The 68,296-nt window shown below is 42.2% G+C and overlaps 2 protein-coding genes across 7 annotated transcripts; both read right to left on the bottom strand.

The window, feature by feature from the left end:
- Positions 1 to 5,240: 5,240 nt before the first annotated feature.
- On the bottom strand, positions 5,241 to 11,215 carry C1h15orf40 (similar to human chromosome 15 open reading frame 40). 2 transcript variants are annotated; one of them, NM_001024749.2, is given in 4 exon segments: positions 5,241 to 6,714; positions 8,099 to 8,226; positions 10,027 to 10,153; positions 11,091 to 11,215. In NM_001024749.2, coding segments are annotated over 4 exon segments (381 nt in total). In that variant the 5' UTR covers positions 11,121 to 11,215; the 3' UTR covers positions 5,241 to 6,618.
- Positions 11,216 to 14,003: 2,788 nt separating this feature from the next.
- Positions 14,004 to 51,486, bottom strand: Btbd1 (BTB domain containing 1). 5 transcript variants are annotated; one of them, XR_015685311.1, is made up of 9 exons: positions 50,994 to 51,486; positions 42,203 to 42,359; positions 40,277 to 40,382; positions 29,427 to 29,624; positions 24,980 to 25,172; positions 24,429 to 24,535; positions 19,340 to 19,427; positions 16,234 to 16,380; positions 14,004 to 15,695 (listed from the first exon to the last, which is right to left on the bottom strand). XR_015685311.1 is itself a non-coding variant. In NM_001011932.1 (8 exon segments), coding segments are annotated over 8 exon segments (1,467 nt in total). In that variant the 5' UTR covers positions 51,413 to 51,456; the 3' UTR covers positions 14,042 to 15,536.
- Positions 51,487 to 68,296: the final 16,810 nt, after the last annotated feature.

Below are 68,296 nucleotides of genomic sequence, written 5' to 3' on the forward strand. Positions count from 1 at the left end.
AAAGATGCCCCAACATATAAAAAAGACACGTGCTCCACTATGTTCATTGCAGCCTTATTTATAATAGCCAGAAGCTGGAAAGAACCCAGATGCCCTTCAACAGAGGAATGGATACAGAAAATGTGGTACATCTACACAATGGAATATTACTCAGCTATCAAAAACAACGACTTTATGAAATTCGTAGGCAAATGGTTGGAACTGGAAAACATCATCCTGAGTGAGCTAACCCAATCACAGAAAGACATACATGGTATGCACTCATTGATAAGTGGCTATTAGCCCAAATGCTTGAATTACCCTAGATGCCTAGAGCAAATGAAACTCAAGACGGATGATCAAAATGTGAATGCTTCACTCCTTCTTTAAAAGGGGAACAAGAATACCCTTGGCAGGGAAGAGAGAGGCAAAGATTAAAACAGAGACTGAAGGAACACCCATTCAGAGCCTGCCCCACATGTGGCCCATACATATATAGCCACCCAATTAGACAAGATGGATGAAGCAAAGAAGTGCAGACCGACAGGAGCCGGATGTAGATCGCTCCTAAGAGACACAGCCAGAATACAGCAAATACAGAGGCGAATGCCAGCAGCAAACCACTGAACTGAGAATAGGACCCCCGTTGAAGGAATCAGAGAAAGAACTGGAAGAGCTTGAAGGGGCTCGAGACTCCATATGTACAACAATGCCAAGCAACCAGAGCTTCCAGGGACTAAGCCCCTACCCAAAGACTATACATGGACTGACCCTGGACTCTGACCTCATAGGTAGCAATGAATATCCTAGTAAGAGCACCAGTGGAAGGGGAAGCCCTGGGTCCTGCTAAGACTGAACCCCCAGTGAACTAGACTGGTGGGGGGAGGGCGGCAATGGGGGGAGGGTTGGGAGGGGAACACCCATAAGGAAGGGGAGGGGGGAGGGGGATGTTTGCCCGGATACCGGGAAAGGGAATAACACTTGAAATGTATATAAGAAATACTCAAGTTAATAAAAAAAATATTAAAAAAAAAAGTGTTGCAGCATTAGGAAGGTTGAGAACCACTGCTCTAGACCATCTCTCCCTCCAAACTTCAACTTTTTGTGATTGCTCACGGCTTCTCGGTCTCTGTAATCACAGCGTTTACTAAGTTGTCTCATTGTTGGCTGTCACTGCGCCTGTGTCACCTGGGACACTGCACCTCTCTGTAAAGTCCTCTTTTGTTTTTCAAGCATTTCTTGTGTCGTTAAACATCTGTTCCACTTAGAATCCACTTGGGGTCCCAAGCGTCCAGGTGTTGATCTCCTTAGACTTCTGCAGCTGCTGTTTCCTCTGCCCCGGCTTCTCTGACCTGTCCACTTTCAGTCTCTGTATTGGTTTGTTCCCAGCATGGTCTTTAGTTCTCTGGTGTTTTCTTTTTTTCTTTTTATTAAATTATGTATATATGGAGATTCCCTGGCTCTGATCCTAGGCTCTCTAAGATACCTTCCAATAAAGGCATTTGTGGGTTTCTCAGAGGGACAAAATGTTTTCAATAGAAGATCCTACTGTATAGCCCATTGGCTGGTGCGGTCCTCATTTACGTAAGTTGTCATGTTAGGGACCTGGCCAGTTGTCCTGCCCCATGCCATTTTCAGAACCACTGACTAGGTGGGACCTCTGAAAGCTGCCCAGGAGAGAGAAGGGCTCAGAATCCTGGGTCTTCCGTGGCACTCACATGGGACTGCTGCGTGCCTCTCTGGCTCTCGGTCAACACTGTCCTGTGTAAAAGAATCTAAGCTTAAAGCATCTCTGAAAAGACGAGAAGGACCCAAGTGTTTGAGAATGACGGTGCAGAAACGATGCCCTGACACAGCTAAACTGAAGGCCGCCATCAAACTTTGCCGATTTCTGCTGTGCTACTGTGGCGCCATCTCCTGGATGTAAGCCGAAAATCTGAGGTTTTTGGGTTTGTTTTAAATGATTTATTTTAGTTTTATGTGCATTTGTGTTTTGCCTGCCTGTATGTCTGAGGGAAGGGTCTTAGGTCCCCTGGAACTGGATTTAACAGGCAGTTGTGAGCTGACAGTGTAGGTGCTGGAAGTTGAGCCCTGGATTCTGTAGAAGAGCAGGGCAATGCTCTTAATTATTGAGCCATCTCTCCCGCCCCAGACTTTCAGTTCCCAGTCACATCTATTAAAACAACCTGGATTTGGGGTGATGGTAGGGTCTAAATATTTATATTCTGCCTTACAGTTAAGGAACTATTTAACCAAATCCTTAAAAACTTGAGGTAGAATGAGGTAGAGTCCACAGCCTGGAAACGTGCCTTCTAAAATTCATGTCTCTAGCTTTCGGGGGCCTTAAACACTACAGAAGTACCACTTGTGTTTTCTGGTTCTCCATCCTTTAGCCAATGGAAGGGTGTGGAATGCCCCCCCAGAAATTAGAGTTCAAAATCTGCCCTTGCCTCCTGAGCAGAAAGGGCCCATTTTTTTTTTCCTTCTTCAAATTCTGCTAATGTATGTCCCTCCTGCACTATCACATTTGTGCAGGAGGGACAGTCTCTTATGGTGACAGTGAGAAGTGACAGGTACAGCATCACCCTGACACCGGCATTCAGTTATCTCAAACCTCATTTACAACTCTGGCAAGGCCAGGATCCCCAGGATGGCACGGGACAGGAAAAGCAGTGCCCTAGGCCTTTCTGAAGACTGTCAGAATTAGTGGGGTGGACCAGGCTAGAACCGAAGTACCTGGAAAAGGCTAGCGGGGATTGGGTTCTGTGTCCTTGAACTTGACTCTACTTCAGCATCCTTGAGGTGAGATCAGGGTTCAGCTGAAGAGAGCTGCCTAAGCAGCCCTCTGTGGCAGGTCAAGCTTCCCCTCAATGAGGACAGGAAGCTGCTGACTGCTGAGGATGAGGGAGGGACTGTCCATCTTGAACAGCCCCTGGACCAGTTCCCTGACAGTGTCACTATGATGTACCTTTCGTTTTGTTTACTCATTTATATGGAGGTAGACTCTCACTGTTTAATCCAGGCCTGACTGGCACTTGCCACACAGTCTAATCTGGCCTTGAACTTTTGATTCTCCTGCCTCAGTCTCTCTGCAGTGGTATTATAGGTCTGTACCACCTATATGCTTATTGTGAAGCATGTTATTAGGAAATATTATTGTATTCCTTTAAAAAATATTAGGCAAAGTCTCCTTGTAAAAATATGGCCACTTAAGGTCAAATAATGCTGGCCCAGGTGGCAGACATCTATCTGTATCCCATCAGGCACGGGGCTGAGGTAGGCAAACTTGAAATTAGTAGGTGAATGTGAAATTAGTCTGGGCAAAAAGGTGAGGCATCATCTCAAAAAATGAAAAAAGGGCTGGATAGATGGCTCAGTGGTTAAGTGCATGCTCTTCCTGAGGTCCTGAGTTCAATTCCCAGCAGCCACATGGTTGTTGTAAAGGAATCTGATGCCCTTTTCTGGTGTGTCTGAAGATAGCTACAGTGTACTCATATAAAATAAATAAATAAATCTTTTAAAAAAGATTATTGTAGTAAAAATTGCTGGTTCCTATCCAGCCTCTATTCTTGATAATTTTTTATTCTGGTATCCATTTCTCTCTACTAATTTGCTTCAGAGTATGCTGATCCTCTCTCCAGCTCTGGGAGGGACCTTAATTGGCCTACAATGATTAGGATAAATCTTTTAATTTACTGGTTCTGGTACTTATTAATGAGTGGGCTTTTCTTGCCAAGAGGGTGGTTTAGAAACTTCATGTGATCTGACTTGGCATGAAGTAGAAGGGAGCTGAACTTCTGGAAAACTAACATCAAAGCTCTTCTGAGCTGCCCTCTTTGTATCAGAGGGTCTCACATGGATGTGAAACCCAGAGCCAGGGCTCTCTGCCTCAGTGAAGTGGGCCTGAGAATAAAGCTGGCATGGCCACAGAAAGAAAGTGGGCCCTCTGTGGCACCACTGAGCTTCTCCTCAGTCCCTTAAGGACACCTCTGGATCTTGTTGTAGGCTTAGAATTTTTTTCAAAACCTGCTTTAATTATGGTTCATTAATGCTTCAACCTCCCTTCTAGTCCACTAGCCACCAGAGGTAGGGGAAAGAAACAGGAAGCGGAGGTTGTGGACATGTTCAGAACTAGTTCTTTGGGGTGATTCCAATCTTTGTTGTCAGCAGTCCAGTCCACTAGCAAACACCAAACACGAATCAGCAGCAGCGGCTTGATCCAGGGGAAACTGCAAGGCTCCACCAACTTGTGTGAGTTTGTGGAAGCTGCAAGCAGCAGCCAGGATACCACCAGAAGTTCTTTGGTGCACTTCTCTCTACAAAGTCACGACAAGCGAAGATCAGGGAAGAAAGCAAAGGAGAACCAATGCTAGAATGTCATCAGCCAAGACCAGTGTCAGTGGAGCACAATCAAGACCAGCAAAGAGTTGTGAGGGGAACCAACGCAAGAGTGTCATTTACTGTCTGTTGGGTTACACTTACACTCTCTCCAAACATTGTGTGCCTCTCAAGCATCCTCTCCAGCAAAACATCACATGCCCCTTCACCAGGCAACTTCCAGAACAACATGTGTCTGTTCTCAGCAAAACCTCCTCTCACCTGTGTGCTTCAGCAACATCCCTCATAAGAGTTTCCAGAAAACATCACACAACACCACTGAGTCTCCAACAAAACCACAAATTCCAACTTCATTTTGTAAGGATGTTAACACATCCTCTTGACAGGTGGATGGCATGTGTTTCTGTTCTGAGACTTGTTCCGTGGTACGCCATGCAAGGCTTCAGGCGAAATGCCTTTTGACACCCAGTGGAACTGTGGGAAAGAATGGGAGAGTTCTCTAGCCCAAACCACAAGGAACAAGGACTCAGAAGCAGGGTGGTGAAAGAGAATCTTAAGAGAGGGCAGCTGGGTTTAAACCAGTTCTGCCACTTAGGAGAGGCACTGTGCTTTGGATGAGCCTCCTGACTGCTCTTGCTCTTGACTCCTGAGGAGTAATTTCTACTTCTTTTACATCAAGCATTTTTATGATTGGTATTTCTTGTGGATTCTGTGATTGATACATTTTGTTATGTACTTACCGGCAAAGCACGTACTACAAATCAGAGTAATTATGTTATTTACTGCATTACTGAAACTTGGCTGGGCACACTGTGCGTGTCTGTATGTAACCCAGAACTTGAGAGGCCAGAGCTGCACAGTAAGTTCTACACAGGGAGATCCTGTCTCAGAAACAACATGGTCAACACTCTAAAATATTACAATTTAGGTCAAACATATATGTTTATTATCTTCCCAGCTATATATACACATACTTGTGTTACTGAGCAACATATACACGTTATCTATACAGATCTAGATATATAGGTGCACGTGTCCCGAGCTGACCTGGGACTCTATTATGTAAAGGAACCTTGAACTTCTCATCCTCCTGCCCTCAGCTCCAGAGTGCTGGGACTCAGAGTATACCACACCACACCCAATTTACGCAGGGCTGGGGACTGAACCCAAGGCTTCATGCACATCAGGAAACATTCCCAACTGATTTCTGATGGGCTTAACAAACAATGAGAAGAACTTCCAGGACATCTTTATCATTTTTTTTTATTTGTTAAGTTATTTTCAATTATGTATGTGTCTGTCTCTATCTCTGCAGGTATGTGTCTGTGTATGCATACATGGGTGTGGGTGCCCTCGGACCAGAGGCATTGGATCTCTTGAAACTGGAGTTACAGGCAGTTGTGAGTCATTCCATGTTGGGTTGCTGGGAATTGAACTCATGTCCTCTCCAAGAGCGTAAGCACTCTTAACTGCTGGTCATTGCTCTAGACACCTCTTGACTCTTTTAAGATCTTTGGAGACTCCTAAGAACTTCTAGATTTGAAAGTTTACAAGGTTCTGAAAGTAACTGACAATAAGTTACACGTCTCCATGATTATTTACTTTTCCACAAAATGTTCTATATGATCATTAGAAGATAAAAAGTAAACACTTTTGCATTTAAAAAAACCTTAAAATAGAAGCAGTACAAAAGGTTTTCCCAGTTGTAAACAGGATCAGAAGACCCCAGGACTCCAGAAACACTGTGGGGAGCTACGAGGCTAGAAGCACTTCACTTGGAGTCCGGGGAGTTGATTTCCCGTCATCCTCTGTGCGGTGATCTTCAGCTCATCTCCCAATGCCTGCAGATCAGGAGCTCCATCGTGGACAGTAGCTGGTCCGTTGTAATCCCATGAAGTTAGAGTGATATATTCCAGGCTGTCTGCACTCAGGGATTTAAAGGTTTACTTAGTGTGTGTGCCTGGAATGCACATGTATGAACTACAGGTCTGCAGTGGCCTCAGGGGCCAGGAAAAGAATGGCGACATCCTGGAACTGGAGTTTGTGTGAGCCCTCCAGTGTCAGTGCTGGGAGCTGAGCCGAATCCCTGGAAGAGCGGCAAACGCTCTTCGCCACTGAGCTGTCTCCCCAGCTCCCACAGTGAGGGATTTGAGAGTCTGTAGATTTATATTTTCTCCTTTCATTTAGTCTGACTTCATCTATGTATTCCTCTCTCCATGGCCAGGCACCGATGTACATTTTCCTGCATGGCCCCGCTACTCTCATGAGAGCCCACAAGGAAGTACACGCCATTTCTCGCCTTTATTTTTTTTCAGCTTCTGTTCTCAGCTTCTCCAAGACCTCCTCTGGAGTTGTAGAGGCCAAGAGCTTCACCACCTTTTCCCGAGATTTACCGCCCTGAGCCAGAAAGAAAAAAAGACACCCTCAGCATCCTAACACGGGCAGGAGCAACAGGTCCTCCCTGTCCCGCCCTGGTCGCTCCCACCTTACGGCGGTTCCTACAGCTCTCCAGGGTTCTGCCTTTCTACTTCAAGTTTTATAACAAAAGTTTGATATTGAAATTTCAACATGAATGTTTACAATGTTCTAACATCTAAGTCTTTTTTCTTTCTTTAAGACGGGGTCTCATGTAGCCCATATCAGCATAAACTCAATATGCGGTGAAGGATGGACTTGAACCCCTGATGCTTTGTCTCCCTCTAGTGCTGGGATTATATGCACTTCCCGCCATGCTGGGCCAGTATTCTCGGTTCAAGTAACTTGCTTAACTTACAAAGGAAAACTATTTTAAAATATTAAATACGGCAACTCAGTATAAACTTTTTCTTAGCACTTAAATATAAATTGCTCTTTTGTAAATGGCTATAAATTTTTGAAAATTTCAAACAAAACCAATCACACGTGGTTTCACAATCACGTAAAACATCTCATAAAAGGGTTTATTTGAAACACGTCCTTTATAGAACACAGACTTTGAGCAGGAGTTGATCTAGATGGATGTGGGTACAAAGGGAAATGTGCTTCATGCTAATTAATGTAAGGAAGGAGCACAGCCAAGGTCAGACCTGAGCTGCCACAGGCTGGCAGAGGTCAGATGGGGCCTGAGCAGAGGGATTCTCAGGTGTGCTTTATTAATCGAGGACCTTAAATGACCCCCAGATATGAGCTGCAGGGTACAGCCTGCTCTCTTACATGCAGATCCTACGTCAGCATAACTTCATAGAAACATCTTCCCGATCAGCATCCCCTAGTGAGCAGGATCAATGTGGGGTCAGAAATATCCAGGGAACTCCTTAATGGAGGTGACAAACATTTTAGATTCTTTTCAGTATAGTGGTGTCTTGAAGGAAGTGGGCGAAATTAATCTGACAGTAGGGACGGTTATAAATGTATGGGAAACATACTGTGAGCCGGATGAAGGACTATAAGGAGTGGGCCTCTCTACATGGGCGGAGGCAGTGTGGACTGAGATCACACAGTTTTGCATTTAAATGAATGAGCTTTTAAAAACTGGCTTGACAAGACTAACAGGATGACTCAGTGCTTGAGAGCACTGAGACCGACCGCTCTCACTCTCGTACAGCACCCACCATCTGTACTTCTAGTCTTCGAGGACCTGACGCCCTCCTGACCTCTGAGGGCACCAGACACACATGTGGTACAGACATGCAGTTGGACACATATAAGTTTTTTTTTTTTTTAAAACCTGGCTTTATGAAAACCTTTTAAAGAAAATATGAAGTATGATTGAAACATAATGATTTAAAAAGGAGAGGCCCACCTTGTCCAGAACCACGTCACTCTTCCTGAGGTCCAAGACCTTGGAAAGGTACCGACAGAGCTCCGCATTGGCCTCTCCCTCAGACGGAGGTGCCGCGATGGCCACGCCGACCGCCTCGGTGTTCAGATCTAGGAAGAGATGGCGTGAATTCCACCCTCAAGGGGCTTCTTTCCTTCACGGAGCAAAGGACCGTCAAGCAGGAAGCATTTACCTAGGACAGGACTTCAGCTACTACCTGTGGAGCTAGGCTCAGTCTCTTGCACACAAACAAGGACTGAACTGAACGACTATCCTTAATACTCCAGAGATGTCTACAGTTACGGACACCCACAAAACCCTACGGAGACAGGCCTAGAGTCTTAGACAGCATCGTGACCTTAGGCAAGCAGACACTGCCTTTGAATGGGAAGAGCTCTGGGAAGCTGCATACTGGACGGCACGGGGTTTAGGCTTCACATCAGGAAAAGCCGACCACTAGGCTAGGTTCCTTCCTTTTGAGATATGCTTTCAATATTCAATACATTTAGTATTTATGCAATAATTTCGCTACTTTTGAGGTCACATAAGCCTCCTAAAGGGCTTCACTGTAACGTAGTACCATTATTAGCCCCATTTACAGGTGATGTAATTGGAATTGGGTAATGTAGCCAATAGCACTTCACGGGTCCACAAATGAACTTGAGTTGATCCCACATCTGAGGTAACTCAGCCATGTGCATATACATGTACCCTGTGTAAGAACACATCTATATATTCCACAGGAACAGGACAGTAAAGGGCTCTCCCATTACCTCTCAGATGCAGTTTTATTTTAATATCTTTGAAGTCGAGCCGTGTCTTACAATGAATATAAGAGTCTAGGTGTTCTAATTTTTAAAAAATAATGTATATAAATATGTATGTCCCTTAAAGCTGATCCCATCTTAGATTTGACCTAGGAAATACTGGGCCAAGGTTGGGCTTGGAGCACAAGCTATAATCCTAGCACTTGAGAGGCTGAGGCAGAAGTAATATTGAGCCCAGCATAGGCTTCAAAGCAACTCTTATCTGGCAGCAGGTTCAAGACAGCAGGCCATGAGCACACACCAGGCCTGCCCAGCACTGTCGTTTCTATGCAGTATTTTCATAAAAATAATTTGGTGTGCAATGCTTTATTTTTGTTGTTGAGACAGGGACTCTGTGTACTTTCTCTCACTGTCTCGGAACTTACTTTGTAGACCAGGTTGGCTTCGAACTCAGATCTGCCTGCCTCTGCCTCCTGGGTGCTGGTATTAAAGCCCTGTGCCACTACTGCCCCGCATAAAGCTTTATCTTGAAAATAAAGATCCTCAAGATAATGCAGCTCAAACTTCACATAGGAATCAGTCAGGGGTCTCAGAGCTCAGGCAATCTCCTATTCTTGAGGCTAATGATCACTAAACTAAACCAAAGAATCACTCTCCCCCAGCAGTGCCTCTACTCTTTGAACAGGAATGATCAAGAATAATCTAAGCTATACATAGATTTCCTAATGTGTCTTTCCTTCCTAAATATTTTGTTGTTTAGAGACAGGGTCTTATTTGTATTCTAGCTGACCTCCTGCCTCAGTTCCTAAGTACTTGTGAATTACTGATACACACACACACACTCACACACACCAGGCCCATCTCCAAAACACCACATTTTTAAAAAGGAAAAGATATAGAGAGTCTATCTGATTTGGTATTAAATATTGTACATTTTCTTTCTTTCTTTTTTTTTTTTTTTTTTACATTTTCTTTCAAATACCTTTATATGAGACTATAGAATGTTTAAGTGGAGACGTTTCCAAATGCAGATATAAAAATACTATTACAGTTACAGGATAAACTTTTAGATAACAAGTCAAAAAGAAGATAAAAGAAACTGCTTGGTCCACATACAAATCCCACCCAGTGCTCAGACTGTACCTGTCACAGCATTCTGTTTGGAGCCGGGTTTGGCATGGATGGCTATGGTGACAAAGCCTTTAGAATCAGTTGCTACAGGCCCTGTAGGGGGAGGTGGTGTCTCTGGTTCCTTGGTTTGGTTTTTACCCTAAAATGACAACACACAATTTTATAGGTAACAAAATGCTTCACTTATTTTGACCCATCACTACCCTCATCTTCACTAAACTGGGCCCACTACCCAGGGGCTTGCAGCCAAGGTGCTTGTCCCACGTTCCTCCACAGTCCAACCCACTTCTCTCCGACCACCAGTGTTTGCACTGCCCTGCAAGACCTGGCCCTGGTCCACACCTTTCTCCTTAGACTGCTTTCCCTGGTTGGCTTATAATTCACTTTCCCTACAAGCAGAGACTATTAATTACTTACATTTGTCAAAGCTTTTAGAGTGTGTGAGTGTGTGTGTGTGTGTGTGTACGTATGTGTACGTGTGCGCAGGGAGTGTGTCCTGTTTAGATCTCTTTGCTAGCTTAGGACTTGTTCCCTAGTCTCTTTATAGTTTCTATTCCTCTAGAGAAGGGCCATTTGTTAGTCATCTTTATAACCAATGCATCCCACAGCTCAGAGTGGGTTTAGGGTCTATTGCCGAAAGAACAATGACTGGCATTTTAATGCCATCTAACAACTTAGGCAATATACAGACAGTGGGTATGAAGAGGAATAAGGATCCATACTCCGTGTCTTCAAGGTGCTGGGATCACAGCGACAGAGAACAGGAAATATTAGGGGAGGGAGTGCAGTCTCCTTGACAGAAGGAAGTGATCTGCCACCTTTGGGAGGCTATTGGGGGTCAGAACTCATAGCCTGCCGGGAAGTGTAACCCTCAGAGTGCGGGAGCAAAGACGGAGGTCAGCGGGTGCGTAGAGGAGCCTACTCCTCCAATGTTCCTTAGGCGAGCTAATGTGCGACTTAGAAAGTCTCAGACCTGGACCCGAAGGGAGGTCTTCCGCCCGCCAGGCGCTCCTTCTGTTCCCCGCCAGTGTAGCCCCGTGGCCCACCCTCTCCACATCACGGGACTTGCAACTGGCCTTGCTTGTTGCACCGGCTTTCTTAGGCATTGTGGAACCACACAGGAGTCTAGTAGAGGCCAAGCACAGCGACCTACAAGGAGCTTCAGCATCACAACTTCGCAGGCGCCACAGAAGGCGGCAGCATGGCGGAAGAGTCCTATGCGCCTGCGCTCGTCAAGGGCGGAAGTGGTATGCGCGTCAGTCCGCACCTAAGAGCGCCACCTCGCCTCGAGATGGCGCTGTTTTCATTCCTTTGCAACCTGCCAGCCTCGGGGTGTGATCCATTGGTGAGCCATCTTTGTCACCAGAGGGAAAGCCACCTATCCTCAGGATTGGCAAGAGCTGCGAGCCTCGGTGCTCGCCTACCCAACGGGGTACCAAAGCAATTCGCACTGGGCAGTGTGAGAGTAAGAGATCCATTGTGGAGTGGGATACAATCGCTCGTGAAACTGGAGCAGAGGCAAATCAATGCAAGTGCTAAAGTTAGGGACTGGCCTTGTCCAATTAGGTTAGAATCTGTACAGTATATGCCCAGAGGTAGGAAGATCTGTCACCTAAATGGGAGATGGCTTGTAACCATTTTGAGGATCGTTGGGACCTGAATGACCTCAGATCGGGGGGAAGATCATCTGATGATGCCCAAGTCTAGGGCTAGCAAACAGGTTTGGGTGTCCGAGAGGAGATTTTTTAGGGTACATTAAGTTTAAAATGATTGGAGACATCCAAGTGGAATAATTAAAGAGCAACCTGAATACACAACCGAAACTCAGACCTGTACCAGTGAGGGGGTGTGGGTGAGGGTGAAGGGGAGAAGGGAGGAGAGGAGGGAGAGAGTATGACGAATGTCAAAGGGTTGCAGTGTTCAAATTCAGGAACAGGTGGGACTGGAATGTGAGTGCTGCAAACAGCCACTAAAGGTTGGGATCAGAATGAGATCTCAGCTCACTCTCCTAGAGACACCACTTCTATATGACAAACTATGTGGTGTGGTTGTAAGAAAGTGGGTAAAGCCTACTAAATTGAAACACTAGGGATGCTGAGACCAGCTTTAGGCTCAGGCAGAATGATCAGGTGTTACATACTACACCCATTTCTTCTTAAATTGATTACAAATACAGGCACGAAGTGGAGCCAAAATTATACTGTAGTAATTTGAATTTTGAGGTGAAATCATGATACCCTCTTGAGCAGTGATTTTCAACCTGTATGGGTCTCCACTTTTGCCAAACCTCTCCCTAAAACTTTACATTATGATTCATTATGAAGTCGAAACAAAAGTAACTTTATGATTGGGAGTCACCACGGCATGGGGACTGTATTAAAAAGTCCCAGCATTAGGAAGGGTTAGAACCACCGCTCTACAGACTTGACAGTTTTTTAAAGGGAGGGGACAGGTGTTGAATCACTGACAGTGCCTGGCATGTGGCTGGATGGGTAAAGGAGAGGGAAGAAATGTCCCCTAAGGAGCCCTTCAGCCTTCTCCACAGGTACCTCCAGAGTATAAAAACTTCAACACTAGCTAGAAAGAACAGGGGCCTTTCTCAGGTCAATCTGTCACACAGCCACCTGTCCCATTGGAAAGAATAGGGTCTGTGATCCAAATGGCAGAAACCCAATGTAATATTAGTTTTTAAAAAATCTTAAAACTTGATCTTAGATTTGCCAAGGAGTTAAGGATTGTTTTGTTTGGCAGGTAGGAAGAATAAATAAATGCTGTGGTTCCCTCTTAGTTTTTGAATGTGAGGACAAGAACAGACAGAAGGCTGAGGAAGGGACTGGCATAAGGGGTGGGGGCAGTGATGCCTAGTACTATAAGCATTTGTTCCTTTGAAAGCATACGTCTTCCGAAAACTTCATGTTGCCCTAAACTACAGTGTTTGAAAGTGCAACTATTCCATCTCAGATTGTTGGGTAGATACTGAAACAGCAATGTTTAAATGAATACTTTCTAAATGTATTGCTATTCTACAGTAGGTATAGGCTAGTGAAAGTAATATACTATATAACTATGTCTTAATAGTATATAATAGTCAATGGTCTTTTGCTGAGAAGAGACACTATAACCAAGGCAACTCTTATAAAGGAAACATTTAATTGGGGCTGGCTTACAGTTCAGAGGTCTAGTCCATTATCGTCATGGTGGGAAGCATGGTGGTGTGTATGCAAAGGCCACAACTTCTAAGGGCCATGGGGGTCATTTTCATTCGAACCACCACACAGGACAACTGCTGTGCCTCTAAGTTGCTCCCTGTCCAACTCTGTCAATATTAGTAAAATTAGAAGTGCATAAAAGCTAACCCTTAACTGGAACTTTTATTCCAAAGTAGTATCTCATTCAAGTTTTAGAGAAAAAGCAAAGTGACAAAAAAATTATGTTGTGGTTTGCTCTGGAGTTATCTGTATTTTGATGCTAATTCCACTGCCCCAAGGACAGCTGTCTAGTCACGTATTTAGGAACCAGGTGACTTCATCAGAACCTTCTCCCCATTGAATTTGTAAAATACAGGTGAGGGGCAGGTACAGGATAGAAGGAGGCCCATCATTGGAGGAGAAGGAAGGATGGGCAGGAGAGAAGTTTGAAGGAAGAGGAGGAGACTGGAAAGGAAAGAAGAGACAGGAGGGAGGAGAGAAGCCGTTGCAGGACAATGGGGTCTAACGTTAAGATTCCGCTCTGTGTGTTTACAGGTTGTTATTAATGTTTTCAAGGAATGGATGGTACCGGGCTTTGTATGTTTAAGTGGGTAATTTATCTTACCAATTGGGTCAAAGATTATTGTGTTGAGTTTTTTAATGTGACGGTTTGAGTGTAGGAAAGTATGCGGCGGCAGGAGACTCTGGGCCGCCGAGGAGTTGGGATGTGTTTCCACCCAAGATTCTAGCAGATATCTTGGGGCACTGTGGTGCGGACCTAGCGGGATAAAAGACAACCAATACCTTTTTATATTTTTTATATTTTTACAACAACAAAATTAGGTAAACAAAAAGGATAAATTTATTTTAAAAATTCCAGGTGATGTCCCAATGTCAGTGAGTGTTCCGTATCTTGTACCTTCCATGACTACATTCAGTTACAGTTGTTGAGTAAAACACAAGGCATGTGAATGCCCCAAATGTCAAAAGCACTAACTTACCTCTGGCATGCAATACTGGTTAAGGAATGGTTACTACATCCAGTCTTTACTCATCTTCAGTTAAGCAGAATCACACGTTCCATGGATATTTCAGCTAACTGAGGGTTAGACCCATAGGATCATGGTACTCAACAGACTGAAAACAGTTCCCTTTCTTCAATAAGTTCTTCAATAAGTCCCTGCCCTCTTGAAAATACAAAATATTACTTTTGATGAAAACTTTTATATCCTATTTAGAAAAATTCTTAAGTTGACACTTAAAAGAATTTTCAATAATTTCCCACAACCATCTGATAGACTGATAACGCCTTAAGCTTAATTATACAAGGTTTTTTTTTTTGTAAGATAATCATTTCCAAGGGGGAAAATGTCATCTTACTTGTATTTTAAAAATCTGCTTTATATAAAAATGTAGAAATGTCACACTGCCAAATATCCTTTTGATCCAACTCTTACTATAGATATATCAGTCACATCAAAGACGTCACAAATGTCAAGCAGGACAGCAGGAGTGACTGGCTGCATAGCTTTATGATTCAGAGTAGCTGTTAGGAATCTCGGTCTTCTGCCCCCTTCTGGCTGTCTGAGAGCACTGCAGTGCTGAAGTGGTTATCTGTGGGCATCTGTCATATCTCAGTTACCCGCCCATGACAGGCTGTGGAATGGGAGTTATAAAGACCCCATCTCAGACCCCCTTTAGGTCTGTGTATAGCACATTGTGAATTTATACAAACTCCACTTCCAGCTTTTAAACAGTACCGTGGGATGCACTTCTATACGGTTACAAAATACCTTCCCTGTAAATGCACTGAAACTTTCCTTGGGTGTTTTCAAGGCTTACTTTTAGCATTATTCCAAAAGCTAATGACCAGATATTTAAAAATCCCAAGTATAAAGTCAGTTTTCTTAATTTCCTGAAATTAGTTATCTGAGTTAAAAGGATTCTGTAGGAATACTCACCCATTTCATCTAACTTTCAAAACAGTTGAAACAAAAGTTTAAACAAACGAACAAACACCCACATCTGCTATTTATGTCAAGAATCTCTCGATTCCCAAACTACTGAAAGATCGCAAGTCAGCGGGTCTGCAGAATCACACAAGACAAAGCAGAAAAGACAGCAATTTACACAAACCTGGTTCTCTTTGCTTCGAGAGTTACAAGAAAAGGGAAAGTCTGCCTTTGAATCATGCAGAGGTTTAAATGAACTATTTTACTTCCAAGAAACTAAAATGTTTCTTAATCTGTAATTATAAATACTCAAGACACTCAAACTATTTGTGGCCAGTTGTTTATGCTTTTGAGATTAGACTGAATGGTTGTTAACACTAGGTTATGTATAAAATATGATCTCTGGTATCTGTCCGTCTTCTATTGAAGTGCCGTTGTTATTGCCAGGGGAACTGAAGAACAAGAAGACAGTCTTGCTTGCAGCAGGGGTCTCATGCACCACTTTCTTCAGTCCTTTGGTGCCATAGTGAGAATCTGGACCCTAGAGGAAAACAAATGGTTCAGTGACTGTCATTTAAGAAGCACTTAGTGTGGGGGCTGGGGATTTAGCTCAGTGGTAGAGCGCTTACCTAGGAAGCGCAAGGCCCTGGGTTCGGTCCCCAGCTCCGAAAAAAAGAACCAAAAAAAAAAAAAAAAAAAAAAAAAAAAAAAAAGCACTTAGTGTGGTCTGATTTGTCTAATGTCTAATGGTCTATCCACCCTATGCATTACAGACTCAGTGTAAGATTTCATGCAGCCATCTAATGAAATATGAGGGTTTGCTTAAAAACAATTTAATAATGGAGTTCAGCCATTAACACCTGTGAAAGAAAGGTTTTAAGAAAAACAACTGTGAACGTTCCATTTCCTTTAGACAAAGAGGAAACTCTTGGGAAGAACTGTTCTCTCAAACAGAGCAGTGCTGGGCAGCACTTGATGCAGTAGAGCATCTTAGCTCTAAGAGCCTCCCATGTGGTGACTCTGTAAAGCTCAGATGCCGGGAGCCTCCAGGCACAGGCTGTGGGCTGACTGGCTCTTACCTTGAGTGTTGCGCATGCTGTGTAACAGACATTGGGCAGGATCTCAATAGGTTCTTTGAACATGACCCTGAATGTGTTAGCAGTCCCATCACAACTAAATCCAGTATCGTTTTGTCCCAAGGTTTGTTTTTTCTCATATTCAATGATCTGTAATTTTTAAAAGAGAAGGTACATTAAGTTAAACTGTAACAGTCTTGTGGGAAAGAATGGGAAGCTTTTGGAAATTGTGGCATAGTGTAAACTTTTCTCTACTTATCTTTAATTAGCAGAGATACCTGTTTAAAACATGTGATGATCAGAAAATGGTGCTTTAATGGTGTCGTGCACCACAAGAACAGGAAAGACATCAAGCAACAGAGGCTCGGCTACAGGATTCCTTAAAAACAGAGTTTGGCACCCACACTTTAGAATGTGGCCTTGCGATGTTAGAGGGGAAGACTCTCTCCTCCTTGTTTAGCCCATGTCCTATTCCTAGAATAATCTCAACACTTTCGGTTCAATATTTAGTGAAATTAAAATGTCCTTAAATGCACTGTCATATCTATAAATAAGTTCAATTAGTACTATCTAAGGGACACCCTCCAGAAGGGTTCAGGCAACAGGAAACATACTGGCAGTGCCAGTTCAGATGATGAAGAGGACAGAGTTAACTACTTCTGTTGAAGAGGGCTGAAGCTTCATTGAGGACAGCTTGAAAACCTCAAGCCATAGCTTACCAAGTGACTTGGAGGCTTCCATACATGGGGACAGTATGCAGGGACAACTTTACCCTCCCACTCTGCCTTCCTGCCAACATCTAGCAAACACTAATGAAATGAACAAAAGCCACTTAAAGCTAAGGGTAGGACAGTGTTCCCTCTGTAGGGAGGGTAGAAGAGTTCTAGATGTGGGTTTGTCTATCCCTTGACTAGGCATTAGCTATACAGGTGTGTACAGTCTGTGAAAACTAAGACATGTACCATTTATTAACATAACCCGCCTCCTTCCCACTTTTTTTGTTTGTTTGTTTAAAGACAAGGTCTGTATAGTTCTGGCTGGCGTGAAACTCTTAAGGGCTGGGAATAAAAGTATCCACCACCACACTTAGTGAACATACCCTTCAAATACTTGCTACCAGTTCAATAAAAGAGGTCATACCATTATGTGGTGTTATTATCAGCATATAGATTCATTTTTAGCACCTTGTGTCAATTACTATCAATTTACATTGCTTCCTACTCAGTACTGCTGTCCTATGGGATTTGGGGGAGTTGAAATGGAGCATGTGTGTGATTTAACTGCTGCAGTCCTAAGAGTCTCTATCTTTCCTTAATAATACACATGGTTCATGGCAAAGGAAATAGGGATCAACTTTCAAAAATGTTCTAAGCTAATATGTCCTTCTTCTATCACCCAAGTCTCTAGTACTTTCACCTGTTAATATAGCTGAGCCAAAGCAGTCTCTTGAGACGTGCACAGCTCTCATTTTGGGTGAAAGGTAAAGTGTATCTCAAACAAAGCAAGCACAGAAAGATGAACTTTCACATAGCAAATGCCATCTCAGTCTACACCCCCAGACTTTCCACAAGTCTGTGAGATAAGGACCTGAGGGCTGGAGAGGTGGCCCAGCAGTTAAGAAAACTTAAGTGGACTGGGTTCAGTTCCCAGTACCCACATGATGGCTCACAACTGTCTCTAACTCCACTTTCCAGGAAATCCAATGCTTCTCCGATCTCTTCAGGTTCCTGCATACACATGGTACACACACACACACACACACACACACACACACACACACACACACAAGAAAGTAAAGTCCTGCATACACATGGTACACACACACACACACACACACACACACACACACACACACACACACACAAGAAAGTAAAGTCCTGGGCTGGAGAGATGGCTCAACGGTTAAGAGCATCGGCTGCTCTCTTCCAGAGGTCCCGAGTTCAATTCCCAGCAATCACATGGTGGCTCACAACCATCTGTAATGGGATCCGATGCCCTCTTCTGGTGTGTCTGAAGACAGCTATAGTGTACTCATATATATATATATAAATAAAACTTAAAAAAAAAAAAAGAAAGTAAAGTCCTTTAGATGGTTCTAATAAAATGTCACAGGTACTGGGAAGGGGTTAGTGGGTACAGTATCTGCTGTACAAGCATGAAGTTCTCATTAAGCTTTCTAGCACCAAGTTCAAGGCCAGTTTGCTCTACAGAGTGAGTTCTAGGACAGTGAGAAGCTGTCTCCAAATAAAGGGAGATGGCACCTGAGGAATAACACCCAAGATTTCCTCTGAATTCTACATGCATACATGTACATTAACATGTATCTCTGCATATGTAAACATACTTAACCCCATACACAAAAACAGCATAAAAATAATTTTTTCCTTTGTTTCAGACTACCACAGAAATTGTTTTTAGTCACAAAGAACACAAAGTAGCAACATTTTAAAAGCATGCATTTCATGACAAGGTTCAAAGATTCTACTATTAAAAAGAATACAGTGGCTAACAATTATACGGCGTGTTTTTGTCTTGTTGATAAAACCTTGACATATGTTTTACTTCCTTTTCTCTTATTTTTATACTTTATGTATAAAATGGATGCAGAGCACTGCATAGTTCATCAATGATTTGTTTTCCAGAGTAATTTTACTTGACAGGGTGCATGACCCAAGGGAGAGCAGTAGATCTCTGAGAAAGATGGAAGGGCAGAGGTGTCTAATGTCCTTTCCAATCGCACATTCCTGCCCCATGACAAAGGACTGGGGCCGAGCAGCCCTCAGAGTGGCCAGACTAGGCATGGTGGCACACGCCTGTCATCTCAGCACTACAAAGACTAGAGAAAGATGGCAACTTCAGACCATCCTCGGTACGAGATCCTGTCAACATAAAACACAAGATAGTTCTGGTATGCTAATACTTTTGTAAAGGACCTAAACTTCCTGAAATTGGATTTTTTATTTCACAACAACCACAAACCAGAAATGTTTTTAAGTACTGCTATGCTTTCTGGTGCCTGTGACGAGGACAGTGAAACGTGCCTGCTGTTATGGCAGCATTTGTGAGGAGCTGCTGTTACGCAGCTCAGTCCCTGGGAGGGAGGGAGTACCTGTATGTTCACTTGGTAGTCCGTGGGCCCGTGAATAGATCCATACAAACCGAATCCAACTACAGAGATTCTCCTGTTAACTGTGAACCTGGGAGAAAGAAGACCATTACCAAATAACAGAAACCACTCTAAGCATTCATATTTTGAAGGCTATAGCTTTTTAAAAGTATTACCTGAATTTTACTTACAAAAACCAATCAACCAACCAACCAAACAAACAAACAAAAAACCCCTATCATAAAAGACAATTTTGAAAATGTCATCTTCTTTGTTCCTAAAACCTAATGTGAACTGAAGAGGAACTCAGCTAGGATTTGTTCTGTACAGGCAAAGGATTGTAACCTAAATAACTCCTTCTATTATAGTGGTTGACTGTGTGCTGCACGTACCCAGATCCCTCGTGAACATGCTAATCGTTAAGATCAAAGCTGCAAATCGGAACAATCCATTGGCTCAGTAAATACTCACTGAGGGTCTATGGTCTGTAGTCATTGTGAGGGGCTGGTCAGGAACAATGGTAAGTAAACAGGGCATTTTCTACCTTTGCTGAATGGGAGCTAGTGATAAACAAGAAGGGAATAAATTACCATTATTATTGTGATGAGAGCTGTGAATGCATTAAACTTACAAGTGGTGGAAGGTGGCTGGACACAGGCGCTAACTCACTGATGGGCGTCAATAAAGGTTCCATAAAGTAGTTGGCAAGTCTAGTTTGGTCACAATAGTCAAGAACTGTTGATCTATCTTACTTCATTTAATGTATGTAAAAAATGACATTAAAGGCAACTGAGAAGACTGTTGTAAGTATAATCTGTAGTGTAAACAACTCAGCATTTTCAGCTAAAGTACGGATTATTATTACTACTACTGGCACACCCACTATAACTTAGTAAATAATGCCTGATGTGCCAGCCCCTAAGCTCCATTTCTTACTATAACTCACTTCTTTAAATAGCCCTACACATTAGCAAACTACCTATTTTTTTTTAAAGATTTATTTTATTTTAAGTATGTGAGTACACTGTAGCTGTCTTCAGACACACCAGAAGAGGGCACTGATCCCATTATAGACAGTTGTGAGCCACCATGTGGTTGCTGGGAATTGAACTCAGGACCTCTAACAGTTAGTGCTCTTAACTACTGAGTCACCTCACCAGTCCCCAAACTACCTACATTTATTATCCTAAGTTCTTATAGTCGAAAATAGCTTTAGTCAGGCACGGTTGCAACCACTCATGGTGCAAGCTACTCAGGAAGCTGAAACAGAAGAATAACTTGTGCTCACAAGATTGAGACTGGTCTGGACAGTACAGTGGGAGAAAGAAAGAGAAGAGAAGGCATTGGAAAGAGAGGTCACTGTGCTCATAGATAGCACCAGGAAACCAGGAATGTTAAACATTCAGGGTTGTCTTTACAAGGAAAAGGATGAGTGACCTGGTGTTTGCCCAAAAGGCTGGGACCAGAAGTGGCTAATAGCCTAGGTGATCCTTGCACTTTCTGTAGAGCCAAGCCCTACCCACCTCCTACAAGGATGACTACGGATACTACTTAAAAGCCTGGGTGACTTTTGTGTTATCTGTATGGCCAGGGGCTCCCCTAATTCTCCAGAACCAAGACCAGAGGAAGCTAATAACACAAAGGTCCTCTCTAGCCTATCCACAGGGCCTCCCAAAGGCCCTTACGACAACACAAGTAGCCTATCTTTAAAACTCACCTTCTTGGAAGAAGTGATAAGTACTTTGAGAAGAGTTTTGATGTAATGATGCCTCCTTGTGCACATGCAATCGTGTTACACCAGGAAACATTTTTTCCCAATTGTACTGTACTTAAAATATGCCAAAACCAAACTGTCTGGTGTCAGTTTGTTTGGTCAGACTCTAGAAATTTGAACCAACACTGGCTAATGAGTCATGATGAACCAGATTTCCTTCTTGCCTCAAACAGCTTGATACTCTGCTGCCCCTGACATTTGCAGAGATCCCACAAGAAGGGAGGGGAGCAGAAGAGAAGAAAATAGAGCAGAACAGATTGAGGTAAAAAAAAAGAAATTCTCTCCTGGGTCAAAAGTCTAGCCAGCGGGGACATAAATCTCACTCAGCTGGAACTGCAAACCAATGCTCAGGCTGGAGTTGTGGCTCTATGACAGCCCTGGCCTAGTGCATGAGGTCACTTCTAGCCTCAGCACCAAAGAGGAGGAGAGAAATGTTCACGTCCCACCCCCCCATGCTATGCCACATACCCAGTATAGTAAGAGAACAATTCTAAAAATTTCCACGGTAATTTTAAATCATAAAACGCAATATTCATTCTATCTATCTATCTATCTATCTATCTATCTATCTATCTATCTATCTATCTATCTATCTATCTATCTATCTATCTATCCATCTATCAGAAAGCTTCCCAGATATGTAGCTAGGAAGTAGAGAATGTGTCTAGGTTCTGTAAGTCAATTCTCAGCACAAAATAAAAAGTGAGAAAGCATTTGAAGAATCCTGTAAAGCCAGAAGTGAATCCTGTCATCTCCTTCCTATGAACTATATTGAAAACCATTATCAGACCCTTACTTTTAAATTCTTAATCATGTCAAACAGCAAAAATGACTATCGATTCCCTGACATCAAGCAATTCCTTGGATAACCTAGGTTATGTAAGTGCAGCGTGTAAGTCTAAGAGAATGGATGGCTTAGACAAAGTTGTCTATAAAGCTTTCCTTACTTCCTTCGAATAAACTCCACTGGCGCTGACGAGAAGCCAAGGGCACTCTTGGCCTTCTGATGTTTGTTAGACTGTTTCAAAGTTTCACACATGCTGCTTATTTTTGATTTTAGAGATAAAATTCTTTAATCATGTGGAATCAAACTATAATTTAGTCCAAGATCAGAGAGGCAGATAACACTCATCACCTGCTGTAGTATGTTCGTTTCATTTTTGTTTAATGTTAAAACTTTAATTTCGCAGTGGGTAATCCTCTCTCATTTATGCAATTCTTACTGCTCTTCTGGCCTCATAGTTTCTGACCTGTATAGTGTGTTTCATATAAAACTTCTTATAGACCCACTGCTCTTTTTCATATTTGAGCTGTTCTCTCTTAAGAAGAGAATTTATTCTCCCAGATCAACTATGTTTTGTTAGGCAACTCCTTTACCAAACACATGGGACTTCTGAAAGGAATTTTCTGAGATAGTCATGGTAATTTGGAAAGCTAACATCCCTATCAAAGTGTGATTCAAGCCAAAGTTCTCTAGATAGTACTATTTGCTGGACATTTCAGAGTTTAATTCTACTCTACTACAATAATATCCAACATAAATAAATAATTTACTGCGATATAGTAAAATATATACTTGCATGTTATTTACTCAATATAACTTCACTTTTCAAACTTGTAGCATCTCGCGTTTCCGTGCTGTGGCAGTACCTGTGTGAGCTGCACCATGTTGGTCATTATGTTCACAATGTGAGCACTAAGTGTTTACATCACTGTACAACTGTCACTTTTCATTTCTGAAACTGAATGCTTTTTATTTTATCAGCGTTTAGGTGAGAATAATCTCAAATTCACATTTTAAGCAACAGCAGCAGACATTCTTTCGCTAGTTCCAATAGGTGCTTCTCTTCACCCTAAGGTTTACAGGCACAAGGAGCCAGGGATGCTACAATTCCTGTGATGTACAGAACAGACTCCTATAACCAAGAGTCCCCACATTCATGAAAGGAAATTGTTTGTTACTATAAGTTATAATCATATTTTATTTAAAAACCAAAGACATTTAAGTACAATTTTACTGACTTCCACAAAAGGCAAGGACCATATAAACTCCTACAGTTACTGTTGTCATTGGTAATGTGTGTAAATTCACACACACAACTTTCTAACCATACGTGTGTTTGTTCTATGTGAAGATACAGATGCCCCTCTCTACCTTAGACTTAAATCCTACCAACAACTCATCCTACAAAAAAAAAAAGATCACTTGGAGTTCGGTGACTTGGCCAAGGCTGCCTTACAATAGCTGTTTCACCTGGGCCCATCAGATCCAGCCCAGAGCAGTTTCTTGCCCCTCCCTTATCTTTTCTGCTTTTGTAGGAAAATCTGACATAGGAAGGCAGAGCTTCAAGAATTTCAGTTTGCCTGGGAACATGCAACTAAAATTTCTGGCAGAAAATGTCTAAAAAGCTGAGTAATGAGTTCCAAATAGCTTTCAGCCAGTAGATAAATAAGTTCAGATATGGAAAAATGAATACAAAGGACTGACTGAACTTTTATCAAATATTGAAATGTAAGTCATAAACATGTGCATTCTTTGTAGCTAGCACACGAGTGTATAGAGAGACTGTGTACTTCCGTTCGCCTGCTAGTGTATCACTCAAAGTCTAGACACCAAAGTACTAATTTTACTATCAGCTTCAATATTTCTCTTTAAATTTTTATTATCAACTGTTTTTATTTCTCCTTTGTATTACAAATATGCCATTTATCCCCTAAACTGTTGACACTATGAATTTCAAGTCAGTAAAGGGGGTACAAAATATTTACTACAGAAAAACTGAGTTTTCAAGAGCTATATATTAATGTACATCCAGAACTAGTGGGAAAGGCCTCTTCCTTTCTGATTATATAGGGCTCTAATTTATGACTGCAGTAATCACCAGCAAAACTCAGTAAAACTGGTAATATTTCTAGTTGGATTTTTAATTTCTCTTCAATAGTCTGCCATGGTTAGACAAATGCTAACAATTTAATCTATCAATATTATCACCAGTACAAAGGTAGAGTTTTATCAAAGGTACCGCCGGCCCACCAAGTCTCACTGCCTAGTGGAACCACTGTTTCCTGTGGTCTCCTACTGGGGTGAGCTCTATCACAGACCGACTTCTTGATTCTCCAAACACATACTATTTGTTCTATCTGTTCCATTAAGGCAGAGTGGGTATGCGGAACTTCCTCCACATGGGAGGCTCGGCTAGAATGTGTCCTGTTCCACTCTTATCTGAACTTTGCTTCCGTCAGTAATTAACCACATGGCATTCTCCTCCTTCAGTGCTCAAGGAAACGCTGTTCCTCGAACGGTGGATAAAAACTCACCTGTAAAAACTTTGTGAATGGACAGTTCTTTGATAACTTAATTCTTCCCAGGGTAATTGGTCTACTCAGGCTTTCTTCTTCGGTCAATTTTGATAATTTATATTTGCCTATAAAATGATCCATTCCATCAAGATGTTCAATTTATTAGCATAGAGTAAACCCAGAACGAAAGTAAAAATTTCAGCATACGATAGTCGCATTTTGATTTCTAAATATGAATTTAAAGAACTGCTTCTAGGATGGCTTGCTTTGTTAGTCTTTTAAGGAAAACAGTTGTGAATTGATCGGTTTTCCTACTTTTAATGCACGACTTTCTTCACTCGCCTATTTATCTTCTCTTGGGCTCTGTGTTCACTTCTTCTCACTTGGATCGGCTGTCCTACTCTTATTTACTACAAACCGTTATTTCTCCTTTGTGTGCAGCTTTGGCCTCATCCTGTATTAAGCAAACTATAAAATACGTGTTAACTACCTCTCAAAAGGATAAAGACCAACCACTAACTGTCCCCTCTATCCCACGCCACCACACCCACACTCCAACAGACAGATACCTGATCCGATCGCTCGTCCCACTGTAACCCCAGCGGCTCTCTACTTGCTGGAACCTATTGATACAGCATTCCTTTCCTCTGAGGCAGCATCGCGGCCGGTCAATGTACTCGACTCGGGGTTTAGGATTGACGGTAAAATGAAGAAAGAGGTTTACCACTTCACGATCTGACAGAATTCCAGATTGAGCAGGACCTGGAAAAATAGAAAATAAACTTAGCATTTAAAATTTTAGCATACATTTGAAGTTTTGGCCAATCCCTTTGAGGCTAACCTGAAAGAATGTGTTAAGATAAGTGAAGGCTTAGATGGAATGCTACCATAACAAAAAGGATCTTTCTGTCCACTACCCTGAGGACCACAGACTTCTGTTCACCAAAAGAATCAATCTCTCTGTTGGTAAATCAACTCCAAGGTCAGACAGGTGCCTGTGGCCTTCCATTTCCCAGTCAATACTTGTCGGAGACTATAATCTGAACAAGGGACATTGCAGCCCAGAATGACAGGGAAGAATGCTTTGTTACTGGGGTTTAGAAGTGAGCAGAAGGTGAGAACTATGGTTGGGAAAGCTGTGCAAACAGACAACCACATACAGTACAATTTCCCAGTTCACTGTGTCTTATTAGAGTACTTCACAGAATTAATGCTGCTCCCCCACAAAGAGGGCAGGAGATCCATTGCAAAGCAAGTAGAAGCAGAAGAGACTTCAAAATACTACAGTTTTGGATTAGGAAGCCTACTGATTTTAAAACAATTTTTTTTAAACTTTCAGTCTGAGAGCCAGGTGCGGTGGCACATGCCTGTAATCCAGGAACTTCGTGTGTAGAGGCAGCTGAATTTCTGTAAGCTCGGGATCAGCACAGTCCACATAGCAATTTCCTCATCACAGAGGTTACACAGTGGGACCCTGACTCAAGTAATTTTTTTTTTTTTTTTGGTTCTTTTTTTCGGAGCTGGGGACCGAACCCAGGGCTTTGCGCTTCCTAGGCAAGCTCTCTACCACTGAGCTAAATCCCCAACCCTCAAGTAAGTTTTAAAAAAGAAGTCACATACAAAGTGACAAAATCTATTGCTCAGCACACATGATGCAAGCTTTATTACTTGTAATCTGTGGATAAGGAAAGAGTATAAAGCAAACAAACAGAGGGCAGAGAGGGAAAGAGGGAGAGAAGGAAGGTCATGAGAAACAGAACAGTACCGATGAATGATGAAATAAAGGAGGAAGATGAGTTTCCTCCAGAGGAATTAACATTTTAAGGATAAGGGCTGAGGAGACTCCTTATTTTGCAAAGTTGAATCCCCAGCACCCATATAAAAAGCCATGCACAGTCCAAGTAAGAGGCTCTTCCAAAAACCTGTCAATACCCAATGTGGACAGTTCCTAAGGAACAACACCATGACTGACCTCTGGCTTCTACATACTATGCAGTGCATCGCACCACACACACTTCTTAAGGTTTAAAATGCATGATAATTCAAAAGCCTGTTGCAAGAGGATTTTCCTTCATTGAAAAAAAAAAGGAAGTTTTCACTGGGCATCGGTGGTGCCACATTTTTGATCCCAGCTCTCAGGAGGCAGAGGCAGGCAGATCTCTGAGTCTGAGGCCAGCCTGGTCTACACTGGTTGAGTTCCAGGACAGCCAGGGCTTCAGAGAGAGAAACCCTGTCTCGGGGGAAAAAAAGAAATCCAAACAAAACAAAACAGAAAAACCAAAACCAAAACCAAAAAAGAAAGTCTTCATGTAATGAAAAACATGTAACCGCTTCAAGAAGGTAAAGTAGCGTTCACTAAGATAGAGAGAGAGGTAAATCACTAAGAGAGAGAGCGGTAAATCACTGAGAGAGGTAAATCACTAAGATAGAGAGAGAGGTACATCAAAGAACTCAGATACACCGAATAGACCATCAACAACCCCCTAGAAAGCAAACCTAACACAAGTACCAGAGGAAAGGTGTGCATCCTTCTAAACATGAGCCTGGCTGGTGGGAACAACTGCAGCAAAGGAAACAGGGCTGCATCTAAATAGTAAATGAGAAGCTGCCAAGCTCAAGCTCTAGAACCAGAAACATAGCCTTGAAAAGTGAAAGCAGGAGGAGAAGCTTACAGAGGAACAGAGGGGAAGAGGAGTTTTGAGGGACTCTGATGGCCTAATACCTACTGTGGAAAATACTAATTGTTTAGCTTGACAGAAATGATCCTAGACAGAGCACAGCAGTCATCAGAAAGGATGAATTTACAGGTAATCTAAATGATTAATGGTTTTTAAGATGACAACATCTTATAGGCTTTAAAATATATGAAGGAACAAAATACATGAAACGCACCAAACACTGAAGATAATACAGAAAAGTCTTTTGTACTGCATAGGACAGTTTAATTTGAAATTTTTATTTTTTAAGATTTAATTTTAAAATATCATAAGGATTTGTGTATTAAGTAACATACCAAAAGAATAGTAAAAAATACTCAATTTCTCATTAAAATTACTAATTTTCTTTTGCTTTGCACTAACAAAATAATAAAAGAATGTTTAATAAGTAAGTAAGAGAACAAAATACCAGAAAAGAGAATAAACAAACAAACAAACAAAAATCCATCACAAAACCACACGGAGTCAACATAGGAACATGAAGCAAGATGGCAAGTCGTGCGTACAGGGCTCTTCCATGTCCTCAGATGTACCACGCCAATGGTGGTGTTCTCAGAACTGCTAGCTTAAAAGACGACAGTTTACAAAGACATGACTGGCATGCAAAGATAGTGAAAATCTAATTAAAATGGGGAAAATAAAGAATACAGCTCTGGAAAGATGGCTTAGTAAGGAACAGCATGTGCGTGCTCTTGTAGAGACCCAGTCTGGTTTCCAGCCCCCACACGGGCAGCTCACGACTGCCATGCCACCAGCTCCAAGGGGAGCCAAGACCGCTGGCCTTGGACGCCTGCTCTATTATGCACACCACTTCTCAGACACATACAACCGAAAGAGACAAAAATAAATCTAGAAAATGTAGAATACAAAAACGCTTTTTAAAAAGGTTGTAAAACTACGTTAGTGTCAAAGATGTAAGGTAAGCTTTACTAGATTTAGAATGGGGTATAAAATAAAGGAGGATAAATCCAATAAAAGAAATATAAAATCTAATGTACCTAATGATACGATCTTTTTTTTTTTTTTTCCTTTTCTTTTTTTCGGAGCTGGGGACCGAACCCAGGGCCTTGAGCTTGCTAGGCAAGTGCTCTACCACTGAGCTAAATCCCCAACCCCTAATGATACGATCTTAAAGAAAAAGATTATGGAACAAAGTGGGGACATATTTTCAACTAAAACCAAACCCTCCAACCGCTCTCCTAGGACCTAACAGGGCAGTGGAAAACAGTAGCTATGTTGAGCAATATTTTTAGAATATGTATTTTGTAGACACATAATTAATCAAGTTGTTAAGCAAGAGTTTTCTGTACTCAGCAATTTAAAATACATTCACTTTATATACATCAGTATTTATTAAGACTGGACATGTACATAAAACGAGTCAACAAATTTCAAAGAACTGAGATAACAGATGTCCTGACTCTACCAGAAAAGAAAATAAAAATAAAACCTCAAAATCTCACATATTTGAAAGCATACACCTATAACCACAGTTCTAATGAGGAAAAGAACTCTACTATACAATTAGAACTGTCTTTTGTTGCTGTGGGTTAAACCCAAAAACCATGCAAATGCTGAGAAAGTACTCCGGGCTGTAAGAGGAATAAACGTTTCCCTCCCCAAGTTGCTTTTGATCACGGTCTTTAATTACGGTGAGAGAAAGCAAACTCCAACCATAAAGAGTGTTAAGAGAAGAATGTTATGTGAACAGTCAGACTGAACTTAATTGTCTTAACTTGTTAGTGTGGACTTAACCACTTTGGGAAACTGACAGGAGAGACCAATGCTAAAATATCAATTCTCTACTTAGTAGTTCTCTAATTCTCTACTTATATATGCCCAATAAAAATATGTATACTGTATACCAATGACAAGTATATGAATGTACTTTTAAATTTTCATTATTTTATTCTCCATGTATGATTGTTTTACCTGTATCATGTACGTTCCTGGTACCCAAAGAGCCCAGAAGGAGGTATTAGGACCCCTGCTTGTGAACTGCTATACACCAGAAACTAGTTATACACCAGAAACTGAACATCAGGCCTCTCTCCTTTTAATCAGAAGTAGCAACCATAAAGACCAAAAAGATTCATTCCTATAACCTTGGGCAAGACACTTAATCTTCTCTAGTTTACTCATTCTATAAAATGTGGATGTTGCCTTGAACAGCTCTTATGAGAATTAAATGAAATTACACACAAATATGTTTATTCTGTAACTAGCATTTGGTAAGTCGTAGCTTACTTTTATTTTTTGCTCTGGAAATACTTTCAAATTAGTGAAGTTACAGCCTTACCTGCTGCAAATTCCTCAATTGTCATCAGTGGGAACCGGATTAAGGAAAGTGCTTTTCCTAGAACTTTCTGCTTGTTTCCAAATGTCACAGGCAATTGTTGTCTCTGACACTCTGCTTCTGCCCAGCGTACAATAGCTCCAAAAAGTCGACTTTCTCGGATACTCAGTGTGTCTCTTTCTAGAACTGCACAGAGTGTATCTACAGAGGAAAAGACAATAATAAAGAATATTTTGTTCCTTAACAAAGTACTATTTATATTAAGTGTTGAAATCTCAGCTTAAAACATAACACACACACAACACACACACAACACTCTCTCTCTCTCTCTCTCTCTCTCTCTCTCTCTCTCTCTCTCTCTCTCTCTCTCTCTCCAGATTAGATACTTAAGACTAATATAACCCAGTGACAGAAAGTAACCAGGATAAAAACAACAAACTCTTTGTAAGAGAGACTGGAAGAAAAAGACCAAAGACTAAGCTGAGGCTCTGCAAGGGAGTAGGCAGGAGCAGCTGCCGACTGGCACGCACTGAAGGAGTAGCATCTGCTGGGGGAGTACATTTCTTATGGACACAGCGAGACAACAACAGCAGACTAGAGAGCAGACACGATCAGGAGCTGGACACAGTCAATGGAAATCTGGCCTGGCAACACAGGCTGTGGGGACAGAGAAGCCTCATGCAGAAACTCTCCACCAGAGCTCTGAAGTGACTAGCCTGGAAGGAATCAGCCCCACTGTGCCTGGGTGAGAGGAACACAGAAACTAGCAAGTGTGCTGCTGAACTTGCTGCGGTTTCCTTGTGCAGGTAGGAGGTTATAGGACAAAGGTAACTAATCCCAGGGGGTTAGGCCTTCCATAGCCCTGGGCCTCAATCACAGGCAACTCTGAGCATGGAAGAACTAATTCCCCCATACACCAGAGACAAGCTGTACCTACTGTAACTAAGTGGTGAAGTATATATAATAGAGTGAGTCTCTGCAAGGCTGTCACTCTCACCTTATCTATTCAACAGAGAACTTCAAGTTATAGCTAGAGCACTAAGGCAACTAAGTAAATAAAGATCCAGGGGATTCAAACTGGGAAAGAAGGCAAAGTATTGCTATTCACAGAAGATATGATAGAATACATAAATGACCCCAAAAATTCTACCAGGGAACTCCTATAGCTGATAAACACCTTCAGCAAAGTGACTGGATAGAAAATTAACTAAAAGAAAAAAAAAAATCAGTAGTTCTCTTACATATAAAAGGCAACTGGCTGAGAAAGAAATGGGGGAAATAACACCCTTCACAATAGCCACAAATAATAGAAAATACCTTGGGGTAACTAACCAAGCAAGTGAAAGACCTGTGTAATAAAAATTTAAGTCTTTGAAGAAGGAAATTGAAGAAGATACCAGAGGATGGAAAGATCTCCCATGCTCATGCATTGGGGGAATCAACATAATAAAAATGGCCATTCTACCAAAAGCAACATACAGATTCAATGCAATCCCCATCAAAATTCCAACACAATACTTTACAGACCTTGAAAGAACAATACTCAAATTCATATGGAAAAACAAAACAAAACAAAACAACAGGATGGCCTATATAATAAAAGAATATCCTGAGGTATTGTAATCCCAGATGTACTAAAGAGCTATCGTAATAAAAACTGCATGGGACTAGCAATAAAAAAGACAGGTTGATCAATGGAATCAAATTGAAGATCCAGATATAAATCCACACACCCATGAACACCTGTTATTTTTATAAAGAAGCCAGACATATAAAATGGGGGAAAAAGCATTTTCAACAAATGGTGTTGTATAACTAGATCTCATATATAAAAGAATGCAAATAGGCCTATATCTATCACCCTGCACGAAACTGAAGTGTATTAAAGACGTCGACATAAAACCAGAAAACACTGAACCTGACAGAGAAAATGGAGACTAGCCTTGAATGTACTGGCACAGGAGACAACTTCCTGAACAGAACACCAATAGCACAGACACTAAGACTGACAATTAATAAATGGGACCTCATGAAATTGAAAAGGACAATGTTAACAGGACAAAACAGCAGCCTACAGAATAGGCAAAGATCTTTACCAACTCTCCATCTAACAGTGGGCTAATATCCAAAATTATAAACAACTCAAGAAACTAGACATCAACAAACTAAATAATCCAATCAAAAATGGGGTACAGGTCAAACAGAATTCTCAACAGAGGGATTTCAAATAGCTGAGAAACACTTAAAAGAAATGCTTAATATCCTTAGCCCTCAGGGAAAGGCAATCAAAACAACTGCAATTCTCCCTTACAGAATGGCGGAGATCAAAAACACAGGTGATGGCTCATGTGGGCAAGGATGTGGAGCAAAGGAACACTCCTTCATTGCTGACAGGAGGGCAAACTTGTACAGTCACGTTGGAAATCAATACAGCATTTTCTCAGAAAGTCAGGAATCAATCAACCCCCAGACCCACTTCTGGGCATATGCCCAAAGGATGCTCCATCCTATCACAAAGACACTGGCCAACTATGTTCACAGCAGCTTTATTCAATACAGACAGAAACTGGAAACAACTTAGATGTTCCTGAGCCAAAGAATGGATTAAAAAAAAAAAAAAGTGGTGCATTTACTCAACGGAGTATTATTCAACTGTTTAAAAAATGACATTGTGAGTGAAATTTACAGGAAAATAGATGCAGATAGAACAACAACAACAACAACTCATTCCAAGTGAGGTAATCCAGACCAGAAAGGACAAACATACTATGCGCTCACTTATACTAGCTGTAAAGGATAACCATGCTAAAATCCAAGACCCAGAGAGGCTAAGTAACAAGGAGGGCATTGGGGAGTGCGGTGGGGGAGGCACAGATACACATACAGATACACAAGCAAGGGTCTTTCCAGGAAGAAGAACCACAAGAGACTTCCTGGGTGGACGGGGGACAGACAGGTGGGATGGGATCAGGGAGGGGTGGGAATGTAGGGAGACAGTACTGGGAGAGATGACTGGAATTGTAGTCATTTCAGGAGCCAGGTAGAAACCTAGTGTAATGGAATGACTCCTAGTAAGGGGACCTGGAGCCTGAACCAGCCACCGTCTGTAACCAGGCAAGGCCTCCAGTGGAGGGGTTGGCATAGCAACCTCCAACCTACTTTATGATGCCTGCATGACATGCTGACACTGAAGCCTAGCATAAAAGACCAGCAACTTATAGGAGCAGATGCAGGGTCCCCCAGTCATTAGCTCCATTAGGTGGAGCTCAGGGAATACTTTAGAGAATAGGGAGGAAGAACCAGAGGAACCACAGGGGTCAGGGATACCTCAAGAACCACAGAATCAACTGGCTGGGAACTCAAGTGGGCCAGATATCAGGAAGCCTGTAGGGGTCCAACCTAGGTCATGCGCATATATGTTATGACTGTGTAACCTAGTGTTCTTGTGAGATTCCTAACAGTGAAAATGATGGCAGTCTCTGACTCTTCTGGATGTCTTTGGAACCCTTTTCCTCCTGGGTTGCCTTGTCCAGCCTTGACATGAATGAGAACATGTGCCTGGTCTTATCACATAGCTCATTATGCCATACTTGGTTGATGTCTCTGGGAGCTCTGCTCTTTTCTGAGGGGAAATGAAGGGGAAGATGAAACTGGGGAAAGGGGGAGGTGGGAACAGAGAATGAGAAGAGGGGAAGGAGGGGGAATTGCAGTCAGGATGCAATATATAAGAAAATAAGTAAAAAGGAAAGTTTTTTTTTTTTTTTTAAAGGAAGGAAGGAAGAAAAGAAAAAAGAAATTCTGTAGAGAAACTAAGTAGAAATTCTGGAAATCCATGCATATACAGTCATCCAATTAGACAAGATGGATGAAGCAAAGAAGTGCAGGCCAACAGGAGCTGGATGTAGATCTCTCCGGAGAGACACAGCCAGAATACAGCAAATACAGAGGCGTATGCCAGCAGCAAACCACTGAATTGAGAATAGGACCCCCGTTGAAGGAATCAGAGAAAGAACTGGAAGAGCTTGAAGGGGCTAGAGACCCCATAGGTACAACAATGCCAAGCAACCAGAGCTTCCAGGGACTAAGCCACTACCTAAAGACTAAACATGGACTGACCCTGGACTCTGACCTCATAGGTAGCAATAAATATCCTAGTAAGAGCACCAGTGTAAGGGGAAGCCCTGGGTCCTGCTAAGACTGAACCCCCAGTGAACGTGATTGTTGGGGGGAGGGCGGCAAGGGGGGGAGGGGAACACCCCTAAAGAAGGGGAGGGGGGGAGGGGGATGTTTGCCTGGAAACCGGGAAAGGGAATAACACTCGAAATGTATATAAGAAATACCCAAGTTAATAAAAAAAAAAAAGAAATTCTGGAAATGAGCTAACTAAATAAAAAGATGTGGAAAGCATCTTTAGAAGACAAGAAAATATCAAGAATGGAGGTCCAGGTGGAGACAATAATACATCCTGATATATAGGAAAAAAAATGAGCAAAGCTTCCAAGAACTCTAGGATGTAACAACAGAGTGTAAGCCAGCCAGCAGGATGATGCAACATAAAGCAGACTTAGACGGAAATCACACAATTATCCCAACGGATAGAGGAAAGCTTCTTGACAAAGTTCAATAGCCCTCATGATAAAAGTCCTGAAGAAAACATAATAGAAGAAACACTTTTCACCATAACAAAGGCTGTACATGACAAGCCGATAGACATTATACCAAGTTGGAAACCACTAAGCTATTTCCTCTGCACCCTAGATTGAGACAGGGGTGCTGACTATCCCCACTCTTAGTCAGTCAATACAGGGCTCAAAGTCTATAGAAAAAAGATAAGAATCTAAGTAAGAAAGGAAGAAGTCCTTCCTCAGATAAGGACATGATCCTGCACTTAAAAGGCCCTCAAGACTCCATCAGAAAATCCTTAGGCTGAAAAACTGCCCACAATTAGACGGTTACTTACCAACGTAAACAATCAGTAGCTTTTCTTTTAAACTGTGTGTGTGTGTGCCGCATGTATCCCAGCACATGTGTGGGGAAAGACAATACTTAAGGGTGTCAGCTCCATCCTTCTACCATAGGGTGGCAGTCTAAAGTCAGCTTGTCTATACGTAAATAATGAGTATGTCAAGAGAGAAATGAGAAAAGACATTTCATTCACAATAGCTGTATAAAAAGGAATAAATGAAAACTTTAAAAACTAAAGGAAAAAGACACAAGAAAATGGTATTTCCATGATCAAAGATAGGCTGAATTGATACTATGAAAACATTACTGGACATAATCTACATATTCAGTATGAGCTCCACCCAAGCTACAATGACATTCTTCATAGAACTAGCACAACCAATCTAAAATGCTCATGGAAGCACAGAAGTCCCCATATTAGACAAAGTGATCCTGAGTAGAAAGATTTATGCTGGAATTCTAGTTACCTGTTAAAAAAAATGTATTTGCAGGAAAATGAATGGGACTGGCAATCGCCTTAAATGAGACAAACTGAACTCTGAATGCACAATATAGCATACTCTCTTATGTGATCCTAAATTCTCTGGGCATGCACGTGTATAACTAGAAAGGGGGGGGCTGGGGATTTAGCTCAGTGGTAGAGCGCTTACCTAGGAAGCGCAAGGCCCTGGGTTCGGTCCCCAGCTCCGAAAAAAAGAACCAAAAAAAAAAAAAAAAAAAAAAAAGAAAGGGGACCTTGGAGTGGTAACAACAGACCTCAGGGGAGGAGAAAAGAGAGGGCAATGGAATGCATGTGCCATGGAAGCAGAAGAGGGCTTGGTGGGGACGAGCAGCAAGAGGAGTAAGGGGACAGGCTTTGGTGGGAAGGGAACAAGGAAGGGCTACCATAATAACACCCAGTACTTTGTATTAGTCAACTAATAAAAATTATTGGCTTTATCTTTAAAATACTAGAAACACTAAAGGAATTAAATAAACACACATATTTTTTTTAAAACTGTCAAAAAATAAATAAAAAGTATTCTTAAAACAAACTATATATGGCAAACAGGTAACTTATCACTTAGAACTCCTGATATAGCCATGCCATTTATTAAACATGTTTAGATAGCTAGAAAATTAATAGTAAGCAACAAATAGGCATCAAAGTTACTCACAAAGACTAGTGAAGATTACAAATACAATCCACTCAGCAAATATTTATTCTGGTTCTTTTTTTTTTTTTTTTGGAGCTGGGGATCGAACCCAGGGCCTTGCACTTGCTAGGCAAGCGCTCTACCACTGAGCTAAATCCCCAACCCCAACAAATATTTATTCTGAAGCATTCACTGTTGCTAGGTACTCTGTGCACAGATAAATCACTGAACAAAAGTTAAGTCCTTGCTATCACAGAATTTACATTCTAATGAGAAGAGGCTCAATTAACAAAAGTTATGTTAGACGACACTTGTAAAATAGCAAGAGAGGAGGAGGAGTCAGAAGTTTTGGTTGGAGGGTCTGTAGAAGTCTCTGTTTCCAAGGCTTGCTGCCTTACATTTTAAATTTAATTAAAAACATGCTATATTTATACATAGCAGAACTCAACTAAAGCATTACACATGAGTAATAAATCACTCAGAAATAAATATAAAATTATTTTAAAAAATATATTCTGAAGTCTATACATTCACAACTACAAGTCAAATATTTGCTTATCGAAGGAGGGTAACATTGATATCAGTCCTTAGAGCAAATAGGGGTTCAACAATATGTTAATAATTGGTTAAATAAAAGTTCCTTTTAAAAGTTACATCGAGTTACTATTTCTTTTTTTTTTTTTTTGGGTTCTGTTTTTTGGAGCTGGGGACTGAACCGAGGGCCTTGTGTTTCCTAGGTAAGCGCACTACCACTGAGCTAAATCCCCAGCCCCGAGTTACTATTTCTTATGCGGATGGTGTGCAAGTGGTAATATGGGACTCAAAGGACCAACAGTGGGAGCAGGCCTTTTAGCGTCTGAGTTCTGGGCTAGCCCTCGGGTCATCACTCCACCTTTCCTCATCCCAGCGATTCCCCAGGATTTGTTTTTTAACATCAAATGTCTTTATTTTCATTTTCATTGAGCAAATTAGTTTGAACTAAGGCTCTATGTTGTTTTTCACAACTCAAGTGAAAATTAACCTACTTTATTATTTAAGTATATACAATGAGGGGCTGGAGCGATGGCTCAGAGGTTGATGGCTCAGAGGTTACGGGCACTGGCTGCTATTCCAGAGGATCTGGGTTTAATTTCCAGCAACCACATGGCAACTAACAACTGTCTGTAACTCTAGTTCCAGAGGATATGACATCCTCACACAGACATGTATGCAAGCAAAATACCAATGCATATAAAATAAAACTAGATAAATTTTAAAAATACACAGTGATCTCAGCATGGTGGCTAGCTTCTATAATCTCAGTCTCCAAATGCAGAGGCAGGAGAATCACAAGTTCAAGGCCAGTCTGGACTACAGAGTGAGGCCCTGTCTCAAAAAATAAACAAACAATATTTAATCTCTTCAACCAAAAACAAATCTCTTATCTAATTCAGTAATAACTTTGAGTTAAAAATAAACTTAAATCCTGGTGTATGATATACACCACATCACTCTGTTCTTGGCACAGTGAGAATTTTTTTTTGTTATTTTTAAAATTTTGTGTGTATGCTTGTATGTATGCATATGTCACAGTGCACAGCCAGAGGACAGCTTACGGGAGCTGGTTCTCTGCTTCTACTGTATGGGCTCTGGGGCTCCAACTCCAGATATCAGGTTCAACAGCAAGCACTTTTTCCCTGCTGAGCTATCTTGCTGGCCCAAATTCATTTTGTTATCTCCATGTTACAAAGAATCTTTCTCCTAAAGCAAAAAAAAAAAAAAAAAAAAAAAAAAGCGAAAGCATCTCTCTTCCTCTAGAACACATGCTCAAACCCTAAAAAGGGGGGGGGGTTCCCCTATCTTCTTAGCTACTACACTTTCTCTAGAATTCCCAAGTTCAACAAGTACATGCCAGGCAAACTGGCCTACGGTGTGGAAATAGGTGGAGGAATACATAAATCCTACTGCAGGCTTCTATTGTTCTATCTTGACTTCTATTGGCTAAAAAAAGTATAGCTGAGCCTACAATGATAAAAACACAAAAGATTATGAGTCATAAACACAATACAACACGGTGTGTTAAACAAACCAGCAAATCGACTCAGCTAAGCACCCACACTTTAAGATTCCTAGGCGCGGGGCTGGGGATTTAGCTCAGTGGTAGAGCGCTTACCTAGGAAGCGCAAGGCCCTGGGTTCGGTCCCCAGCTCCGAAAAAAAGAACCAAAAAAAAAAAAAAAAAAGATTCCTAGGCTCTTAGATTTCATCCCAAGGATGAAAATTATAAAAGCTATTTATAAAAATATTTACAGTTGCCACATGTAAAGCACTCAGACACAGGTAGTGTGAGTTCAGGAGTAGATGAAAAACAATGGAGCATTTGACAGCTTAACAAGAAACAATCAAGATTAAACAATGTTTCATTAGCAGCTCAACTACCACCAGCCCTTGCCCTTCAGTAAATCACAAAGTGTAAACTCCTCCCAGGGCACTGCGCAATGAACAGGTAAGCTGACAATGGAATGTTATTCCAGCTACAAAAGAGAAGTGCTCCACCGCTGGAAAAGGGTGAGCGTCAGTTCTTACACAACTCACTGCAGTGGTGTAAGCTGAGCTAAGTTATGTTTTAAAAGATCATCCCGGCTTCCTGACTGAAAACTACACACACGCAGAGACAGCATGTTATCGTAGCTGGTCAGGGTATTAACTTAACGCATACTGTGTTCTGCTGTCTTCTGTGCTGCAAATACAGTGGGGTAAAGAAGACAAGCCTCTGCCTTAAAGGGGTATACAGTCTAGGAGGAAAGCAGGCAAACAACACTTAAGACACCTAGTTAAGACTCTCAAGTACGATAAATATGAAAAAATAAACTAGAGTGAAGGAACAGGGATCTTATTTAGTTATTAGATTAAGTAGGTCTAAGATAGTCTATCGCAGTCTAGTTAACCTGTGAGCTGAGTAGTTAAAAACAGGTAGCCATATAAATATTCAAGGTAAAGGGAGTCTGGTCAGAATGAGCAACAAATAGAAAGGCTTGAACGATAATGACTCCTGTCGGGTGTAAATGGAACAGGAATGCTGAGAGGCAGGAGACTGGCCGGTTGTGCTGAGTTTGAGCTGTTAATTACAATTGCGTTCTATCTTGACTTAGGAAGTAACTAGTCTGTTCATCCTAGCTTGCCGTGAAGTCAGGTGGATCATGTGACTGAGCTCTGGACAATGAAATAAGGATGCTATTTCTTTTAGCCCCAAGTGTCTTATAATATGTGGATATTTTCCCTCCCATCTGCTACCAAGATAAGGCAGTAATCAGGCCAGAGGGCTACCTGCTGATGACATGCTCTGTGGACCATGGATACAAAATGACCTTGTTTTTGTGTTTGAACCAGACAGCACTTGGGGGTTTGTTACTACAGCCAAGCCTAACCTCGGCCGCACACAGGGCCTGACCTTCTAGGAGTTATGAAAAATTGAACTATATTCTTCCTACAGTGGAAACGGAAGTAATACAATTTGATTTTTTCAGTTAAGTCATCCCAATGTGAAAGAACGCTCATATGGTAGCAGCAGATAAGGAATGGTCATTTGTAGGATTTGTTTGCAAAGTGAAGTCATGGGTACCTACTGGTGAGACTGCATGTGGGGCTAATGAAAAAGAATAATCAAGACTAAGTTCTGGGGTTTAAGTTTCAGCAATCAGATCTAAAATATATATTTAAATTCCTGTTGTAAATAAGAAGAATACAAAAATTTTAGAGCATCAGACTTTTTTTTTTTTTTTTTTGGTTCTTTTTTCCGGAGCTGGGGACCGAACCCAGGGCCTTGCGCTTCCTAGGCAAGCGCTCTACCACTGAGCTAAATCCCCAGCCCTGGAAGTTAACATTTCTCTTTTGACTGTTTTGTACAAAATGCCTTTTTAAAAAAACCTACAAATGAAGCAGGCAACATATATATGAATTTCAATCCCTAAAGAAAGGGACTGAAGACACCTAATTCTAGTTCACCATAAAAAGATAAAGTATGGACATTTGTTCTCTCTTCTCTTGCAGAACAAAGTTCAAATCCTAAGCCTGTCGACTTCCTGGTCCTCTAGCATCTGGAACAATCAGTCGGCTCTTCTCTGCCACCTACTTCCTGTGATTCCCCGTCTCTAAAGCCTAATGCTGTTGTTTTAACTACTCAGGACCTTGTTTCCTGTGGTGCTGAGAAGGGAAACGGCCTCCTCATGCATGTCCTGCAAGCACTCAACTAAGCCATACCCAGTCCAAGTACCATCCATTGCTAATGGCTCACACCAGACCTCTTTTGTCATAATTTCCTGACCCAACCCCGATTTAAGGTAATGTCTCTAGTTTTTCATAGTAATCAAGTAATTAGTTTCCACAGATCAGATACCGACTTAGAATGGCTAAAGTTACCTTTACGTGCTAGCTAATCTAACATGGTAAGTCTTAATGTTCCCATATTCTGTTCCTTGGCATCTCTAACTAGCAGCTACTTAACAAGACAATCACATTTCATTCTTCTTTTTATTTGCTCTAGGACCCTAGGGCAATCCCAGGAAGATGGTGGACAATCTTAGTTGTTTGGTACTTTTTGGGACACACCGAGGTAGTGAGGATTGTCAAGAGTACCTCACTAAGATGGAAAGAAGTACCACTCCTTAAGGAGGCAGACGGACCTTCAATCATTTGGAGAGAACACCCTCTTACACATAGTCCAACAGGACAGTGTTTTCTTCCAAGGTAAACATTTTGATCACTGGGAACTCACCGATGTCAATATCAGTAAAGCCTTCCGCACTTATTGCATCCACTGTGCTTTTGTCTATGGTGTCTAGACAAAGACTGGCCAGCTGAGGCTCATCAAACAACCGCGCCTAGACCAACAAATAAACAGTCATCTTACTTTCAGTTACTTTACCTCAGACTGTGCACAAAGTTGATACTGTATACAGCTGCAATTGCTAATTATGCAAAATACTGACAATGAGAAACGGAAGGCTAAGGAACACTAATGTTTCACGGGATCAACCAATCTTGTTATTTTTATATGCATATACATTACAACCTACTTTTTTATGTATTACTTAGTCTGATCCTTAACAAACTCTCTAGGTAAAGCACATCAAGCAGTTCAGTGGTGTACACTTATTTATCTAAGGTCATCTAGTTAGATATGCTACCGTCTAGTACTTACAACTTTAGTCTTACCATCCCTGGAAACTAGTACATCAACTAAAGAGATCACAAATTCTTAAAAAACATTTCCTGTAGAAATGGGAGCTGTATAAGAATTTTAGAGCTCCAGGTACCCAACTAATTAACTATACCAGAAATGACACCCATAACCTGACATGACTGATGTCTTCACTTAATTTTAAATAAAATTCTCTTCTTAAAGGTTTATTTATTTTTATGAGTGTTTTAATGCATGTAGGTATGTATACTGTATGTATTGTACTGTGTGTGTCTGTACAGAACACAGAGAGTGCGAGCACTGGATTCCCTGAACTGGAGTTACGAAGTTTGAGACCATTTACATCTGATTGTAGGTCCTCTATGAGAACAGCGAATACTCTCTAACTGCTGAGCCATCTCTTTAGTCACAGTAAAATTAATTTTAAAGGATTCAATCATTTTCTGTGTATGTGTGTGCACATATGTACACTACATGTGAGCATACGTATGTGGGTATATGCCCATTTATGTGCACACAGAGGCCAGAAGAAGATGTCCAGGGTTTTCCTTTATCACTATTCACCATATTTTTGTGAAACAGGGTCCCTTTCTGAAGCTCATAGCTGGCTGGCTATTACCTGTCTCTGCCCATCAATGCTGATGTGACTTTCATGTGAATGTTAAGAGATTTGAATACATGTTCTCTTGATTTTACTACAAGCACTTCACTGAGTCGTTTCTCCAACCCAGATTGAGCAATTCAGATACAACTGAACAAATGTTCTTCTTGGAGCACACATTGAGCTTGTTTATATTAATTTGCTTTACCAATCTAATGTTAGCTTTAAGTAATAAAAAGTATTAATATTAACTATTTTATGTAATTCTCCCATAAAATTTAGAATTTAAAGGAACACACACACACACAGAGACATACATATCTCCAGATTACATACCTAAAAATTACCTACTCTATCTGTTCATTCTTTCCCTCCATACAAACCTATATTTTGTAGGGAGAGCAAATATACCCATTAGTAGGGGTGGGCCAGGAAAGTAAGTTGCATATATTATGAATTTTTAAATTTCCTACGAATGAGGATAGTCTCCCATAACTTTACTAGTTTGGTAAGTACAAAATTAATACAATATTTCTTAGGGTTTTTTTTTTTTTTTTTGGCTGATTTCAGTTTTGTAACTTTGACCTGGTCCTATTTTTGTAACATTTTCCTTCTAGTACAGGATCCAGTCTATAACCAGAATTCATTCTTAAAGAAATCTAGTGCATTTTTATAAAGTGAAAGATCTATCAAACAGATTTTTGTTTTGTTTTTTTAAGACAGGATTTCTCTGTGTAGTCAGTCCCAGCTGTCCTGGAACTCACTCTGAAGACATGCCAACCTCAAACGCATAGAAATCTGCCTGCCTCTGCCTTCCAAGTGCTGGGTCTAAAAGTGTGTGCCACCCTGCCCAGCTTATGTTCAGCTTCTATGTACTATTTTTACCTATATTTACTTACCTGAGTTAGCAGCATAAAGGCATTGTCCGCCCTAAGGTGTTTGGTGAGAAAGTCTACGCAATGTGCTTCCAAGGCAGGGACTGCATATTTCTTCGCAGTATAAAGAGTGGTCATAACGGTTTCTGGACCAATTTGAACTTCATCTGAATACAAAAACCTGAAAGCAATTAAAAATTTAAATAGACAATCAGCATTGTTTTAGACAAGCAATCCATCAGAATTAAACTTTAATGAGCAAACAACAAAAGAAAAAGCCCTGAAATTTGCATCTAGGTAAGAGGCACCTGCACAGACATCTGATCTTTACCCCTCAGAGGTACAAAGTGTTTCCATTTTCAGAAGGGTAAGAGGTGCTCAAGAGACAGGCATACAAATATAGGTCCCTAAGTCAAACCTTGGGCTCCAAGTAGCACTTCACAGCTGCTTACAAGAATAGTGGTTCACTAATGTCTCCCTCATCAAAGGACATTCACTTGAGGAAATCTACAGTTAGCTAAAGTCACAGCTCTAAATGTTAAAAGATTCATTTATGTCTTGTTATCAGAACCTTCTTTAAAACCTTTCAGAGCAATTCCAAAATTAGCACAATGACCACAGATTAGTGTGCTTTAGAGGAATAAAACAATTAAATAATCCAGTTGACCTGTATGCACAGGTTCCATATCAATGGACTCAATAAATGTCTATCAACACTACATGTGAGGAGAAAAAGAAAGAAATTCTGTGGGTCTGAACCAGTGCTATCATTTATCTGGTATGTGGTTTTAAGCATATTATCATGGTTTACTCTCCACAGAGGAAAATAACAGTATCTGTAATGTTGCAGTGAGAATGAACACAAGTTAAAACATAAAACATTTTCAATGGAGCCCAACAAAAACTAACGAGTAAATGTTAGCTGCTTACTAATATATGATCTACTTTTCTTTTGTATTTTGGAATATTTCTTTCTTTCTCTGTGGCTTTGTTTGTTTGTTTGGTTGGTTGGTTTTTTGAGATAGGGTTTCTCTGTGTAGCCCTGGCTGTCCTGGAACTCATGTCATAGACCAAGCCAGGATTAAAGGAGTGCATCATAACTGGCAGAGTATTTCTTTTCCTTTGCTTATAGCCCTACCTTTCTCCCTAGCAATCACATTCAAATTCCTAAAAACTCCTGCCTTATTCTTGACTATTCCTTTTTCCTCCCTTCACAACTTTATGTCTTAGTTTCATGGATACAAAACCTCTTTTCGTTTCCAAGACACGCAGTAAAAACTTTAAGTCTTCTTTTCCCTCAAGTCTGTGCTTCCATGAAATCTTTTGTTCTGTTTGTCTTGTCATTCACATTCTGATTTTCTGTGTGTCAAGTGGTCAATATCTCCAAGTTCAGTAGTTAGTAGCTGGTCTGTTTCCAGGTAAATACATGTTGAAAATGCAAAGGCTAGGTTGTGAGTTCTGGGTATGTAGAAGCTGATGACCAGCACCTTGGTTGAGATCAAGGGCCCCTCATGTCATTATGACAGCTTTAACTAGAGGTTCTAAAATCATACCAGCAGTTCTATTTGTTGCCAGGCAGTCTGCTCAGATTTACAGAGGAACCTTCAGCTGTCATAAGCACTTGGCTGAGGGACAGTCTTTGCAACCTCATGGAGCCTTTACATTAATTTGTGTTTTAGGCATTAGGCTCCCCCTTCCCCCACTTCTTTACTACCGGTTTGTAGGGGGTGGGGTTCTACCAGAACAGTTCCTGGCTCCACCAGGCTCCTTCTGTGGTTTGGATTATGGGCCCCACGTTTAGCCAGTCTCATTTTATCCACACAACTTCTAAATACATTGTCTATTTTCTATACATTGGCCATTCCAAACCCTCTCCCTTTCTTGTAACAGGCATATTGTCTTTCATGTTTATTAACAATCATTTTAGATGAGGGAGATGGAGGACAAGGACACAAAGCTAAGGTACACGGTTCTATGTGAATCTATGTTTGGGAGCTCCAATTTAGGCTGGCCTCAAACATCTGGGAAGACATTCCAGGTACAAAAAAGAATTGTGTTTTAGATGATTCTGTATGTGATCTTTCACATTCGAACTGAATTTAATAAAAATTCCACTTCAGTGATAAGCTTTAGCTCATATCGAGGAGCACAGTCGTTCTTACAGTAGAGTCGTCTGTCTAAAGCCACTGCTCGGCACACTGTCCATTCTGACAGTAGCCCTTCTCTATACAGACAACTCAGCTGGGACGTTCGGTTTCATTACTGCTCTCAGCAGTAGAGTACAGATCTCCTATGTAGTTTATTTATTTTTAAATCTAGCAACATCACGAACTGTAACTGATCAAGCAAATTTCCTACTTTTACATTTGTTGCTAAGACAATTACAAATGAAATTGCAATTTCAGCTTGATCACAACATACTATTTTTTGCATTAACCTTACTTGGTGCTATTTTAGTTTTTATCCTTAGATTTCTTGTAAGATGCTTTAAATTATTTTTGAGAATGCAAGTTAAAAAGTAAATGCTGGACTACAAACAATAAAAAAGGGAATTTTCCCCTATAGAACAAAAGTTCTAGACAAAGTATGCGCACATTTAAGTTTTAATGAGTACACATATTAACATTCTAGGCAAAAGTTTCTAAGTAACATCAATGTGGTGGAGGTGTATTTTAATTTTTTTCCATTTCTTTCTTCTTTTGTTTTTTGTTTGTGTTGTTTGCTTTTGAGACAAGTTTTCTCTGTGTAGCCTTGGCTGTCTTGGAACTCTCTCTCTGTAGACCAGGCTGGCCTTGAACTCACAAATTTGCCTGCCTCTGCTACCTAAGTGCTGGGATTAAAGGCATGCACCATCACTACTGCCTGGCTGGTATTCTTATTTCTAATAAAAGCTTACTAAAAATTCAAGAATCATCTCATTCATATTTCATTTACATATGTCCTCTGAAATATATTTAATCAGGATTTCTTTTTATTCAAAGATCTGTTTATAAAATATTATGTATACAAGGCTGAGTGAGTTTTTGTACTTGCATGCAAGAGCCTGCAAAGGCCTGAAGACCTAACCTAGGAAGGTTCCCTGGAATGGAGTTACAGGCAGTTGTGATCTGTCCTGGGTGCTGAGAATCAAATCTTGTTGCCTACAAGAGCAGTAAGTACTCTCAATCACGCAACTATCTCTCAAGCCCCCAATTAGAATTTTATTTTATTAAGAAAAACTAAGGGGTTTGGGGATTTAGCCCTGTGGTAGAGCGCTTGCCTAGCAAGTGCAAGGCCCTGGGTTCGGTCCCCAGCTCCAAAAAAAAAAAAAAAAGAAAGAAAAACTAAGAAAATATAACTAAAACATAAACATGACATTACCACAATTCCTTGCACTTGAATTTTAACTATATGTGATATTAGCATGATCTCACAGTATGCATGAAGGTAAAATACTCTGGGGAATTGGCTCTCCCCTTCCACCTCCATGTGCTCAGCTCAGACTGCCAGGCCTGCACAGCAGGCACCATAATGTAACAGGCTCAACTCTGGATTCTGAAGAGACAACTGAAGTTCTCAGACACAACCTTTAAGGACAGGAACACAAAACACAGAGAAATGCCAACAAAGTATTTCTGTTTCTTTCTCTCCACCCCAAAGATGGTCTCCAACAAGATAAAATCCAAGGCTATATTTAATACAACTTAAGAAATTTTTAAGATAGGGTCTTCTGTAGCTGTTTCAGGCTTTGACTTTCTGATTCTCAAGCCTCCACCTCCCAAATGCTGGGGTACACCCGTGTGCCTCCACACCTGACTAAAAGAATGTTATGCACGTGTGTTCTTGTGTGGGTGCATATATGTGGTGGGTGGGTGTGGAGGCCAACCTCTGGAATAATATCCATCTCCTCTGAAGGCAGAGTCTTAGTGGTCTGGAACTCACTAATTAAACCAGACAGGCCAGGGAGGTCCAGGGTTCCTCCTAAATTAGTCTTACCAGCACTGGGACTCTAAGTACATGCTTACCACATCTGGCATTTTGATGCAAGCTCTGGGAACCAAATTCAGGCCTGCAGCCCTGAATTAAACTAATTTTGAAAGGATAGAATGAAAAATTGATCTTAGATCAAGTTTAGAAAAAACAGTTGGTGGGGCAGGTGCATAAAAGATCCTATGTTTACCAATGATCCATTTTATTCAAAAACATTTTTGAGGGACTATGTATATCATCAGGCACTGGGGTAGATAACAGAGCTACAAGAGAGTAAGATAGCTTTGTCCATAATAAGTTTACATGAATGCCCAAAAGTAGTGCCATAAGATCAGAAGTATCAACCAGACACTGAGATAGAATAATCACTTAAGAAGCCCACATTAAGTCATGCCTTGTAATATTAACACTGTTATATAGATCTTTGCTGGCTTACGTGATTCCCGTTCATTATTAGTCAGCAAAATGCAGCAGCGCAAACGCATCAGTTTAGCCTACACTTTAAGAACACCTGGAAGCTCCTATTTTTGTTCAAGAAATCAAGCTTGCTGAAATGACCTCAAAGTACTTGAAAATCATCCAGAATCTGAGTCAAACCCTCCATATGACCACAGCCCAAGATGTTATCCGAAATCAATTCCTGAAACCTTAAATATATGCCAAAATTGGGTGATCCCATCAACCCACACGGTTCTAAAGATAATGAAATGATCGTTTAAAACCACCAGTTGTTGGAATGGTTTGCTCTAGAGTAACATGTAACCAAAACATACTGAGAGATTAAATGAGCTAAGGTACAAATTTGCCTGTGGGGAAGGGAACAGTGATTTAATCAAAAAAGTAAAGCCCCAAATTATTACCTGGCGTATAGTAATTACTGTCTTTTAGGTAGAAGCTATACAGTTAGAAGAGGCCTTGGAAGGCAGGCATTAAAAGAAGGAAAATGCCACCAGGAATTAGGTGGGGACATCGAATGGACAGAGGAAAGAGCAAGGTGGTACCACAATGGCCTTTAACAGCTGTAGAGCATTAAACGTCATCCACCAAACCACTTCCTACATACAGAGAGAAACTCCAGTGACAGGGATCCTGGAGTGGGTGCTAACAACTCCAACAGCTAAGTCCAAAGACAGCAGGAGCCCGGCTACAGAGACAAACGCAGAAGCTCCAGTGTGGTTGAAAACTGAGACCTCCACCCCAGCGAGGAGCAGCAAAACTCAAGGCCAGAACCCCCCCTCTCCAAGGACTCCTGAGTGAGAGCGCAGGTATTAGTGTTTTCCCACCTCAGAGAAATCAACAGCTTTCACCCGCCACACCCTCAGAAATTCACTTCCCTTTACCCAGCCCTCAGTACAAAGTTTTCCACTCTCATTTCCCAAGTGTTCTCTTTGACTTGACTTTCGGGATGCCAGGCTCCCGCTTCCTTTCTCATTTCACTGACAGCTGCCTGCTTTGTCAAATCTCCCTTCCCTTCCTACATCTCTATGAGCTACCAGGTCTCAGGGTTCATTCACCCCTGTCCCTTCACGACGATCCACTTCTCTCCCAAGTTAATCTCGTTCAGTTAAATCATTTAAATACCATTCATTCTTAACTTCCTCTGTTTCCACCTTCAAAATATAACCGTAATCTGACCACTCAGCACATCCATGCCTCCCTGGCAATGCATCACCATCTCATGTCTGAGTAGAGTACGACCTCTTAATTTATCATGGCTTCCCGTTTTACTCCCCTGTCTAATCTCCAAATAACAGGCACATGAGGTTTTTAAATAGGACTGCAGCACTCCACTGAAAACTCTGCATTTTCTCTGACGCCTTCCTCAGTCTCCCAAATCCCTGTCCCATCTTTTTTACCATCTCACCTATGGCTTTCTTTTTATCTACTCAAACCATGCTAGTTTACCCTTGTAGTTTCTCTAACCGGAGAGATTAAGGCCCACCCCACCCCTTTTCTAAGCCTTCTTTTGTGGCTTCGTCATTTCCTTCAAAACACTGTCAGTCCTGACATTGTGTCCCAGTTCCCATTACTCACTTTGTGAGACCAGGGATTTTTCTTGTCCACTGCTGAATCTACACTGAAAACGCAGCTGCACAGGGAGACCCAGTATATGTCAAATGGACAAGAACATCATTTGTAAGTGAGTGCTTCCAGTGATCAGATTATTGAAGAGTCTAAAATCTAAGTTCAGAAGTTCAGAAAATAATGGTGATTAATTTAGGTTGTAAAGACAATAAAAGTCTGCCTCAGCTACCTCACTTTTCCAGTTTAGCAGGCTCCACCACCTGTTGTCCCACAGTATTTTAAAGATAATGAATTCCTAAGTAAAAATTAGTCTAGATATGCAGCTCAGAATAGAAAAATGACCAGAACCTGACTATTAGGAAAATAATTAATTTAAAAGGGGGGTGGGATCAAATATGACTATATTTCAAGGGTTCTAAAATTAATTTCCTATTAAAATTGATTAGCACTTCAATGAAAATACAAATTAAAAATAAAAGTATGGGGGTTGGGGATTTAGCTCAGTGGTAGAGCGCTTGCCTAGCAAGCGCAAGGCCCTGGGTTCGGTCCCCAGCTCCGAAAAAAGGAAGAAAATAAATAAATAAATAAAAGTATGAAATAGTCCCCTCCATAGTTTTATTCTAGCCCTATCAATAAAAGAGTGCCCAATAGTTTAGCTCCATGATTCTCAAATTTAGCCAGTGTAAATTTCACTTAAGAAAAGTATTAAAAATGCCTTAAGGGGGTTGGGGATTTAGCTCAGTGGTAGAGCGCTTGCCTAGGAAGCGCAAGGCCCTGGCTTCGGTCTCCAGCTCCGAAAAAAAGAACCAAAAAAAAAAAATGCTTTAAGGTTTCACCTCCAAATATGATACCAAAAGGAGACATTTAATAATTAATTTAGCATCCCAGTGGATCATGGTACGGGTGGCAAAAGAACCATTCTGTTGTATGTTTTCCTGCATGTGTATGGAGGCAGGTGCACAGAGTACACAGAGAGGTCAGAGGACAACTTGCAGGAGTAAGTTCTCCCCTTTCATTGCGCTGCCACAGGTACCCAGGCCATCCTTCCGGCTTGGCAACAGAGGCTTTACCCGCTCAGCCACCTCTCTGGCCCATCATTTTAAGAAAGGCTGCTAAACTACACAATTTAAGCAAGCTATGTCCAGTCTTCCTAGTCAACTTCCAAATCCAAATGACTCAAATACTAGCCAGCAGGCTGCATATCTAAGCCCATGAATACAAATGAACTACATGCTAGAAAATCTGAGGAAAGAGAGAAAAGGGCACTTATGATCCACTTTCTAGTCCAACACAACTTGGCATATTGGGGTTTCCCTCTATCCTATCTCCAGGTGTGTATTTGTTCCATTTCTTTTCAGTTGTTACTATGGTGCATGAAATTCAAAATACTACCTTGGGCATTGCCCATAATATTACCTGGTTTTCATAAACTTTACAGTGATTACATTATATTCCAATCAAGTGGACCTATGATTCTTTATTGAATTATTTATTCCCTTAGCTTAATTTCTCTCTACATTATTGTGGAGAATGCTGTAGATACTTTTTTCAATAATTTAATGTTTTCTAAGTGTAGAAATCTAAGGCATCCAACTATTTTTCAAAGGCTTTTTATGATGATCTTGGTCAGAAAGTGTTCTTACAGTCATTTTTTAAACCCCCAGAGTGCAGTGGGCCAGCACTCTGGGGGTGATAAGTTCTCTGAGTTCGAAGCCAGCTTGGAATACATATCGAGCCCCAAATCAGTCAAATCTACACAGAGTCCTGGTCCAAGAAAATAAAAACCAAAACCCACATCTCCACCCTCTAAATGGTGGGGCTCATGAAAAGGTGAAAGCACTTTACTGTTTTAATTTGCATTTCCTCATTTACTAATGAGGTCAAACATTCTTTAGCTGTATTTTTTTCTCTTCTATTTCTCTTATCCTTTATTCATTTATTAATGGGAACTTAACATTTATTTCTTGTGTGAACTTTGTATTTCACTCTGTACGCATCTTCTTGATGAAGCTGTGAGCCTTTGTGGACTCTGGTGTTCCACTGGCTTGCCTGTTTACGTCAGAATTACTCAAAACTCTGCTATCTTAAAAACAACACATCACCCAGGCAGCCAAAACCATCTTCGGATAATGAAACACACATGGTCCTCTGGGAGCTGGCTCGATTACCTTGGGCGAGTTACTTTTCTGGGACTCAATCCCATTTGTAAAATTGGGGTAAACAACAGGATATGCCTCCCTAACAGGACTGTTGTGATTAAAAACAACGCCAAAATGCTATTCCCTTCCATTAAAGAAAGCTAATCAGCTCCTACCCTCAGATCATCAGAAAGCAAACTCTTAACACCAGTGGCGGGTTTTAGAACACAATAAATGTCATCGTGTCTGCAGAAACTTGAAGCAGGTCAGCTACCTGCTATGACTAAAATTTTTCCAGATTCTTGACAACAAACCACGAAGAACCTGAAAACACCAGTCCTCTAAGACCCTTTATCTACCCTGGTCCTTTAAACAAAAACGAATCCTGCAAGTGGGAAATCAGGACAGCCTGCCTCTTCTAGTCTGCCCACTTGATTCTGGCGACAATTCCGCTACTGGAATGTGACAGCACCCTTCAACAGCAAAGCGCACACAGCTGGGACAGCGACACTGGATTTTACTGTAAGTGCTGGCCGACCTTCTCCAGCATCGCCTGCGGGGGAGGAACCCAGGGAGGCCGACTCCCCTAGCCCAAGGTCACCCGGGAGTCGGCGCAGGCCCCGCTGGGTGCCGCCTCCCTCCAGGCCGCGGGGCACCGGCTCCGCGCGCCCGCCGCCGCTCACCTCAGCAGCGCCAGGAAGGCGGCGGGCTCCACGTCCGGCAGCTCGATCTCGGCCGACGTCGTGGCCATCCCGCCGTTGAACATGGCGTCGAAGACCGCGCTGCCGGCCGCCAGTACGAAGCGATGGGCGGGAATGCGCTGCGGGCCCCCGGCGGCAGCCGCGCCTCGGCCCTTGCCGAGCACGAAACGCACATCGCTCAGCAGCTCCGAGTTGAAGAGGAAGGCGAAGCGCTCCTTCAGCGACGCCTTGGTGGCCTGCCAGTTGTACAGCGGCTCCCGCTGCAGGGGCAACAACGGCCCGAGAGCGGACGGCGAGGGAGCGGGTGGCGGCGGCGGAGGTGGCGGCGGGGCCGGAGGACCTGGCTCCGCCTCAGCTCCGGTCGCCGGCTCCCCAGCCGCGGCTGACCCGAGCGAGGCCATCCTCCCGCTGCGCGGCTCGGCTCAGGCAGTGAGCACCAGGCGCGCCGCCGCCATGGTCGAGCCGCCCTGAGGCCGGCGCCGCCCCCCTGCCTTCCGGGAAAGGCGCTTCCGGCCGCGCGCCCCCGCCCTCCCGCAGGGCGGCGTTGCTGAGGCGGGAGGCTCGCGACCGACCGAGGGTTGAGGGTCCGCACGCTGCGCAGTATCCTCAGGCGGTCGCCCACCCCTACCCACAGTCTCCCCTGCTCCGCACCGGCTTCACCCTGCCTCTTCCTCTTTGCTGGGACCCGAGGACGCCGCCCTAACCCTCTTGGTGGATGAGCTGGAAGTGGAGGGACCTGGAGGGCACGGCAAGGAAGTCAGTGGAGGAGAGACGCCCTGATATACTGAAGGCCGGATGGTGGCCCTTGGCACAGCCCTGATGGCTGCGTCACCTTGGAAACCCCAAGCAGAGCTGAGAGGCTAGGAAGCCTACTGATCTCTCCCCAGGTCTGCAGCTCCACTGTCCGTCTGTCCAGGCTCCACTACGCCCTGTGAGAGAGTTCCTCCTCCCTTTCCATCCCTGTGGTTGAGGCCCTTCCTGCCCGCCTCTCTCCTAGGCCTTGTTTTCGGTTCCTATGCAGAACAAACCACAGTGTGCTGAACTGTGCTGAGACTGGTTCATGCCTATAATCCCTGGAAAATGGAAGGTTGAGGCAGGAACATCGCTGCAACTGGGAACCCAGCCTGGGCAGCAAATGAGGACCCCCATCTTAACTCCTTTCCCCCTCAAAAGCAAATGGGAAAGGCGCTGCCAGCTACATGTATCTCCTTCTCTGCAGAGTTCCTATGTGGTTGTCATGTGGGAGCCTTTCTTGAACCCTGCAGTAAAAAGTAGATCCTATGATAAGCCAGTTATAGATAGAAGGTGAAAGACCCAGAAAATGATTCTTTACTATTTTACAAAAGAATAATTGAGGGGTGGGGGAAGACCTTCCAGTTTACAGATGTCACGAAATTAAGAGTCCTACCCTTTGACTTTGGGATTGGAAAGGAAATTTAAGCAGATTCTTTGAAGACAAAAGCAAGATACCAGAACCTTTTCTTCCCCCATATTTTAATCTCTATCTTTAGGGACATTAAAAAATAATCTGAAAAAGCTCTATTATTACAATCCAATTATCTATTATGGGACTTTAAAAATAGAGTTGCCCTTGCCACCAAGCCTGATGACCTGAGTTTAATCCCAAGAACCTACATGGTGGAGAGAACTAACTCCTACAAGTCCTTTGATCGCTAGATGTCCACTGTGACATGTACACCCATCCCATAAAAAAGGAATGTAATTTTAAAGGCAGAACTGGGTTTGATGATATATACCTTTGAACTTATGCCACAGGGGCTTATTTAGCTTTGAATTCCAGGCCAGCCAGTGAGACCTTGCTTCCAAAATAGCTTAAGTAGCCTACAGGGCTAGAGAGATGGTTCAGCAGGTAAAGGTGCTTTCTGCTAAGACTAAAGACCTGAATTTCATCCTGGGAGAGACAGATTGGTTGTCCTTGGAACTCCACAAGCATACTGTGGTACTTGTAGATATGTACATATCTACAGATACACAAAAATGAGTAATTTAAAAAACTGCAGTGAGGAGTGGGAACAGTGGTCCGTGTCTTTAATCCCAGAATTAGGGAGGTAGAGGCAGGCAGCTCGCTGTTAATTCCAGGCCAACCTGGTCTACAAAGCAAAGCAAATTCCTAGTCAGCCAGGGCTACAGAGTGAGACCTTGTCTCAAAAGTCAACCAACTAAACAACAACAAAATACAAATTCTGTCAGGTCTAAAACCCTGCTGCCTCCAAAATGGCAGTGCTAGTGACAGTGTCCTAAACAGAAGGATTTTGGGTAAACAGAGGATTGTTGTCTGGAAACAAGCCTAAAGGTTTCTGTTTACTAGGAAAGCAGATTTCTTAAAGTGCCTGCTGTTTGCCAAGAATCTGGATTAGTTTTCCAGGAACCTGCTGGCTGGTGGTCACATATATATTCTCATTCTCATTTCTCTCTCTCTCTCTCTCTCTCTCTCTCTCTCTCTCTCTCTCTCCACACACACACACACACACACACACACACACACACACACACACACACACACTCTTAGCTTTAATTCCAGCAGAGAGGCAGAGACAGGCAGATCTCTGAGTTCTAGGCCAGCCTTGTATACAGAGCCAGTTCCAGGACAGCCAGTGCTACACAGAGGAATCTTGTCCTGAAAAAAAAATATTTAAAAATTAAAATCCTCCAGGAACTTTTCTTAACCAAAGGTCATCTACCTCAGGCCAGTGTACCTAGTTTGAGATCAACCCAGACAACCTCTATCAGCTCAAAATTCCCCACCCCATGACTGTCACATGAAGTCCACTTGCTTTTCCACCATTTTGCTCTTTTCTCTGCCCTGCATTCCCCTAGGTAGTTTCTCTCAGTCACTGTTTATATCTCCATTACTGTTTTTTTTAATTGTAATTATAAAATAAAGTCTTAAAACAATGAGTTCTTGTTACAGAAATTCATAGACTTATGGGTTTAGCAATAATGGGTAGCACACCAGAGATGACCACTAAGATACAGTTCATAGCCAATTCCTGATTAGAATTGGCTAGGACCACACCCAGGCATTAGAGGACCTAGCTGTGGCCCTGAGTAGCCAGAACACAGGTTTTTGAAGTTTTGAAGGCAAAATCACACCACATACTGGTGCTTTGGGCAAGCAAGCAATTGTACAGAAATGAAAATAAGCAGTTAGCTGGAGGGGCTTCTGCACAAACAGACACGTTAACAGAAGCTAAGGTAAGTTATTCAGGACATTTTGACCTTTGTTTCCTAGAGTAGAGTTGATAGTTTTCTATATGCAGGCACAAGATAAGGCAAGGCCTGTGATTGGGCAGTGAAAAAGAAAGGCAGGGACAGAGTTCTTGTGAGGAGAGAGAGAGAGAGACGGGGGGGGGGGGGGGGGGGAGGGAGAAGGAACCAAGATGGAGGCAGAGAAGGACAACCCAGATCTGTATGGCTTTAATTGGCCACAGGTAGTTATGAATATAAGTGATAGGATACTTTGTCTTATCTAGCTAGGTGTGGGCAGTTTATATCAATATCAACTGTTTGTGAGTTTACTGTGTGGACATTTTATGGAGTGAGAATTTACTGATATAAATCTGGTTGATAAATTACAAGCTTATTGAGTTTTGATTTTAACCAGTTACTGGGAGTTGTGACTCTAACCACAGGGGGTGGATGCTGGGATTGTGAACAGAGTTCACAGCAGAGAGTCTCAAGAGGGCAACTGCTGCTGGGGCCAGGGAGTAGCCAACAGCCACCTGGGGCTAGCCATGGAGGTGGAGAGACCTCAGGGGATAGAGAGTAGCAGAAGGTAGTGTGGCATGGTGCCTGGTCCCCTGCATCCTTTTCTATTATTTACCACTACAGGGTTCTTCATCAAGGAGATTAATGTAGCAACTCACTCCTGGCTCATTCTCCCACCTACAACTATACAAATATGAAAAATATATAAAAGAACTGTGTGAGGGCACTGCTGAAGGAAAGATTATTCTGACACTTAATAAAACACCGAGGAATGCTTTCATTAAGATTGGTACAATGGTACTTTGTACCAGAAGAAAGAGTCAGATTCACTGTGAATTCAGCAATGCTAGCTAGGGATTTGTGGCCTGGGTAAGAGTCCACACATGGAGACTTTTTTTTTCTTTTTATCAGAGCTGGGGACCGAACCCAGGGCCTTGCGCTTGCTAGGCAAGCGCTCTACCACTGAGCTAAATCCCCAACCCCACATGGAGACTTTTAAGAGGATATATGAAGGCTAAGAGAAGGATGTTTGCTAAGACTGGGCTGGGCAGACCAAAACCAGGACAGGGGCCTTAGTTGGAGCCTACTTAAAGAAAGGGTTCAAAAGAACCTTCCTAAAATATGGTCAAAAATTAGCAAGACCAAGTATCAGCACTATACTTGATAGTTGACCCACACTGCCTTCCTGCCTCCTGTGGATTGTTAATCTGTTGGCCAGTGGTCACAGAGCCCCCTGCAGAGTATCTTGTGTACTGGAAAGTTCTCCAAGTTGTATTATTCAATTTAAAAAAAAAAAAGGAAGAAGAAGATAAATATGTCCTCAGAATGGGCTGGAGAGATGGAGCACTGGCTGCTCTTCTAGAGGACCCAGGTTCAATTCCCAGCACCCACATGGCAGCTCACACCTATCTGTAACTCCAGTTCCAGGGGATCCGACACACTATTCTGGCCTCTGAGGGCACCAGTCACACAAGTGATACACAAACATACATGGAAGATGGCAGACAAAATACCCATACACATAAAAATCAAATGTCCCTACAACTATAAAGTTGAGATAAGACGCAATAAAACAGAGTGTGGTCATTTACAGGCATTCTAGGCCAGTCTTTCCTAATTTAGTGACAGTATATTAACCAGCATTGCCTTGACCTCTCCGTATTTCATTTTATCATCTGTAAAATTACTGTGTACTTTTCTGAGTCTGAAGTTTCTGTTATAAGGAGGAACTTTTAAGAAAAAATAATGCAAAGCAAAGTAGAAAATGGGGTTGAACAGTTTTTGTTACACAAGTCTTTCAAACCTTCTAGCATTCTTGAAAGAAGAAGGACAAAGCCACCTCTGTAAGGCTTTGCTCCTGCAGCTTTGACTCTTCTGTATGATCAGAACATGTCTTCCATGCATGGTATGCACTACTTATAAGCGGACATCAGCCCTACAGTACAGGATAACCATACTACAATCCACAGACACAAAGAAGCTAAGTAACAAGGCGGGGGGGGGGGGTTCAATGGAGGGTACGTGAATCTACTCAGAAGTAGATGGAGGGAGGGAACTGGGTAGGAAAGGTGTTGTGGGGAGGGGAACTGGGATGGGGATCAGATATGGGGAGAATGGGGGTTGGGATGAAAGGGAGAAAAACAGTGTGTTCTAAAATGATCAGAAGACTATTGTTTTTTTAGTAAATGTCTTCAGCTTTTACAGTTGTTAGAGTGGAGACGATCACTTTTGTAGGGTGTTCTGAAACCCAGGGAAGAGTGATACTTCTCTGTGAGAGCTACAGCAGAAATTTACAGTACAGATGTGGGTTCTAGAAACAACGAGAATGCTGGTTAGCTTGTTTTTTGAGGTTTCACAAAACCAATATGATTATGTATTTGAAACCAGTGAGTTATCAAGGATAGTCTTCACAGTAGGAAACTTCTGCTCCATCAACTGGAAAGGAGAACTAAGTTCTCACAAATGTGTACTTTGATAGATTGGAAGAATATCTCCACTGATTGGCTTCAAGTGCTACAAATTTTTGATCTTGTTTTCTTGGTTATGCTGCTGGCATGATCCACACAATAGACCATTGAAGAACGTTACTTACTAACTTGCCAGATCAGTGGTTCTCACCCTTCCTCTTGGTGTGACACTTTAATACAACTCCTCATGGTGTAGTGACCCTTAACCATACAATTATTTCATTGCTACTTCATAACTATAATTTTGCTACTGTTATGAATTGTAATGTAAACATCTGACATATAGGATATCTTACATGTGACCTCTGTGAAAGGGTCAGTCGACCCAGGAAGGGGTCACAACCCACAGATTGAGAATCCCTGTCTTACAGCATCACCTAGCAGGAGAGAGAACCTGGGAACCACAGAAGGATGTACTACAAAACCCAGCTAAGTGCACCTCCACTTACCTCCATTTTTATGATCTGACTCAGGGAAATTGTCACAAAAGATTTTCTTCTTCATAAGCAGCAGTCAACCAACTGTTATGAAATATCTTATTCTTTGAAGTTTACAAAAACATAGGCCTGTGTGTAGATGTTGCTGGGGGCCTCATGCCAGTGAACTGCCCTGAGCTTTAGCTTCATGGGTTTGAAGACAGCTGCCCTGCAGAGACTCCGTAATGGTTGGCAGAAGTGAGATGTGGAAAGCATGCGGGAAGGTCTGGTGCTCTACAATCATAGTATACGTGGCTGATAAGTAGTAGTCTACTGGGGTTGGGGATTTAGCTCAGTGGTAGAGCGCTTGACTAGCAAGCGCAAGGCCCTGGGTTCAGTCTCCAGCTCCGAAAAAAAGAAAAAAAAGTAGTAGTCTACTATGCTTAGAGAGACTGGGAAATCCAGAAACTCTGTTATAGACAGACAAACAAACAAGATAGCAGTTCACGTTAGTGGAGAAAGTATGGGATTCATTAGTAAAGACACCAGGGTAAAATTACTTAACTCCAAGGCCCTGGGTTTGGTCCCCAGCTCCGAAAAAAAGAAAAAAAATTACTTAATTCATGTGAGTTAGAGTATATTTCTCCCCTATATATTTGAAATGGTAGTCTATATATTTTAAAATATGATGGAAACCTGGCCGTGTCGATAGTTATATGTAATCTCTGTAGTCGGTGGTTGAGACAGGTGAGTCTGGGATATACAGTGAGTTCAAAGTCAGTCTGAGCCTTAACAAAACCAAACCATGCTAACAAAAAGAAAGAACAACACCAATAAGAAATTATAAAGGAACCAGAGTGGAATTCAAGTGAAAATGATTGCTTTTAAGTAGGAAATGCCTTTATAAACAGGACATCAAACTCACTACCCATGAAATAAAAAGCAAAGGTGTGTTAGATTAAAGCTGTTAAAAATCTACCTAAAATAATGCATAATAAAATTAAAAGTAGAAAAAGCGGAATAATATTGGCATTTACATGACAGTTTTTATGACAAGGACATGGATTGTCATATATAAAGGACCTTTATAAGTCAATAAGACAAATACCCATCTCCCTCTTTTGTTCTGGGCCTTGTGTATGTTGGGGAAGTACTCTACGAAGGTGCTATATTCACAGCTCATTCTCACTTTTCATGGATAAAACAACAAATGTATGTACTGGAGTGATTCGGGAGTGTATGTCCACGGATTAAAGTCAATATATATCTTGTTTAAGAAATTCTCTCTATGGTAATCTACCTTGAAGAAATAGAGCTGGGTGTAGATTTTAAACCAACAAGGATATAGAAGTGTCATGATGATTTTTAAAATGGACACTTGACCATTGTTCTATGTTGCCCTCTGTTGCTGTGGTAAAATACTGATTGAAGGCATCTCAAAGGAAAGAAGGTTATTGCGTCTTACAGGTTACAGTCCATCATTGAGGGAGGTCAGAGCAAGAACTAGAGGCAGGAGCTGGAGGCAGGAACGGAAGCAGAGACCACGGAGGAACATTGCTTCCTGGCTTGCTTCCCCTGGCTTTAGTTCAGCCAACTGTCTCATACCACCTAGTACAACTTCCCTGAGTGGCACAGCCCACACTGGAAGGGTCCCTCCCACACCAACCATTTAGCAAGAAAATGCACCACACAAATGCCCACGAGACAGTCTAATCTAGGCAATTCCTCAATCCAGGTTTCTTCTTCCCATGACCACTACAGGACAGTCAGCCATGTGGTGGAGTAAGAAGTAACTGTTGGAAAGAGGTTTAATGATGTGAAAGGGTATCTTCAACCCATAGTACTGACAAAAAAGAGTAACAACACACACAGCCAGGTACACAGCACACTGTTTTGTCCTCTGGGCTTAAGGTACAGCATTTCGTTTGAAATGCCTAAGACTTTATAGAAATACTTGCACAATATGTACAGGAGAGCATATAACAACTGCTTATAGAACAGTGAAGTAAAGGGTGGTTTCCCTCACTTGATGATTGAGGGAAAAAGAAGAGGTTGATTTTTATAAGGAAAAACACTGGGAAGAGACTACATTAAAATCTTAAGTGAGCTCCCAGGTAAGCTCCAACAAGGACACCAGGCATAAGTCACCATTATTTCTTGGGCCTCTGAAATGCCAGTAGAGATGCCATTTAATCCATTGCCAGGATAGGGGTAAGATTACAAAGGTGACTAGAATGAATGCCACTTGTCCCAGGAAGCTTCTACCTTATCAAGAGGTGAAAGGCCTCCTCAGCCCAAAATCAAACTCCCTTTTTTTCTGTATTTCTTTAAATACCATGGCGGCAACAGTAGTTTGCTTCGTCTTAAACTAGACACGGTTTTCTTCCAGAGCCCTTCTTTCTTTGTCAGTGCTTTCTGGAAGTCAGCCTAGGGAAGGTAATATATGCCACCACGGTGCATGCTGGTTTATAATTAGAGCAGATGTGAGGACTCAGAAGGAAAAGACCTACTGACAGAAAGGCATTGAGGAAAACTCTAGAAAAGGCAGCGGGGAAAGGCGGGGAAAGGATCTATTTTGGAAAATGAAGAGAAGAGATTTAGAAAGCATAAAAGGCAGTGATTAGGTTCTTGTGATTCCCGTGTTTCGGGGAGCTCGTGAAATGGTAGCCGCTGTTGGCCTGCCTGCTCTCCGAAAGGATGAGCACTGAAAATATAAATAGAAGCTAAAGAGAAGAAGCCAAAGGCAGCAAGACTCGTGCCACAGAAACCGATAAGCATGTGAAATCACATCTTCCGCTCCTAAGACGTTCACAGGCCTGAGACCCCAGTTTGAGCTCCAGGCAAAGAGCAGGTCAAAGAGAGAAAAACCCAAGCTCGCTTTTCCTGCAGCTCCTAAGCCAGTGCCAGCCTCCCACAAACTCAGAGACCTTGAGTGTCGGGACTAAAAGCGTGCAGCACATCTGCCTGGCTTAATGGTCTTCCTTTGAGATAGGAGATTTATCCTACCTCGGAAGGAAGAAGTAGGAATTTGGTCTCCTTATCAAGATAATGTGGAGAAAATTCAGTGGTCAAGGAGATGTGATTCACTGACTCCTGAGCCTCTCTTAGGTCCTAGGTTTAGTTAAGAGCAATTAGATTTCCGTAGTCCTGCAGGGTGGGGCATAGTGTCCTCCTCGCCCAGACCTTCCAGCTAGGGCCTGGTAGACAATGTGTCAGTAAAGCTCATGGGGTCAGCAAAAGACAAGCGGAGGCTGAGCCAGCTGGAGAGCAGCCCTCAGGCTCTAGCCAAGGGAAGCAAAACTAGGCCACAGGTTAGAATGAATGCTAAGGTCAGCCGTGGACACCGGAATGCCAGGGGCAGGGCCAGTATGTCAGTCACCACCAGCCTGCACATACGACAGGTCCAGGACAAGGCCAAGCTAGCTGAGTATCTCAACAATATCCTGAGGTCATATGGGTCTGTCCTCACAACACACAGCTGCTGGCATACGGATAGGGTGGGAGAAAGGTAGGCTCTCAGAGACTTGCCTCGCTGAGGGAACAGGCTTTGTTGGAATTGGTTGTCTTCCTGCTTTAAACAACTGTACTGAAACAAGCTAGACACATTCCCCCAGCTCATGTAGTAGGTGGGACCTGGTAAGACCAATATGCTTTAAGATAAATAAGGAAATTCCATTCCTCAGTGCTTCTGAGTATTGTGTGGTATATTTACCACTCCCTTTTGTTTGTTTTTCCAAACTTTATGAGCATAGTTTACTTTGAACATTTTTCTAGACTTCTGATTAGAATTTAAGGAGGAAACTCTGGGCCCCGCTGCCCACACACTACCCTTTATTTACTAGTAAAATACTCGAGTGTGTTCTCCTTCTCACTCCCGCTCACCCTCCGATCGTCTCTCCTAAGCAGCAGCCTCTTCTTTGGAGTCGTGTCCCAGATACCGAGAAGGAAGATGGAGACTTGACTTCATGCTTCTAGAACAGCATTTTAGCCACTCCCCACACACAGCCACATAGATGTCTGCCATACTTCAGCATCTAAATGCTGCTTCTAAGGCTCAGGACAAGATGGCGGTCTTTCTCCATTCAGGGCGGTATGTTGTTGAGAAGTACACATCTCCTGCCTCAGACCCCAGAGAGCTTAGTGGTTGTAAAATGGCATCTCATTCGTGGTTTTGGTTTGTATTTCTCTGATTATTCATGTACCTAACCATTAATTTCATGTGCTTATTGGCCGTTTTATAATTAGGTTTTTGAGTTGTAATTATTCGTTATATACTCTGGAATGCTGGAGTTTTATCGAATGCATGGTTTACAAATACGGTTTCCATTCTGTTGCTTGTTTTCCTACTTTCTTGCTACTGTTATTAGAACCTTAAAACTTTTTAATTTTGGTTAGATCCACTGGTCTAGTTTTCCCATTTTTTTTAAAAGAGTTATTTTTTTTTATTTTATGTGTATGAGTGTTTGCCTGCATGTGTGCATACCTGGTGTCCTCAGAGGTAGGCATGAGGGCCTAAATTCAGTTCCCAGTATCCGTACAAAATCTCCATGATTATAAGCTCAGTAGTAGTGAAGTAGAGACAGGCAGATCCTTGGGGCTTGGTGACTAGCCAGCTTATCTACTGGAAAGTTCCAGATCAGTTAGAGACACTGTAGTAGTTTGAATAGCAATGACTTCTATTAGCTCTTGGGTTTGAATGCCTGGTCACCAGAGAGTGGCACTATTAGGAAGGGTGTCCCTGTTGGAGTAAGTGTGGCCTGGTTGGAGGAAGTGTGCTACTAGGGGTGGGTGGGCTCTGAGGTTTCAAATGAACAAACCAGGCCTAGAGTCTCTCTCATCCTGCTGCCTGTGGATCAGGGTATAGGACTCTCTGCTACTTCTCCAACACTGTGTGCCATGATGCTTCCCACAGTGATGATGATGAGCTAAACCTCTGAAAATGTCAGCCACCTCTAATTAAATGCTTTCCTTTATAAGAGTTGCTGTGGTCATGGTGTCTCTTCACAGCAACAGAATCGTGACTAAGACAGACTCTGTTTTTGTTTTTTATTTTATTTTATTTTATTTTTTTTATGAAACAACCATAGGTAGCACCTGAGGAATCAAGTTTGTCCTCTGACCTCCACATGCAAGTACACACATGTTTATATGCATGTGCACACATATGAATGTGCACACTCACACATACATACACAACAAAAGGTATTTCTCCTTCATTAACCTTATTCCTGATATTCCTTTTGATGCTATTACAAGTGCAAATTTTTAAGTATATTTGAATGGTTCATTGTTCATATAAAATACAACAGATTTCTGGGTTTTGATCTTATATCTGCCAAACTGCCAAATTCAGCAATTAATTCTAATGGCTTTTGTTTATATATATTCTTTGATACTTTATCTATATAGGATTGGATAATCTGTGAATAAAAATAGTTTTATTTAATACTTCCCACTTTAGATGTTTGTTCTTTTCTCCCCACCCCCTGCACTTCCTCCCCCATTGGCAGTGTTGACCAGGGGAGGTGAGACGCAGCATATTATATTCCTGATCCTGAGAGCTGCTTTGGAGGTTCTGGGAGGGGAGCCTGGTACTTACATAGTCTTGACCACTGAGTAGTTCTCCCCTGTAAGGAAGGTCATCTCACAGTGCAGAGCCTTAAGAAGGATGTGCGTGGGATAGTGAGAGAGAAAGAGAGTACTCTGCCCATCCAGACAGATCAGATGAATCAAACCAGGTGATCGATGGTACCACAGACATCAGGGGCAGAGCACCCTCCCTGCTAATGGTCGCATCATCAGTGCAATGTCTTCTGTCTTTCCCCAGTAAGTCTAAAGCTAACTAACTATGGCTTGTTCACAGCTGCTCTTTCCCATGTCGAGGGTAGTAACCTCTTTGTTTATTCCTAAGGATTTTTCATCATAAAAGCTGTTATGTTTTCTGGGGTTGGGGATTTAGCTCAGTAGTAGAGCGCTTGCCTAGGAAGCGCAAGGCCCTGGGTTCAATCCCCAGCTCCGAAAAAAAGAACCAAAAAAAAAAAAAAAAAAGCTGTTATGTTTTCTAAGATCCTTAGACCAAAAATGTTAAGATTCTTGAGACCAATTTGAGAGCTGCTGGTATAGAGTAGAGACTGATGAGAGAAAGGATTTTGAAATCAATTCACCATTTGCTACATGACATGACCAGTTTACCTCACCTTTCTATCTCCCATTTTCCTTGCTACAAGATGCTAGCAATTACTCAAAAATGAGTCAGTTTAAATACTAACTGCTGATTTCTTTTTATTTGGCTTTTTGTTTGTTTTAAAGATTCTTGCTATGTATCCTAGGCTAGCTTTGAACCCTTGATCCTCTCTCTGCCTTAACATCCTCAGCATCACAGGCATGGGCCACTGCCAACTTCTGTGCTACAGTTTCCTAAGGCCCCCTCTACATGAACTCACTTTGACTCCAGTGTACCTTACAGTGTCTTCAACTTCCCAGGTTTGCATTTGCCACCATCACTGCTACCTTTCCACTTATAATCTACTGTCGTCCTTCCATTGCACTGTTCTTGTTAGACGTCTCAGACTATGCCGATGGAGTCAAGTATAAGGCAGATAACTAAAATTAGTCCAATGTACATGATCTCTTCAAGATTTTTGGGATAATAAAAATAACCTTAGAGCTTAGGGCATGGAGGGGCTGGGTCATGTGTTCTGAGTGCAGTTGCTGTGATTCTGCTGCAGGATTTAAATATGACCTTCCACGAAAAACATGTCCTGGCCAGCAATGAAATACAAAGCCGCAGGTCGGGTTTCAGAGTCCACTTCTCTAGCATCTGCTGCCTCTTGGGTTACAGGGAAATAAATATAGATGCTGATTATGTGAGCACCTCCCATTAGCTCTGCCCAGCCCTTGGAAAGTAGACAATCCAGTGTAAGCAGTTGCTTGACTCTTCTTTCCTGCAAGCTGCAGAAATTCCCCCCTTTGAAGACTCCTTTCCCTGCGTGTGCACTTGAATCCATCCGCTATCCACAACTACTCTGTGTATTCTCCTTCTGGAACCTTCATGTTTCCACTCCATGGCTCCTTTCCCCCGGATATCCATAGTACATAGCCACTCCCTGTCACGGGCAGATTCCTCAACCCAGCCTCACGCCATCACGTCTCCTCTTCCTTCATGTCTGAGCATCTTCATTGCCTACATTCCTCATCCTCCTCAAGCTGGTGTCTGGCTCTGTCATCCACCCCTACGTGGAGCTCTAAGGCTGGCTGGCATCCAACTGTCAAGGCCACTGAGTCTTTTTCTGGTCTGTGACTTGACCTCCTTGGGCATGAAGGTTGACACTCATGCTCTGAAACCGCCCTTGCCGGGGCTTCGTAGCACAAGTTTTATAATTTTCCACAGCATCTCGGATGCTGCTTATGGGCGCGTTCACTATGGCTTGTTTGGCCTACTCTCTTAAACCATTCAGAGCAAACTAATCAGAGGTGGCATCACCCACAGAGAGCTGAATCCTCTCACATCAATCTGAGGGAGGCATTTTCTCAACTGAGGTTCCTCTTCCCAGATCTGTCTAGGTTTGTGTCAAGTTGACAAAAGTCAACTGGCTCATACCATAAAGATGGCTCAGTAAGTAAAGGCACTTTCCCGTCAGGCTGACGACCTGAGTTTGATGCCCAGAATCCATATGTTAGAAGAAGAGAGCCAACTGACCTATGCCTTCATGCTGGAGCACATGTACCCACACAGACACATCATACACACGCACATACAATAAATAGACGTAAACAAATTTAAGAAGTTCAGCCAAAAGTCTAGATGTGAAGACAGCCAGGGTATCGGCTTTGCCTGTGGTCTCAGTAGTCACAACAGAATGCAACGGAACTGTATAGCATGCTAGCCATTGTGTTTACAGACGGAGTCACTTGATTACATTCCTGTCGTGTGAGTTGGCACCACTGTACAGTCAACCACACCTCCAAGCCCTGGTGCTCTGCTGTTCTGTTCAGTCTAGATGAACTCGGACAAGGGTTTGTATCTTGCCAAGTTTTGTTTCTTCACCTGTCTAAGGGACATGATAACATTATTATTTATTTACTTGGAATAACAAAAAGATTAATTGTCTAGACTCACAACTCCCAGGGCTCTTACCCAATACTGGCCTTTACTACTGATTAAAAAGATGCAGATGGCATTGAGTCTACGGCCAACAATCAAGGGCCGTCCTCTCCCACAGTAGGATGTACAGTAGCCCACAAGGAACATACTCCTGGATTATTTGTGCAAGCAGGACACCACTTACACCAAGGAGTTAGGAAACACCCTTATTTTATAGTGCAGTCGTTAAGACACTGTTACAAAGTTTTCCCCTGTGCTCGGACTCTTAAATGCATACATCCCAGATACAACAGTACACTTAAACCAGCCATATCCTGCTAAGTGTGTTGCATGGATAGTAGCTTTAAAAAATCCTTTTAAACTGGGCATGGTGATGCATGCCCTTAATCCCAGCATTTGGGAGGCAAAGGTCGGCTGATCTCTGTGAGTTTAAGGCCAACCTGGTTTACAGAGGTGAGCCTAGGACAGCCAGGGTTACACAAAGGAAACTCTGTAAACAAAAACAACAACAACAGCAACAACAAAATCTTTCTATTGCTACCAAGAAGTATTTAGGAGACTTGTCTTGGCCTTCTGTTTTTCCTTTCTTTCTTTTTTTTTTTTTCCGGAGCTGGGGACCGAACCCAGGGCCTTGCGCTTGCTAGGCAAGTGCTCTACCACTGAGCTAAATCCCCAATCCCCTGTTTTTCCTTTCTTTCTACATATTTTCCTCCTCTCCTATGATGTTCCAAAGCACAGACAACCACTTTCTTTCTCTTTCTTTTCTAGATTATAGAATCCGGTTTCTTTCGGCAACACATGCCCTTGAGGGACTGACTCTGTTTTCAGGGAGTAACCAAGACTGGTCTTGTCTCTTTGCTGGTGATGCTGAACCGATCAAACTGAGTTCCAGCCAATGAGAAGGTTTTTGTGGTCTAGTTAAATTAAAACCCCCAGAGGAGCCAGGCTTGGATTACCGAGCTTAAAGGTGAAAATCCAGCATGTGAGGGTGGGATTAGGAAGGCATAGCGGCCATGTCTAGTGACACCCCAAGTCACTCACACTGAAGAAGGAGCCTTGTTTCTCTAGGATTTTTCACATCAGATGTTCAGGACGCTTCTTCCTAAGCTAGGTGAGGGATGCATGCTGAATCTCAGAACCCCTGCGTTCCCCAGGGGAGCAGAACATTGGCGAGGTGTTTGAGAATCACTGGCAAATTCACAGGTTCCTGTGATTGGAGCAGGGGGAAGACTGAGATAGGAGACCTAGTTCCAGGTTAGCCTGGGCTACCTAGTGGAAACCTGGGAGAAGGGGATGAGCAGATAAACCATCCAATAGATCTTTGTCTTACACCTACTTCCTGATAGTTTTTCCTTTCTTTCCCAGTTCTTAACACTCAATTGTTTTATTCGAGAAGCAACAAGCATAAGGAAGGAGGAAACCTATCCCCAGGTTTTAGAGAAAAACCATAAAACATAATGGGATTCAGTCCATTTCAGAGACTTTCTTCTTGGCTCCTTTTCTCCTAGCCACCTGTCATCCCCTGGCCCACTTTACTCTCGGTCAATTAACCACCAGACCCTGGGCTCCAGTTCCTAATTAACTGTCCTTTCTGCTCTCAGCTGCTCCGCACTGTCCCCTTAGTTTCCTGCTGAGATGACTGTTCTCTCCTCTCTTTGCCGCCTGTCTCCTCCTGCTCACCAGCTCTCTGCACACTACCAGCCCCCAGCTACTGAAACAGCCTAGCTGAGCGTGTCACTTTTACTACACTTTCTACTAGTCCTCCTGTCCTAAGCAGTTCCTCCATCCGGCCAGTCCACATGCTGTCGGAAAGGTCCCCTCCACTCTGCTCCTTCTGAGCCACATTTGCTGACTTGCCTATACCCTGAGGTTCAGGATGTGTTATTTCCTGGTAGTGGTTTGGATAAGAATGGCCCCCATAGAATCACTATCCCTGAACTCAAGCAGTATTACAGAGCAATAGTGATAAAAACTGCATGGTATTGGTACAGAGACAGACAGATAGACCAATGGAACAGAATTGAAGACCCAGAAATGAACCCACACACCTATGGGCACTTGATTTTTGACAAAGGAGCCAAAACCATCCAATGGAAAAAAGATAGCATTTTCAGCAAATGGTGCTGGTTCAACTGGAGGTCAACATGTAGAAGAATGCAGATCGATCCATGCTTATCACCCTGTACAAAGCTTAAGTCCAAGTGGATAAAGGACCTCCACATCAAACCAGATACACTCAAACTAATAGAAGAAAAACTAGGGAAGCATCTGGAACACATGGGCACTGGAAAAAATTTCCTGAACAAAGCACCAATGGCTTATGCTCTAAGATCAAGAATCAACAAATGGGATCTCATAAAACTGCAAAGCTTCTGTAAGGCAAAGGACACTGTGGTTAGGACAAAACGGCAACCAACAGATTGGGAAAAGATCTTTACCAATCCTACAACAGATAGAGGCCTTATATCCAAAATATACAAAGAACTCAAGAAGTTAGACCGCAGGGAGACAAATAACCCTATTAAAAAATGGGGTTCAGAGCTAAACAAAGAATTCACAGCTGAGGAATGCTGAATGGCTGAGAAACACCTAAAGAAATGTTCAACATCTTTAGGCATAAGGGAAATGCAAATCAAAACAACCCTGAGATTTCACCTCACACCAGTGAGAATGGCTAAGATCAAAAACTTAGGTGACAGCAAATGCTGGCGAGGATGCGGAGAAAGAGGAACACTCCTCCATTGTTGGTGGGATTGCAGACTGGTACAACCATTCTGGAAATCAGTCTGGAGGTTCCTCAGAAAATTGGACATTGAACTGCCTGAGGATTCAGCTATACCTCTCTTGGGCATATACCCAAAAGATGACCCAACATATAAAAAAACACGTGCTCCACTATGTTCATCGCAGCCTTATTTATAATAGCCAGAAGCTGGAAAGAACCCAGATGCCCTTCAACAGAGGAATGGATACAGAAAATGTGGTACATCTACACAATGGAATATTACTCAGCTATCAAAAACAATGACTTTATGAAATTTGTAGGCAAATGGTTGGAACTGGAAAATA

This window comes from Rattus norvegicus, chromosome 1 (genome assembly GCF_021556685.1).
Source record: "Rattus norvegicus strain SHRSP/BbbUtx chromosome 1, alternate assembly SHRSP_T2T, whole genome shotgun sequence".
NCBI classification, from domain to species: Eukaryota; Metazoa; Chordata; class Mammalia; order Rodentia; family Muridae; genus Rattus; species Rattus norvegicus.